Below are 72089 nucleotides of genomic sequence, written 5' to 3'. Positions count from 1 at the left end.
TTTTTTAGTTTGAAAAGGGACTCTTGTGACTATGTAGGTTCAGAAGGCCCATAATATGCTTTTAGCAAGCAAGACACCCTAGGAAGCCAGTGTTGCAGTGACTCTAGATTTCAGGGCCTGAACACTCAAAGGACCACTCATTCAGGCCCCAGTCCAAAGCTGGAGTCCTTAGAAACAGAGTTCTTGCATGAACGTCCTAGAATACAATCACCTGAGCCTCATGAGCTTTGGTGCGTGAGGACAGAAGGCACGTGTTTCAGCTTGACAAGGTGAGGAGAAAATTTGCCTTTCCTTCCTCCGCCTTTTTTTTCCTCTCCTGGCTTTCAAGTAACTGGACAATGCCTGCCCGTGTGTAGAAATGCAGATATCTACTTTGACTACTGATCCATGTGGTAGTCTCAGGCAAAAATAACTTTAAACACACACACAACAAACAAGGAGCTCTGTGAGCATCCCTTAGCCCAGGCAACTGGATGAGTGGAGTTCACCTGACAGCACTTCGGTAGATTGTGAGGATCACAGCCAGAAAGAAAGATACATCTCGCTGGATGAAACTCAGTCAAAGGCATCTCCTAACTGGAGAGGCTGGTAAATGTTGACTAACTGGCCTGTGGGACAGGGAGTAAGGTGAGAAAAGCCAGACATCTCGGATGCAAAGTGATTCATCCTCTCCCATGGTCATGGGTACATGATGCTACAGTGCAGATCTACTGCCTGCAGAAACCTGAGAGCATCTCACGTTATGAGCCCTAGAGATCTTGGTGACCTTATCCTACTGCTGGATCAAAGAGGTGAGAGGAGAAAATAGTCCATTTTGTCACATCCTCCTACCTACCCCAGCTACCATGTATAATGTTCAGCGCCTCATGCTTATCTATCTTATTTTCTTATGCAAGAGTAAAACTCCTTCGTTTTACCCTCTCTGGTGACGTTAGAAGAGTTATACCCCATGTTATAATGATTTTATAAATTTAAGTGAGACCTTTTATTATAGCAAATTATTTTAAATAAGAATATTAAAAATTAGCTGGGCATGTTGGCGCACGCCTTTAAATCCCAGCACTTAGGAGGCAGAGGCAGGCGGATCTCTGTGAGTTCGAGGCCAGCCTGGTCTCCAAAGAGTCCAGGACAGCCAAGACTACACAGAGAAACCCTGTCTCTAAAAACCAAAAAAAATATTAAAAAATAATTTCAAGATTCTTGGAAGGTTTTATTCCACCTATATAATATCAGGTAGTCTTTGCAACTTGATGTTCTTGAAAATAAGTTTGGGTTTGTGCATTCTTATTTGTTAATGACTGTTGGATATACAGCTTTTTCTTCAATCAGAGTTCCCTTACAATTCAGTGAGGCATTGGTAGGCTATGCTTTCCCGTAATGAACACACTATAATGATCATTTCAGAAGAGAAAACACAGGAGTGTCTGTGGTGTAATCTTCAAAGTGTTTACATGGCCCTGATGTGGGTCATTTTAGGGAAACTGCCAACAAGCTCATGAAGCTGTAAATGTGCATTCTGGCTTTAGAGAAGCAGTTTAGCTTTCAAGATGGCCAATTCCAACTTCAATTTATCTTGCTTTATATGCAAAAGAGCTGTTTAGATTTGACAACATGTGTGCAAACAGTTCTACAAAATGTGGCTGCTGATCTGTTCTGGAAAGAGGAGAGGATGCTACGAAAAGGCCACGACTAAAGCTAGTGGCTGTGATGAGTTAATGAAGTTTTTATTGTTCATTAAATCTAGAAGAATCTTTTCTTTAATGAGAAGCACTTTATAGAGATCCAAGTGGAGGGGTTTTTAACCTTCTTGATCTGAAAACTTTTGTACTAAATACTTACACATCTCTTTTTTTGTCCTTTGATATTTATGTATTTATGTATGATATCATGGGCTTGTAGGGTCCGAGCTATTACTGGCTGCAGGCCGATAAACAGAAATACTATCTGGGATGCTTCCATCTCTCAGGAGGCTCTTGCTGGGATCATGGATGTATCTATGGACAGTCAGAGATACATACATGCAATGTACTTAGGGACGGGAAGGACCAAAGCAGAAGTTCAGATAAAGACACTTCCAGATTAAAGAATTTGTTAGGCTTCTCACAAAGGTGTCATTTGAGTTGGGAGAAAAAAGACATTTGGAAGAAAAGACATGCAGAGATGATGCAGGGAGCTGTCATGCAGTGTGAAAGGTACAGAGAAACAATAAGAGAAAGGACGTTAAACAAACCTACCACTGAGCATCTTGTTTTTAATATCCTTAGATAAACTATAGTTCCTACATTCATGGAATACAACATTCCTGGAATATTGTTATAATGCCCCCCCCCCCCCAGGAATCTCTTACACTTCATTATAACTATGGGAACAGGACTTCCATGAACAACCTGATTAAGGTAAAGTACTCGGCAAGCATGTGTTTTTCTGGGCTCTGGAATATTTGCCTGTAACTCTGATTGATTTTTATTTTATGATTCCAGTTTTTGTCTATTCATTTAGACTGAACTCAGAGCCTTGATATCACCAGAAAATAACTTCACCATCTAAATGAATTCCCAAATCTTATTTAAGCTACATTTAGAATGACATTGTAAAATCATATCATTTCAACTCTTAGCACATATCACTGAGAGATAAAGACTTGTTTTAAACACAAAGCCACAACACTACTGTCACATCTCAAATGCTAGCAACAATTTCTTACTCTCACCAAATACAAGGAAAATTGTTTTTCCAGTGTTTTCATGTAAATTTTACCATATGACTCACTCAGTATCCCTACATTGTTTTGGCAGATACATCTTTGTCTCTTCTTTTGAAATCATTCTTTTTACAAATACTTGTTGGATGGAAAAAAGAAAACTTTTGGAGTTTCCTTTATTCCATATTTTGCTGATTGCAGAGACTATCTGGTTTGACATGATCTTGAATTGAAAGGAACAAAAAAAAAAGTCATTTCTCTATGTATTTCTATGTATTTCCTCCCTTCTTGCTACCAACTGTGCCTTTTTTTCATTTGGCTCACTTTCTTTCTCATTTTTCTCTGTCTGTCTCTTTATTTCTTCCTCTCTCATGCATCCATATTTGCATATACACATACACATGCATGTTATATCTGCTTACAAATATATTATAAATGTATGTTTAAATTTCATGTGCTTTTTGTAATATATATATATAATTACTATGGACAGGAAAATAAAATACTGAGCCATAAAGACAGCTGAGCAGGTAAGAGAGCTTGCTGCAAAACCTGAGGACCCAATACACACACAGCATAGACGAGCAGAACCTATTCACACAGCCAGCCATTTGACCTCCATACACATACAGTGGTGTAATCGCTTCACCACTCCGAAAGACAATTTCCAATTCAATAGCTGTGTTTCACAAAATATGTCTTGGTACCCGCCTAGCCTTATTTAGTTCTTGTTCCCAAGGTAGGCGCTACATTTTTCCGCAAAAATAATCTTGAAATTTTATGACTTTCATTCGATCTGTAAATTTTGGTATATAATTGTAACTTCTTTATTTGCCAAATCGATTGAGTCTTCAATTCGTATGTGTTTTTCCCCGTCATCCCTCTGTTCTCATTTTAAAACAAAATCCACTGTGACTGTTTTCTCATTTCTTATTTTTATGTCAGACCCTCAGCACTGTTATTTTAAGTTCTCCTTAATGAGTATCAAACAGAGATGCACCAAGGAGATGCACACGTGCTGTCACATCCACATGTGCACAGAGGTGTAACTTATATGTGAATTAAGTGTAAGAATGGATGATGGAAGTCACGTGCAGCTCATTTTCTTAAAGAAGAGAATTAACGTATTAGAATAGCATAAACATTATTTTTATTAGCCAATTGGTATCAAAATTCAAATTCTCAACATTAAAACTAAATTGCAAAAGGAAACATTCATTATTACTCTATAGTCTCACAAGAATTATTATATTTTTGCTTGTGAGCCTAGGCTTTAATGGCAGAGCCATCTCCCCAGCCCAAGAATTCTTAAATTTACCATAAAGATCATTATATAGATTGGATTTGTTTTAGATAGAATTGCAGTGATCCTCCTGAGGGACAAGAGGCCTGGTTTTGTGTTCTCTAAGCAAAAGGATAACATTAACCTTGTCTGTACATACATACAAAGAGATTTTCTATGACAATTGTATTTATTAGTGAAGTGTCATATGAGGACTGCTACACCTTCAAAAACACACCATAGTTTTCAAATTGCTGCAGCTCACTACATAGCACAATAAGACACACATACATATTACACTCTGAGAAATGGAAGAACTAGCTGTCTTTCTAGTGCCTTCTCTTTTTCTGACTTGTTAGAGACAAGCTGTTATACACTTTTTGTTGAAGCATTTAGACTTTCCCAATTGAAAAATCACAATTCACTTGTACGCTGTTAAATGAATGTATTAGACCACAGTCAATATTTTTATATTGAAACTAAAGAGAGTAGACCGTAAAACAGTGTAGACTAAAAGCAGTGAATGCGTAGTGTTTTGGTTTCATTGTGTGTGTGGATGTGTGTACATCTAGAGGCTGGGTTACAAATGTTTGTTGTTTAACTGGAAAGGGAAGCCTCAGCTCTATCTTTTCCTACTTCTTTTTAAAATTATCTTACTGAAAAAGAGAGGCAATGCTGCCAAATGAAGTAGTAGTTCTGGGTGGTTTTGGAACAGGAGAGGGCTAGCAGTTTCTTATAAAGACATAAGAAAGGCCAGAGCAAAGACATTTTTGCCTATCTTTTACTGATACTTCATAGGAAAACAGGAAAGGGCGAGAGAAAGAGGCAATGATAGAGAAAGAGACAGGTGCTGAGAAAAAGAAACAGACACATTTAGAAATAGAAGCTATTTGTGCACATATGTTCACACACACACACACACACACACACACACACACACACACACACTTTTTTCTTTTTAAGCAGCATAGTCTTTGAGCCAACAGTTAAGCAAAAGTGGCTAGTTACTTGGGCTTTTAGAATCTCATGCAACAATCAGCTTCTTCAGATTTTCCGATTATATTTTATAGTCATCTGTATCTCTTCTGCTCAAATGAGCTTGAGTCGATTCTGTTTTTACAAACAAGAGCCCTGGCTAACTTCAAGTGACTCTTTTTGCATGCTTGGGAGTGACACAAACATACCTTACACTAAATAACTCAGAAACAACAGATATTAACCAAAGAAAGAAAGGCTAGGTAGAGAAGATACAAGCAATAAAATCCAGTTTCCTAAAAAAGTGTGTGTGTGTGTGTTTGTGTGTGTGTGTGTATGTGTGTGTGTCTGTGTGTGTGTGCATGCATGCTCATATGTGCATGCATGTGCATAAGTGCACTCACCTTACCAGTGCTGATGACAATTATCCTGCAGTATATGATGGACTCAGAACTTCCATGTGATGAGACCTGTTGTACTTCAGGTTTATTATCATGCTCATAGAAAGATTTCTTTTTTAAAAAATGAAATGTTAGAACTTGTAACCAACTCCTGTAAACTTCAGTATCTATAACAATTACTAGGGTATATTACAAAGAAAATTCTAAACATTAAGACCAGAGGGCAATAACTAACATGAAGCCAGAAGAGAAAATTATCAAAGACTAATCTAGTAGCCTTTGCTGACAGAGCAGGGGACATTGCAGATAGCAGAAAAGCAATAAACACAATACATCTCAACCTCAGGACAGCCTCTGATTCTCTCCCATATGACACACTTCATCAACAAGCAAAGAAAATATAGCTTAGGCCAATATTTCTCAAACAATGTGCTGTGACCCCCAAGGTTATCATGAACAGGTGCCACAGAGACCACAGAATTTCTTCTCTGCAGTGTCTGAGCCAAAGTAAGTCAAATACAAAGGGTGTATTTACAAGACTGGAGGTAATTAAGGGGTGAGTGGGGGGGCGGGGAAAAGAAAAAGTTGAGTAAAAAGACACTACTCATTCTAATATTTCCAAAAGGCCAATCCTGTCACCTGACCTTGTTCCAGCTGTTATGAAAAAGCCCATCCTTGCAATTGACCCGATAAGGAGGAAAGTTCTGGTTAAGCCTGACCTGCAGGGGTTGCATTCCCTTTTTGCTTACTCAGCTAGCTCCCTGTTATATGCACATCAATACTACAAAATAACGCATCAAAGTTCAGATTGTAAATGCCTGGCATTTACTAGGATATTCGAACATCGCATAAGTATTTAAGACATGAAGTATTTAATCTATCAGGCTAGGCTATATTAGGGTCTCATTTCTTTATTAAAATCACTTTATTCTCATAAGGGCTAGATTGGATAGCTTAGAATTATGTGCACATAAAGAAACTGAGGCACAGTAGAGAAAAGTGCCTTGTCTACCACCACCTGTTAGTAATCAGCAGAGAACGATCACGGTTTGAGTTGGAAGAGGGTGCTCTCTTTCCTGCCCGCCCGTGCTCACACCTAGGGAGGCCAGCAAGAGTGCTTCCTGCTCAATTGGAAACACCTGGGTTAGGTTTCTAGCCTTTACGTTTTCCATGTAAAATGCCAGGCATTTTCACATATGCTTTTCTTCCCAGGACTGTGGGTCTCTGAGGCAATTGGCCAGCCAACCTGTCAGGAGAAAAGGTATCCAGGTTCAGTGAATGACTGTTTAGCAAGAGAATAATGCAAGAAGTGACAGAGCAGGACATTTTACATCCTCTTTTGGCCTCTGCTTGCACCAGCATATGCATATACATCATATACAACATATATTACATACACACACACTCGCACACACACTTGTAGACAAGTGTGTGTATGCAAGTGTGTGTGTGAGTGTGTGTGTGAGTGTGTGTGTGTGTGTGTGTGTGTGTGTGTGTGTGTTGTAGAGGTTAATATTGAACATTGTCCTGAAATGGGTCTTCAGATTTCAGATACAAAGATCAGGAATAAATAATTTTACTATTAGTTGTGGTGCAATATGCTCAACTAGATAGATGATACATGATTGAAAGAAACAAGTGGAATCTAACAGTAATTTGATGGGGGTGGAATCCAAAAAAGCTGTCTGCCCTGTCCTTCTATGGTCTTGTCTCTCTGTGTACTGTTCCTCTCTTCTGGGTGTGAGGCCAGACACTTACTGGAATGTGAAGTCTTAGAACCTGCAATGAAACAAGGCATGTCAGAGAACTTCCTCACAACTTACTTGAAAATGCAGAGGAAATCAGGTTAATATTCTCAGGCTTTTATTTGTCACACTTATTTAGTGTGTGTGTGTGTGTGTGTGTGTGTGTGTGTGTGTGTGTGTACGCAGAAATGAGTCAGTTTTCTCCTTTAACCATGTGGGTTCCAGGGACTGAACTCAGGTAATCATACCAAATGGCAACTATCTTTTAAACTTCTCACTGCCCCGATTTTTAGTTTTATGGTTGGCTTGGGGAAAAAGTTCCTATGCCCTGATTCAGAGAAGATCCGTTGATGTTTCTATAACCTACCTTATGGGAGAATTAGGAATGAGAGACTGGAAAGATGAAGCTGACATTTAAGAACGTTTGATTCTGAGCTGTTTCAAAGACCTTCATGTTAGGCTGTCCTGCTCCTCAACCCAGAGAATCCAGAGCCCTAGCCTTTACGTAGCAGGCTATGGGGCATCTTCAAAAGTGAAATAGAAAACATGGTACATGCTGCAGGACACACTGAATAAGAGCAAGCTGCTGTTGTGTGTACTGATCACCGTGTGTATCATCTTACATTTCCCCACATGACCCGTGATGAAGAAGATGAATGACGACATTGCATCCATGTGTGAAGATGGGGCAGAGTGAGGAGAAGCAGATTCCTGGTAATCAGGGATGGCAGTCAGCTAAATGGACCATTTGTGGCAGAGGGAGTTAGATTCTCCTGGGGTCCTCAGAAGTCGACAATCATAAAAGCTTCACAGAGACGAGGAAGACATTTGCAGAGGGCAGAAAGGGTGTGCTGAGTAAAGGTGCCTTGTTTTGATAATACCAATCCAAGCTTTAGAATAATTTTGACATTAAATAAATAAAATCACATACATACATACATACATACATACATACATACATACATACATACATGCATTCATACATCTTGGGTTTTACTCGAAGAAAAACTACTGTATTTCTACTGAATTTTAGTTTTAAAATGTTTAAGAAAAAAAAATCTATGACCCCCATTTATTCCTTTTCCCTCAATTTATTCTGACAGAATGCCAAAGCAACTTCTTATCATAAAGGTATCAAAAACATAGTTTTATCACAGCTATACAACTTTCTTTGGTGATAAATAATGATAAATAAAATTTACACATTTGTTTTGGCTCCTATCCCTGTTGTATGCTGCAGATTTACAAAGCATAGAGGAATAAGAATTGAAAGGAGAGTATGTGAGGTGACTTGATTGTCCCTCCCCATGCAATGGATTCATCTGTTCTCTGAGCTATTTAAAGGACTTTTACATTAGGCTGTCCTGTTATTCAACCCAGCAAATCCAGAGCCCTGGCATTTCCACACCAGGCTATGTGGCTAGCTCATCTTTGCTGCCATATTTTGCATAAGCTAGGTCATCTATCAAATATAGTATTAGTTTGGGATCCTTTCATTGTCTCTGTCCACTTGTAACACTAAAATAAAACATTTTGCATTCTTCTGAATTAAAAAAAATAGCATTGGATAGGCAACTGTTTGAAAAAAATCCTTCATGAAGCATTTGCTAAGGAAAGATCAACTCAAGTGAGATTCCATACTATTCTACTTAATAGTGTTCCAGGAAATAAGAATAAATGCTACTTTTTCACTGAAGAAGAGGGAATGTCAGTTGGGAGATTACCTCCATCAGATCTGTCATTAGCATCTCTGTGGAACATTTTCTTGATTAACATTTGTTGTGGGAGGGCACAACTCACTGTGAGCAGTGCCATGCCTGGGGCAAGTGGTCCTGAGTTATATAAGAAAGCAAGCTGAACAAGTTATGAAGCAAGCCAGTAACCAGTAATTAGCATTCATTTTTTCCATGGTGTTTATTATAGCAGACAGAAGAGAGAGAGAGAGAGAGAGAGAGAGAGAGAGAGAGAGAGAGAGAGAGAGAGAGAGGGAGGGAGGGAGAGGGAGCGAGGGAGAGGGAGCGAGGGAGAGAGAACAAACTATCAGTTTTATATACCAAGTAATTCTGTTTCTCAAAAACAAAGTATTACTTAACATGATGTCCACTGTGACTACAAGATTATTGTAGGTTCATTGTAACTGTTGTCATATTTTGTGACGACCAAGTTTATTCAAAACTTAGCTTTATATGTAAGATGGTTCAACAAATGATAGGAGTTCAAATGACCACATGAAAACTAAGAACTTCTTCTATATCTCTGCTCTTTATTATACAGTTGTGGGAAATCTTACAATTCACACATGTAAAACCAAGTTAATACATCCACTTTCTTTTTATTATTTATCAAATAGTTTCCATTTTCCAGAAAACTTAAAGGAACCATAAATAAAATAATAGATAATACATCGAAACAGAATTTCTGAATCTTACAGTCAAAGCAGAGAAAATACACAATTTCCATACACAGTTGAGTAGAACATGTGGAAAGACATTCTATACCAGATTTGTCAGAATAGAACAGTTCCCTGGAGGAAAGGATATTTTGAGTGTAAATGAACCAGGAATATGGGCATTGCATCAGGGAGAGAAAACACAAGGAAGAACAGACCTAGGTGATACAAATCTGGTAGCCATGCCTTATAAAACCTAAATATCCCCCATCTACTTTGAGTTTGAGAGCTTTCCAGTGTTAGTGATATTTTAAGTATTACCATGAAGTAACCATTTGGGAAAATCTCATAAGTGCGTTATAAATGTGTTGAGATATGACTTTCTCAGTAGCCACATAGAATCTGCTAGTTGATGTGTCTGATATTTCTAGTAAAATGGTATTTCAGAATTCTTGGTATGTTCCAGAGATTTCAAGTCTATGTAATCGAGCCAGGGAATAAACATGCATGACATCAAGAAACTCAAAAAAGAAGGCACATAAGCCCATCCCCAGAGCTATACTAAGTTCCAACTAAATACTGTAATATTGAAGTATAGCAACATTGGACTTAAAATATGATATTTTGTTTAGACTCATTTTTAAGTAAAAAAAGAAAGAAAGAAAGAAAGAAAGAAAGAAAGAAAGAAAGAAAGGTGTGTTCTCCAATCATTCATTTATGACTTCTGTTATGTTTCAAAAAATCAGCTGACAAAGAAATTTGACCACGACCCTGGATGGCGAGACCTGGTGGCACTCAGAGGAAGGATGGCAGGCTACCAAGAAGAGACTTGATACCCTATGAGCATATAAAGGGGGAGGAAGTCCCCATCAGTCACAGTCATAGGGGAGGGGAGTAAGGGGAAAATGGGAGGGAGGGAGGAATGGGAGGATACAAGAGATGAAATAACCATTGAGATGTAATATTAATAAATTAATTTTAAAAATTCAAAAAAAAGAGAAAGAAAATGACAACAGTACTATCAGTTGTCCCAGGAAGATAACAACTGGACAGATTTTTGGTTTTCTTCAAAAATCTTCAACATAATAATCATAATGATTTAATCAAAGTCCAGATGTATAGTGAAATTCATGGTAAAACATAGGAACATTAATAATGGTGTGCTAAAAATAAATATGCTAATATGAGAATGAAAAATATAAGAGTAATGTAAAAATTTTTATTTAGCTAAAACAAATATGTTCTTCTATTCCTGAACACTGTAATTGTTATTGTGTGTTTATACATATATCTGCTCCTGGAGAAACTCAAATGATAAGAAAGGATGATAAAAAAAAAGATAAGAGGAGGCTGATGGTAAAATTAGGAAATAATTACCCTTTCTGATCACCTAATATATGTAATGCTGCACTTAGGATGATTTATTGGTTGCTTGAAATCCAAATGCTCTTCATAATGCTTTCATAAAAACCAACATTAAAATTTCATTTTTGTTGTAATTTTGAGTGTTAACATGGTATTTCTCTTGTACTTTATGACTTATAAAAACTTTGTTATTCAGGAGGATGTGGTCAAAGCGAACTAGCATAAAGGGCATATGTTCCAGGGTGTCCTCTAGTTCCAGTAATAATAATGGATATGTAACCTAAATGCAGGTCTGGCCTTCATGCGACCTGGAAGCCTCATCAGCTGGTAAGTGTGACCTCTTGGCCAAAACTTTAAACGTCCTGAGCTTTCACTTATTAATTTTATGTAAAAGTTTGAGTGAGTTTGATTTGCATAAAGTAAAAATATTTAAAAGTAAAAATATTTTTAAAATTTTGGGGCAGTTTGCCCTTTTAGTATAGTCTTGGGGCTGTTTGAAAAGTGTGACTTTTAGTTATTTGATCAATTCCAGTTTAAAGTATTAGAAATGTATAATATTTTGAAGGTATGTATAACAGCCAACTGGAAGGACGTGGAAAATCTATTTGACTCTGTTTTGATGCATGTATTGCTTAGTAATATAATGCTTTCTTTTTTTAATTCTAAATCAAGGCCTAAAATATTTTTGTAAGCATATATTGAATTGCACAAACTTTTTAGGCCTAAGTACTATTTTTTTCCTAAGAAACATAAAGTTCTGGTACAGAAAAAAATATCAATAAAGCTCAAGGAAAGCCACCAAGGGCATTTGTTTTGTTTTGTTTTGTTTTTTTATAAACAATACACACAGCTGCAGCCGTGTTGGCAACGATATATGCCAGAGAGTTACATATTTGTTACTACAAACTGTTCTGCTCGCCCTTTATCCAGTAACAGCTGGTAAAATGGTATTTAAGGACGGTTTGATTTAATCTAATGAGAAACTATGCTGCATTGCATGATACTGTCTGTGAAAATAATTGGATAAACATTGATTTTTTATGTTGCTATAATAGTTACATTTTCAATAAATAGAAATTTATATGCATACTTATTTGGCAGCATTCCTCTCTACATGAAAGCTAGAGATTTGTAAGACACACACACACACACACACACACACACACACACACACACACACACACAAACCAGAGAGAGAAAGAGGGGGGGAGGAGAGAGGGGGAACAGCGGGAGAGAGAGAGAAGCATGTTCACATATGCATCCACATGCATTCAAACATAAACAACGCACATAAATTAACATGGAAAGTATACAGATATTATGTTTATGCCTATAGATTACTGTAGCTGTCGATATCAGCCATGGAGGGAAACTTCCCTAACCCCAACCTGGTCCCCAGTGGACAGTAGTTACTGTAGAGAATTATAACCAATCAAACTTTTAAGAAAGCAGCTAGTGCTTCAGAACAGTGACCCAATAGTCAGGTCACAAATTATATAGGTATCAAGCTCTCAGGGTACACAAGACAGCACAGAAGGGATCTAAAAGCTACACAAATATAAGTGGGGAGTGTTCACAGTTATTTCTCTGAATTGAAGCCATCCTTTCTGGAGGTAGGAGTCCTACTCATGAAGTTCCATGCATTCATAAAAGTTACAGGTGTCCAAGACCCACCCCCACGGAAGAGAGCCAACCCCTGACACTGTTAATGATGCTCCATTATACTTGCAGACAGGAGGCTATCAGCCTTGCCCTCTGAGAGGCTCTACCCAGCAGTCTGTAGAAACAGATGCTATGACTCACAGCCAGACATTGAGTGAAGCATAGAGAGTCTAGTGGAAAAATGTGTGGGAGGGAGGATAAAAGGACCTACAGGTGACAAGAGCTCCACAAGAACACCAACAGAACCAGCTAACCAAGGCTCAGAGGGGCCTATGAAGCCTGAAGCACCAACCACAGATCATGCGTGGGCTGGACCTGCATCCTCCACATAAATGTAGGTCATGGGCATCTCAGGCTTCATGTGGGTCCACTAGTAAGGGGCTGTCTCTGACATGGACTCTGTTGCCTGCGTTTCAATCACTTCTCCCATGACAGGACTGCCTTGTCAGGCCACAGGGGAAGAGGATGAGCTCAGCCCTGATGAGACTTGATGAGCCGGGGTGGGTATGTAGGGGGTGTCTCCTTTTAGGGGAGGAGGACAGAGGTGGGACAGGGAGAAGAGGCAGGTTTCTGGTCAGAATGTAAAGCTCATATCACTTACAGTACTTACATAGTGCCTCCCAAGGTTTGCTCCAAGAGAAGCAAGCATTTCACGGGAAGAGGAAGCTTTCAGGTGGAGCTGCCTACAAGTGGGGTGAGAAGCTCCGCATCGTAGCTTCTGTGAGTCATCACCTGTATCTAGACAGGCTTTTTTAATGATCCAGCTGCCTTTGAGTAACTCGTGTTCTTGTAAAGACCTCCAATAAACTCATTAATTTACACACACTCACACACACACACATACTCATACACACACTCACATGCACACACACAACTTAGGGCTATTGTTGTCAAAAAATATTCTAGTTGTAATTCCAATTTAGACTTTTTGGCTATTTTTGGAAAGAATTTTAAGGACTCAGTCTGTCAGCGATGGCTACAAAAAACACAAAGCAGAATTCCTGAGACTGGAAATAGGATACATGTCAGTTTCACTGGAATGAACGAACAGAAGGCATTTCTCCATCCCCTCTTCTTCTTTCCTGGAAATAGCAGCCAACTTTTCTCAAAGACTGAGCATCCTGAGGTTGCTCATGTAATGGATTTCCGTTTATATCTTCTTAATTCCAACAAGTTATCCACAATGAAATTGCTACAGGTTGTCCTTGAGATCACAGATATCATAGTACAGAGAGTTAGACTCAGCATTATTAATTATTGCACACAGATCAAATGGTTTGCACAAACAACCATATCTTTAGGTAGTGTTCAACATTCATCTTGAAGAAAACTATACATTAATTTGTATACCGTTTTATTCTTATGTAAGTATTTCATAGATCATTTCAGTTTTGATAGCAAGTTTTTAATGACAAGATATAATTCACAAATAAGAATGAGTTCATAAGACTTAGATAATAAAATGTTATGAAATGTATTTCATTTTCTTGAATACTTTCTAATAAAGAGAAAAGTTCCAAGTTGTTTTCTTGCCTTTGTGGAAAGAGCTATTCAAATACTTATATAGGAACCAGAATCTCATGACTCATTTGAATTTTAAATCTTTCTGGGTAATTTTCAAACCTTAGAGACTGCAAGAGAACTGCTATGTACAAGACCCAGGACCCATTCCTTTTTTGCCTGTGTAATGGGAGGAAAAAGGGTGTTACAGACTCTGGGGCAGCAAAGAAGAAATTCTTGGGCTAGGTCTTGAAAACTAAGTGGAAATAAAAGTTTTTCTAAAGGTGAAGAAATCCAGAGTCAAAGGCATGTCTTTTTTAAAAATTAAAATGATCAGTTGTCCTAGGATAAGAAGAAGAAGAGATTTTGCTCAGAAAAAGCCAGTTAGTTTTCAGGTATCTCCAAACACTCAGGAGGCTGAGGAAGAATTATGAGTTCTAGGCTAGCCTGAACTACATAGTGAGACCTTTCCTCTCAGTCCCAAAAGACAGATATTTAAGAGATACAAAGTGAAGAAGTTACATCCATAATTTGCTCATAGTTCTTTCTAATTTGGAAATATTTTTAATATGACTAAAATAGAAGTTTTCAAATTAAATTAGGAGACAGGAATCAGAGATGGTGGAGACCAAGAAGACTATCATTTATAATATAAAAAACTAAAGAAGCAATAGTGATACACACAGACCTTGACTCAGAAATATCCCGGACTCCAATAGAGATGGAGATAACTTTGAGTTCCATGTTCTGACAGAACAATAAGGTAGCCATGGAATCCAAAATACATCAGGAAAAAACCAAAAAAAAACAAAATACATCAGGCCGCAGCAGCAAGGCAAACTGGCCCAAAATAAAGACCATGCTACCCTTTAAAAGGTTAGCGCTAATGCCAGACATGTTCAAGGATATGATCATAGCACACAAAAAGATGAAATGGGAGGATTGCTGTTAGACTGAGACAGGATTAGACTCCATAGTGAATTCAGCCAGCGGGCCTACATAGGGAGCTACTGTCTCTAAAGCACAAAAGGGTAAGATAAAGAAAATAAAAATTAAAGGTAAATTTAACATATCTGGGACAAGGACACACACAGATATTAAGAAGACTGTATATCCATTGTTGTGGCACAGACCTGTAATATTAGCATGCAGGGGAACAGAGCTTTGTGAATTTGAGGTCAACCTGGTCTACAAAGAGAGTTACAGGAGAGCCAGGGATACACAGAAAAACCCTGCATCGAAAACAAAAAACAAAAAAACAGAAACAAACAAAAACAAACAAAAAAACCAAAAACACAAAACCAAAAAAGCAGACAGTATAAATTCACAATAAATAGCATCTTATAAAATATTATCTTGGGAAGAGAAGTGGAAAACTTACACCAAGATTGGGGGGGGGGAGGCAAAGAGGGGATCAACAAAATATCCACAAATTGCTGAGTGCTGTAGTCAGAAGGGGATGTGAAAACAAAAGGCCACCACTGATAAAGTAAAGCTTAGAGGGGACATGAGAGTCACGAACCTGGAGAGAAGATATGTAAAAATCTAAATGGAATTAGATTTAACAAATACAATCTAGACTTAACAATGACAATCACCAAAAGAAATGTGCTGGATTAGCAGCCGATTTGCTATATTTCAGGAGACTTATCAACAAACTTGAAAACAGAACAGAAACTATCCAAACCCAGTCGTACAGATGGGGGGGGGGGGGGGGGGAGTAAAGCAGAGTGGGTAGCTCCTCGGTGACCTGTGGCATGACATTAACCATTACTACATCTGCGTACTAGAACCAATAAGGAGAGACAAAAGATACTTAAAACGTTAATGTAGTGGATGGAAGCGTAGTTTTGTTTTGATCCCAGGTGTGGGACGTGAAATAGACTTCTTTGAGGGCATAAAGTGTTTGTCTGCTGGAAACAGAATTGTCAGGTGGCGTGTGGTGTTTGTCTGTTAGAAGAGGAACTGCCTCTTGCAGGCGCATGCTCTTTGCCACCTGATAAATATCCTGTTATAGATTCTTAGAGGAGATATATATGAGCCCCAAACCAGAGTCCTGGCTTTTGGCTTTTACATCACTTCAAATTTCTTATTTGCTGCTTAATGGTTCTGCTTGAATCCTGATGACCCAGAATGGCATCTGCCCAAGGAACTGAGTCTAAGAAGGTCTAATTCTCCTGCCCCCATTAACCACTTTTATCTCCTATCTAAGGTAGGTGATTTGGAAGGGAGGTACAGGCGTTAAAGAACCCCAAATAAAGTAGGTTTGTACAGTATACAAGCCTACACTTTGAAGTCTTTTCTTTTCAAAACTTTTACTCCCAAGCAGTATGAACACAAATAAAACCGTACAAGTCAAATAATCATTACAACTTTAAAAGCAGTCCTAAAGAGAAGAAATCTTAAAACATCAAGAGAGAAAAAAAAGACACATGACATAAAGGGAAAGGGAGACATCATATTTCTGAGTCATTCATCGTTTTGGAACAATGACCAAGCAAACAACGGAACAGTACCTTTAAATCCAGAAAGAAGAAGGGGCCAGTAGCTGAAATTTCCCTGTGAAGGAATAGAATTCTATATGTAAAAGTGAATTCATTTAATCTTAATAGTGACTTCTCACCCAGCACTTCTCAACATGTGGATTGCAACCTGTTTGGCAAACCTGTAGCTCCAAAAATATTTACATGATAATTCATAACACTGGCAGGATTATATGTATGAAGTAGCAATGAACATAATATTATGGCAGGGGGGTCACCATAGCTTGAGGGACAATATTACAGGGTGGCAGCATTAGGAAGGTTGAGAACCACTGATCTAACCACGGTGAAATCAATACGTAATCCCACATGCAAATACGTTTCTCCAGAAAACTGGTTAGTAGACTTTCAGAATGTAAAGACCAGAAGAGGATAAAGACAGATAGCTGCTAAATGTGACATAGTAGCCTGGATTTGATTATGCGACAAAAAGAAGATGGGAAAAGCTGGTGAAATGCAAGTAAGAGTTGTATGACAATTTACACAATGTCTTAGATTTGACAAAGGTATCATGAAACTATAAGATGTTTGCAGACTAGGAAACCCCTAAAGGAGTTCCCTATACTGGCGTCCTAACTTTCTGTGAATCTAAATTTTGCTGAAATCAAAATGTTATGTATAAACGGTAGCAGGTTGGAGAAATGGTTCATGGTGAAAAGTGTGTACAGCTTTGGCAGAGGACCCTGTCAGACAGTTCACAACTTCCTGCAACTTTGGTTCCATGGTCTTCAATGCCTTGGGCCCTCAAGTTCATGTACACACATGCAGATAATTAAAAATAAAATATTTAAGTGGGTGATTAATCAATATACGTGGTTATACAACATTGAGAACATAAGTAACCCACACACACTAAAATATCCATCACTGAAAAGATATTTTGAAGAAAAAAAAGATGAAATAGATTTAAAAGATCAAACAGTGCTAGTTAAATTTGAAATATCGAAACCTGAAACAATGATTTGACAGAAATAACGTAACAAATTCATATGCTTTTAGTGAAGAGGGGTCTGAATTATATACATTATTGTGTAATTTTGTACAAAAACTCCAGGGTTTCTTTTAGGTTCTTGGAAGTTTTCACCTCCAAGTCTGTGCCTGCCTGTAGCAGTGTTTAAGGAAAACAGCAGCATATGCAGGTACCCTGACATTGAGAAAATGCTGCTGTAACTCCTGAATTAACAAAGGGGCCGCAATTGAATGCTGCTTGTGCTGATGAGCTCATTTTCTAGGAGTTGATAATTCATGCATGGATTAAAACATTTTGCAAGACTGAGTGTATGTATGCACAGGGGGGAAAAAATCCTCATTGTGCAATGAGAAAAAACTGCCTGTGCCAACACAGTTTAGTCGTGACGGATAAAAAATAATGATGACTACTGTTTTATGCACATATAACCTTAATTTCAAAATCTTCACCACAAAATAGCAAGGTCAGTATTGTTCCTCACTTTAGAGAGGAAGAAGTTAAAAGGGGGAAAAATTAGCAGTGGAGACTGTGAAAAGTGCATGCTATTTACCAATGATCTCTTTGCCTCTAAGTACTGAGTCAGGATTAAACCCCTCAGGTTGATTGCCTTTTCTCACTGAGTCTGAGATTAAAGTTGACCTTTTCCAGGAAACTTCATCAGAAGCCCCTGGCAGAGTTAATCACTCTCATCTGTATCCCCCAAATATTTTGTGCAAGGTTTTATTAGCTAACTTTTACTATTCTTATACCTAAGTCTTTTTTTTAGTAGATCCAGCTCCTTAAAGGTAGGTATTAGTTCTCAGTGATTCATTACCTTCTCTGCAGGCAGCCAGTGTCTGGTCCATATATAGTGGACAATAAATGGCATTTTCAGAAAGAAATTCCAAAAAGATATATAGAACTGAGCACTGAGGACTGTGAGATTCAAGTTGTTTAAAACCTACAAAATGATATGAAAGCAAAGAAAATTAAAAGCTATTATGAAAAACTATACACTATACCAATCATCATATTTATTGAAATAGAATTATAGTGAGCAAATAGCTTCAAATTAATTCACAGCAATAGAATTTTTTAATATTAAACGAACACATCTCCACAACTCTTCACCTTTTGACAAAGACTTTTTAAGATGCTGAGAATAGTAATTTGAAAACAGCAGTGTTTGGGAAACTGACATCTTCATACTGGAATAGGTCCTGATGTAAACACTGCATTTTAACAAAGTGTTTAAAATAAGAAATCTGCCTAGAGATAAGCTCTTTCATTTTGTATCTAAAAGGATGGAGCTCAGGGGGACTCAATTATGTACACAGTAATGCATCGTCTTGAGTTGGGATTCCAGCCACGACTGAGTTACGGCTATTGGACTAAAAAATAGAGACATGGAAAGATAAATGACAGGTTTTCAGTCTGGATCATAGACATTAAGGATTTTGCTGCCTGATAGAAGAGTCTCAGCACCACAGCTCAGTTCTTTCTAGATTAGGAGAGATTTTACAGTTGTTCAATAGAGCTGCTGCTCCCAGCAGACACAGCCCCACAGTGCTCCGAGGGTCAGGGTCCATCAAAGCCTGGGGTAGGGGAGCCTGCATCAAAGAGCATTTGGGAGAGGAAGCTATCAGAACGGTGCAGACATTCTATGAAAGTTGAGTATACAGAGAATCTGTTGTAGTCAGGGTAGTGGGTACACAAGCAAGGAAAATCTCCTGAGAGTTACAGAGTAACATTTTCTGTGAGATCAGTGTAGATGTCAGAAAGATAGCAAGTGTGTAGAGATGCCATTAAGCCATCGTGTCTAGAACTCTAGTCCTGAATGAGTATAAATATAATGTAATTTACTAACAACTCTATATCAGCCTGGGAAAGACCCTGCTATAGAAGCAGGCTCACATTCTGGAGGAAGACCCACTTGAAAGCCACATCAAGCTTAAGCCATACTATAGCTTGTCCGGTAGATGAATAATAGCTGAGCCTGCCATGCTAGGCTGGAGGAAGAAATCTGAACCTTCACAAGTTCACTCTCAGTAGCAATGTTTAAAATGAGGCCAACGTAATACTCAAGAGAGCAGGCAGTATCTGTACTATCTGGTCAGTGAGTCAAACATCTCCATGTACAATAAGAGGAACCCGGCACTGGCTACCTCTCATCCACTATGGCAAATAATAAATAAAATTACGAGACACACGTGAACAAGAAACACTGGGTGTTGAAACAGGAGCACTATTATAAACTTATTTGAAATTGCCCATAAATAAGACTCAGTGAATAGTAATTTTAAATAAGTATTATGGTTTGGCTCTAAGGGGAACTCCGAAGTCATGTGCTAAAAGCTTGGTTTCCAGCTGGCAGATTTGGGGACCTGATTAAATAATAAAGACTATCTTTTAAAAAAAAAATAATCATATTGACTAAACTATAATAGAAGCATTAGAATAATTAAACTGTGAGAAGAAAAGTATAAGATTGAATCAGATAAATAAATAATTGCTGATAATGTTGTAAATATTATACAAATTCTGATTTATAAATCTAGTTCAGAAAAGAATAATAGGCCTGAAAAGGGCCATAAAAAGAATTACATCCTCACATCACTGGATCACAAATGTACATTGTGACGGCTACAGAAAACTGGTTAAGTGCAACAGAAAGGAAGACTGAGACCTCTACAGGAGCATCTGCGATGAGCTGAAGGGAAACATCCCCCTGTCAGCCCAGAGTCCTGCACAAACAAGTGTGGTGTATTCTTCTGACACTTGAGGAAATAAAAACATTTCAGAAGCCTGGAGCAAAGCACTTGCTGATAATAGCCCTGTGGTATAAAAGGGTTAAAGGATTCTTCAAGCTGGAATAAAAATGAAGAGCACAGAGATGGGGCGCAGACATTCACCTCAGGAATCTTGTCATTGCCGCTCTGAGCTACAATATAGTATAATGTTTCACAGGAAGGACCTAGAACAGTTGGCAATACCTGATTTTTCTTGTTCTGTCTTTGCTTAAGCACAATGAATTCCCTTATGACAATCAGGCTATCAACTACTTATTTGTTTGTGTGTTTGTTTTACATCCGGGTAACAGTCACCCCCTCCCTCCTTCTACACCCTCCCTTCCCCTTCCCTTCTTCCCACCTCATCCCCGCCCCCCGCCCCGTCCACTCCACCCCTTCCTAAGAGGCAAGCTTCCCCTGGATATCAACCAACCATGGCATATCAAGTTACACTAAGACTAAGTGTGTGTGTGTGTGCGCGTGTGTGTGTGTGTGTGCGTGCGTGTGTGTGTGTGTGTGTGTGCGTGTGCGTGTGTGTTGTACTTGTTAGTGTTAACGTGTCCATGTGTCCATGTGGATTCTCAAAGGTCTGGAAGCCTACGGCTGACATTTTCTGTCTTTCATTCAGCACTCTCCTGCTTTACCTTTTGAGATACGGTCTCTCACTAAACTTGAAGGTCATAGACTGGGCTACCCTCTCTCTGTCTCTAGACCTCACTCCCCATTACCATCCTTACCTTCAGTGCTAGAGGAATTCACTGCCGCTTCTGGCTCTTTCATGGACTCTGAACATCCAAATTCAGGCCACCTACCTATGAGGCAGACTCTACCAACTGAGCCATCTTCCTGACCCATTTTCTTTTTTCCCAATTATGTACTCTAGAAGTATGTAAAAACAAGTTTACAACTCATGGGTGATGTAACATATGCTTGGTTTTCTAATATTAACTGTATCTGTTTTTCTTGGAATTCTTTTTTTTTTTTTCAGGAGAAATGCTTTTGATGTCATGCTCTTTTATTGTGGCAAGGGTCAAGATTCTATTCTTCTGAATAAAACAAAGAGCTGAGCTGCAAAATGTATTAGATAATAGTTAACACCAACCTGAATGACTAATTCAACAGGCTAACAGAAATAAATACCAGTACAGATGCATGACACTAGAATTGTTTTACACTGTTGGTAGAATGTAAACATTAGAATTGTTTTGGAAGATAATTGCACCCCTTTCTCTTACACACAGCTGCACACACACACACACACACACACACACACACACACACACACACACACACAGGAAAATTAGTAAAGACAAATAGTGTTTCCTACAGGACTGTGGGTTGATTAAAGAAAATGAAAGAAAGAAAAGAAACATAAGCTTCGCCACAGTAAAATGCATTGTATGTTAAGCTACATCTGTGTGCCTTAGAGTGTGTTTTTCACCTCTTTGTCAGAACCTTATGCTTCCTTAAAACAATAACTCTGTCTGAACCTTAAGTAGGGCATTGCTCATTAGTCCAGAAAAGAGGAGAAAGTTTTATTTTTGGTTTGGCTTTGGCTTCTGTTTATACAATTAATTGCAAAGTAGCCATCACAATTCCTAAGAGACACAATAAACATGAAAGTCAGTGTTTCAATTTATAACAGAGGAGACTTGGATGTTTCAAAGAACAAATTCCCAGAGGTCTCTCAATATATAAAGATTGTACTTTAAATACCAGATTTGGCAGACTGAAGAAAGATGTAAAATTAGTTTATTTCAGTCTTGTTGGTGTTGATCGTGTTTTTTTTTTTCCAGAAAACTTGGGAGTTTGGTGGAGAGTGAAAGGGTGAAGTTTCAGATCTGTTCTTGTTCCATTTTCTTTAAAGTTCATATTTTTTTGCACAAGTAAGATGTGGACAAATCACGCAAGTTCACGTCAGACAACGGATGACTGCCTGTAGTTATGCAAAGAGACTTACGAAAAGAATTCAGTCTGAGCCTGCCTGTGCACAGTGGACCTGGGCCTTCGAACACTGACTCAGCCCATGCCAGGGGACAAATGAAGGACACCCTGGGATTTCCACTGTCTCTAACATCTGGATAACAAGGAAGCTCATAATTAATATCTCTTAAAATGTGGGAAGAATTTCAAGAAGCCAAGTTTCTCAAGGATGTAAAAATATATTTAAAGGAGCTTCAAATTATATCACTTGCCAATAAATGAATAATGTGGCATTAAAGAAACTTTTGTAATTTCTTGATTTTATATCTTTATTACTGTGGCTACAAATACACTGAGAGGATTAGCATATGAGATATATTTGGATATTAATTCTCAAAAAAAAAGTCTCAAAAGAATGGAAGGCAATGGAAAATTTCCTATTGCACAATTGAATATATCCTGGGATGCTGCAGAAGGTGGATGGTGTATCTAAAGGCAAGCATGCCACACAGGATTTCTAGAAGGCACCCTCAGATCTCTAATCTTAATTCTTAGAATTATGAGAATAATGATAAACCATGGCCAGTATGATTTTTACCTTACATGGTAAAGGAGTTTTTACAAAGGTGAATATAGTCGCTAGTGAGTGTGTATATTTGTGTATGTATGTATGTGTGCACATATGTAGATGTTCATGTGTCCTGTGTTTGAGTGTATGTGTGTACATATGTATGTGGATGTCATATATCAATCTCAGATGTAGTTATTTACAAGCTATGAACCTTGTCTTTGAGACAGAGTCTTTTTCTGTGACCTGGGATTTACTGGATAGGCTAGGTTGGCATGCCAGTAAACCCTAAAGATCTACCAATGTACACCTCCTCAGAATTGGAATTAGTATAGTCATGCCTGACTTTTAAATATATATATATATACATATATATATATTCTATTATTTTTATTTTTGTATATGTATGCTGCTATGTGCACACAAGCGCAATGTATTCGGAGCTTAGAAGAAGAGACTATCCGATCTTCTGAGCTGGTGTTACAGGCAGTTGTAAGCCACCTGATACTTGGTGTGGGGAACCAAAATTCTGTCCTCTTTGAGAGCAAACAGTGCTCTGAATTCCTGAACTACCACTCCAGCAACAGAGCCTGGCTTTTAATGTTGATGACTGAGACTGAGTTCCAAACTTCCCTTTGCACATGGCAAGTACTTTTCCAACTACTATCTCCCACCCCTAACTATTGAATCTACTCTGAGGTAATAAAGATAACATGCTCCATGAATCTTTATACACAAGAATTTTCTTCAACTAGTAGCAAGAAATGGTACATCAGAGAGATTGAAAACAAGCCATCCATCTTTGCTGGCCCCAATGCAGATAGATAAGGCTGCCCATGCAAGGACTGGACTGTGACTATAACAAAACAAATCCTAGTCCCTCAGTTGGAAGAGACTATATTCTGTCAACAACCCCAATGAGTTTGGAAATAGATTCTCTTCTGGAAACCCAGATGTAATCCCAACTTGACTGATGTACTTATATGGGCTCTGTGAAAACCTTTAAAGAGAATGTGGTTCAACTTACAGTCTACAAGATTGTTGCATAATAATTAAATGTTGTTTAAGAGAATCAAGTTCATGCCCACACAAACCTTAGTCACTTCATTGCAAATGTGAAGAAAAGTGAGATTCAAGAGAATCCAAAGTTACAACATGATACAAAATAAGGAAAAATAGGAGCTGGAGACATGGCTCAGTGGTTAAGAGTGCCTCCTGCTCTTCCAAAGGTCCTGAGTTCAGTTCCTAGCAACAACATGGTGGTTCGCAACCATTTGTAATGTGATCTGATGCCCTCTTCTGGCCTTCAGGTACACATACAGACAGAACACTGTATACATAATAATAAATAAATAAATCTTTAAAAATATATAAGGAAAAATAAACAAAACGGGTACATTGTATCTTCTTATATTTGACTAAATTAATATTTGTACCATACAACAGAATAGAACATAAAATATACAATGATTTGTATTCAGAGAAACATAACAAAGGGTCTTCTCTTAGAGTTAGTGAAAAAAGATATCTTTATATTATACAGAATTATTTTTATTTAGCTATTTCATATTCCACAAGAACTAAGTATAGTCACTGTCATAGTTTACTTTGTCTTACTGTCACAAAACACTAACAAAAATCTACACATAGAAGAAAGGGTTTTTAAGAAAGGAAGGCAGGAATCTTTAAAATAATAAAAAACGACCTTTAAATGTCATATTCTGTAGGTCTCTGAGTTTTTTAAGACCTTATCTATTTTACCTTATCTATTTATAGAATCTATCTGTTAAACGTAGGATATATATTCTTGTAATATAAATAGACTAGCAATTGACATGACCATGATTTATTTTAAAGGTTCTTTGATAATAAGACAGGTTAACTTTTTTGCCTGCTCTTGGGACCCTTTTCCTCCTATTATGTTACCTTGACCAGCCTTGATATGAATGTTTGTGCCTAGTCTTATTGTACCTTGTTATGCTGTGTTTAGTTGCTATCCTAGGGAGGCCTGCTTTTTCCTCTGGGTGTATTATATGAGAGAAGAATAAAAGAAAATGTGTTTGTCAAAGGCTTGATATAACACCTATTTGGGACACAATGGCTGGCTGTGTAGTTAAACAAAATATGAATGATACCATATGAAGACACATTAAATGCCCTTTTCTGTTGGTTCTGCCCATTGTTTTACATTAGCTATACCATTTTTAGTAGATGAGGAAAGCAAGGTCTTGATAGTCTTGCTCTCAAGAATCTTTCTTACCTTACCTAAGGCTGAAAGACACTGAAGTCATAGTAGACTCAACTGTATAGACTTTCAAATAGTGCTCAAAATGCATAGCAATTCACACTGGCTGGCACAGCATATCCGTTTACAGAGCTTTGATTCTATATAAACCATTCCACTGAATTTGAGCAGCACCGTCACTTTAGATCAGCATTTCCCTGTAAATGGGGAGAGAGCAACTGAGGCAGGGGAGATGGCTAAGCAGTTAAGAGGACTTGTTGCTCTTCCAGAGTACCTAAGTTCAATACTCAGCCTGCTCATACCAGCTCACAACTGTCTGTAGCTCCAGGGGAACTGGCACCAGGCACATGCATGTGGTACATGGACATACTTACACACAAAATGTCTATACAAATAAAAAAAAGTAAATAAATGAAAGAAACAGAATTAAACCTAATCCGGAGTGGTACATTTATAACATGTGCTTTGAATGAAATAGATATTTAATACATTGCTGAATTAAAAGAGACCATATTACTGAGAGTCTTCAGGTACAATTTAAACTTCAAAACTATTAAAGTCTATTTGACACAAGGATACATTCCAGCCTATGGGAGGGAGGATAATTCCTTGGTTTTTCTTTATCCTCCTAACTGTGTAAAAAGACTTTTATCTTGGAGAGGCTGAACACATAATGGATAGAGATTATTTGCCTTTTTGCTTCATTAGGCCCATTTCTGTACTGCTGTGAGTTAGTAAAGAGCTATGCTATCTACGTCCACTGAATAGGTTATCCAGTATAGGCCATCAGTTGCCACAATGCAAAGTCTATTAGTGTTTTGACTTTTTTCCTCACTTGGAAACAGTGTGCTTAATTCTATAATTATTCCATATGAGAAACACACACTGAAGCCAATGGGCGTCTCAGAATAAATTTGATTACAAGATTTGGTCCATTGAGTAAATGAATGAAATTTGGCTTTTATTAATTTGGAATTTTTCAATTAGGACCTCAACTTCCCAAGCAATTTATATATGTTTCTAATGGTGTTTATTTGTACCCAAAATGACAAGAAGAGTTTTTTTCCTTCCTATGTAGTGTATTTTGCTTCCCAAGAGATCTTACAAAAAAAACCAAACAAGTTTTCTGAAATGTTAATTGGAACTAAATTCTTAGACAAGAAAAAGAAATAAAATGACATTATTTCTTCCATTTCAGATTAGTAAAATAAAAAACATTATACACCTGCAAAGACTGCTCTGTGTTGATGATGAGGCTTGTGATTATATTTTTCAGGTTTGGTTTGAAAAGCGAAGACATCTGTTTATCCAGTGCATACAGAATAACTCTCATGTCTCCTCATCTCTGAAGATTTCAAAGGCTTTCATTCTGGTTTAAGTCCTTTGAAGAAGCAGTAATCAAAGACAAAAATTATCAGAGGTACATTTTTGTTTCCCAAACAATGAAAATAACAGCACTCATCCTCCTTGGACTTTGGGTACTAGCTTAAAGCTTCAGAATTGGAGATTTGCCATTTAAATTTTTAAAAAAGTGATACGGATAAATAGCTGCCAAAAAATAAAAAGGAAGCATACTGAAAGTGCGTATTTTCTACTTCATTCTATTGCATAAATTTAAATTCAATATGTGAATAATTTAAAAAATACTATGAAACACAACATCAAACAGCATATCGTAGCATGGTGTGACAGAACACATCTGGCTAGTGTGTGGGTTCAGAGAAAAATTAGTTGGAGCACGAAGACTTTTACCTCCACACATTTTGCAAGCTGCACTGATTAAAATAATAATGGTGAGGATCCAAGAATGGTAAGAAAGCAAACTGTACCACACAAATAAAGCAAAGGTACCCAGAATACGCAGCACCCAAGGGATGGAGTAACAAAGCCTTACCATCCAGGCTCTCCATGCCTTCATTAGCTTTGGAGCATTTCATTTGACCTTCACTATGAGTAAATTCATGCAGGCTTTAAAGAACCACATAATAAGTCATTTATCATCCCCTTTTCAAAGATGATGATATAAGAATAATACCTATTGCCTTTTTGACCCTTTTTCATTAAGAGTAAAGATTTTTTGAGCTCTAACCTCCCTCTGCATTAGGAAAATTGAAAGTAGACCTTTAGGATAAGTGGCTGATGTGAGTTCCACCTGGAGCAGAAGTGGCAGCCATCTTGTTTCAAAGAGGAGAAAAAGGAAATTCGGAGCATAGTAAGAACAATTAGAGGCATCAGGTTTTCTGCCAGTATTACTACCTGCTTCAAGAAAGAGAGAATAGTTTTACATGAAATGGTCTCTGGATGAAAGATAAGCATTAGTCATCTAAGTAGCCATTGGGTTTTTTTTCTGAGTCCAGAGAAAGATGTGACCTCAAAAGAAATATGGACTAATGAGAAGTCTTCCTGAATCTGGAGAAGTGAGTCAAGCTTTGTGAGATTATACATGGGTGACTTTGGAAGCAGTTCTCAGCATCCAATCACCCGGGATGCTTTCTCAGTTCCCAGGCTGTATTTCAGACAAATTAAATCTGAACACTGGAGGTGTGAGAGTGGCATTAGATTTTTTTTTTTAAGATTTATTTTATGTTTCATGTGTGGGGGCGAAAAGGATATTACATGAGTGCAAGTGGTCTCAGAGGTCAGAGGTAGTTGATTCCCTGAAGCTGGAGTTACAGAAAAATGCCAACTGTGTGACATGGGTGCTGGGCTATGAGAGTAGGGCACCCGAGTAGAAATGAATGTTGAAAAAGGAGTTGGATACACTACATACAAAATAACATGTTTTAAAATTTTTTGATTTTTTTTAAAGATTATTTGATATTCTTTTTTTTCCTGATTAGTAAATAAGAAAATATGTCTTTAAACTAAGTTCTGATTTTTAATATTTTGTCTGATATTTAATTTTTACTTTGATTTTCATAATGCCATAAAAATATTCATCAAAGTACTATTGTGCTCTATAAATTTTTATTTGCATATATATATGTGTGTGTCTTAATTCCTACTTTTATGATCAAAAGACAGTCTATTTTTCTTAGGTGGTTTTGAAAATAAGTAATGTATGCATGATCCTTCCCATGAAAACTGCAGGTTTAAAAGTTTTAAAGAATACAAACTGTTCACCAAATATATAAGTTAAAAAGATCCTTGTATCTCGGCTTCCCCACAACTTACAAATGTGAGTCCCTTCTTGCTCTACAGCTCTCTGCTGTCCTTGAGTGACCCCTGCAGTGAGGTGGACCTCTATCCGACACTTGTCCTTCCCATCGTCCTGCTCCTCCGTGCCTCGCGTCTGAGAGATCCACCACAGCCCACAGGGTACAGGATTGTTTCCGCGCCTCGCGTCTGAGAGATCCACCACAGCCCACAGGGTACAGGATTGTTTCCCAGCCTGGGCACTACTGGAAATTAGTGGAAACTCTAGGAACTGAAGTCTACTAGAAAAAAACCCTAGGTCATTGGGAGAATGCCTGTATGCCCTCAAAGGGACCCCTCTCCCGCACTTCCCCACCCTCTTTGTCTCGCACTATAAAGTGGATTTCTTTACCCTATGTTCAATTCCATGACATGCTGCCTCATGTCACCAAAGTCACCAACCTGCTGTGGACCGGCACTACCAAAAATGTAAGCCAAAGTAAATTGCTTCCTCCTATTCTTTGTTTCAGGTGTCTGTGAGGACTTGAGAGAGCCAACATACAAGCTTCAGTCTATTTTGAATCACCTTCTCTTTTCAAAAGCAGTGACCAGATATAAAGAGAACTGTGAATGAAAGAGAATGCCAATCTGAAATTTATGTACTTCTTTTTTTTTTTTTTTTTGCCACTTTTAGTGCCAAATATTCAACTATATATGGGTCTATTTCTAGGTGCCCAATTCTATTGCTTATTATCTTTACAACAATGCCATACCTCATGATGCCTGAGGGGGACCTCCTCCCCCTGTATATGCTCATAGGGTATCACAGAAGAATTTTATTAGAGTGTAGTTTCTCAGTCTTTAACTCTAGGAAACAGTCCAGGAATTTTAAATTCTCTAAAGTTCCTGGGTATGCTGAGGTGGCTGTCAGTGGGGCACACACTGGGTCCAAGGATCTAGGCATGGCTGTTACTCTGCTGAAACTCTCTAATAATATTTATAGTTTCCTGCATAAAGGCCTTATGCAATTTTTGTTCCTAGATGTTTGAAAGTTCATAAATTATATCTGTTTTAAATTTTATATTCTACTTATTGTCGATTTATAGCAATTCAGTTGGTGTTAATATTACTTTCTCTGGCTAAATCCACTTATTATCCTAATAATTTACCTCTGTATTCTTTTGGATTTCGTATAAATATAATATTCTTATAAAACAGTGAAATTTTTATGTCCTTCCCTCAACATCTTTTACATTTGGTTTCTGTTCCTAGTTTAACTTTCCTGATAAAAGCCTCTTGAAACGTGAGATGGTAACAGGCAGCATTTCAAACAGAAATCTCCCAATTTTGATATTCCCATATGATGGATGTAGGGTTGCTCTCGTTTTCAGTCAACATTTTCACTTTCTGGTTTTGTTCTTTGGATTGATTTTTCTGGAAAGACATTGAGGTCTGAATCAAGGGCCTCACACATACTGTGAATGTGCCTGCCCTCAAGATACCCTCTCAACCATACTCTAAGCTTATTTGTTGGTTGGTTGAAAAGTTTCTTTCACTCTCACTTGCTATGCTTTTGTTTTGTTTTGCTTTTGTTTGTTTGTTTAATGTTCATAGATTTTATTCAAATTTACAGCTAAAAATTCATGGTTTACATATGATTCTTACAAGTACTTAATGGTGCAAACTTTAAAGTATACCTCATTTTCTAGGCAGTATCTCCATTTGGGCAAGGCACATTTGAAGTGGCTAATCATCACAAGTTATAATTGACTAATGTCTTGGCAAGCATAGAGCTAGCTTAGGAAAGAGACACATGCATACATGCTGACTCTCTTTCAGTCAGCAGAACTTTGGGCTCATATACGCACATTTGTAAAAGAAAAAGATTTAGAGGACATTTTAACATATTATTTCTCTGTCCTTATGTGACAGAAACATCTTGAGATATGCCTGCTACGCACTCTATTTTTCTTCTGGTTACATTTATTTACAACTGAGTTTAGTAGAAGAAATTAAGACATGCACGCATTATGTGTAGAGAGAGTTCTAAACACATCTAAACATGTCTTCAGCAGTTCTCAGTGATGATGCTTCAGAACTGAAGTACCGTTTCCTAAGCCAGGGACATTCTAAGAAATTAGAAAAATGCAAAATTATCTGCAGAAATTGTATATATCAAGGTGAGGACTTTCGACAGATGTGTGTTTAGCACTGTAGATACAAAGTAAACACGCACACACACAAACATAGACACACACACACACAAAGGAGTATAAGACCAAGCCTTAAACAAGACAAGACAAAACATTTGGACAATGTTTTTCTTACTTGTTATGGGTTTTTAACATGAATAATTAATTTGGTCAAACATGTTTCTTCATTTACTGAGACACTGGAATGACCTCTTTCTCTAGTTGGCCCTTGCAACTGTAATTACGTCACCTTAGAAGGTTAAACGATATTCTCAGGTTCTGGATTGATAGTCGTCTTTTCTCAATGTTTCTGCATCTGGCCTGATTAATACCCTTGATTGGTTTTCCTTGAAAGCTCTGGAGCTCTCCTGCAATTCTGTTTTCGGGTTCGATGGTGAACCATTTGAAGGTGAAACATTACAAGTTCCACACAGTCTTTTTAAAGCTTACTTAAAATATTTTCTATGGTTGCCATCAAGTCAACATCAAATGGCTTATTCAACATGAAGCCATCTGGTCCTAGAATTTCTTGGAGAGAAATGTATAAAGAGAGAGATTTCAAGCTTCCATTTTTGCTCATTGGGATAAACTGTGCTTTTTGTGTGGTTTGAACCTCAGACCTTACACACACAAACATATCATCTACTACTAAACCATATCTCCAGCCAAGTTGGCTTCCTTTACAAAGAATTTAAGCATTTCAATGAAATTTTCAGTTTCTCTTGAGTGTTATTAAGTTTATTTACTTATGTTTTTAATTGCACACTTAACCTTTCTATTCATTTCTAATATGTCTTTGAATTTTAGCTGTGCCATCCAATAAATGAGCTATTGGTTTTCTTCTCCAATTTGTACATATTTTTATTGAATCCATATAATTTTTATGTAACTTTTTCTCAACTTATGAACACATGAGATATTCTTCTTAACTCTTGGTAATAAATGATACATAGATTAAACCAACTGTACTCAAAGGGGCAATTGATATTTGCTGAGAATCACATTATTACTACATTATGAACAATTTAAACAAGCTGTATCATAAGTCTCAAAACACTATAGGATCTAAAGTTCTTTATAGGTAGCCTGATAGCTTAGATTGGTAAACATTAGCATCTAACGTATTTAAATTTTCTACACCTTTGTTTCTTGTTTCTCAAATTGGTTGCTTAAATACTTTTATTAAAAGTCACTCATAATTTTGGATTTGCCTGTACTTCGCAGCTATGTGGTTAGCCTCATAGAGGACAGCTTTTTTTTTTTTTCTGCATGACTTGAATATCTTTTTTTCTATTGTGACAGGTCTTGTTATCAAAATTTTAAAATCCAACTTTGATATCAAACAGTTCAGCTTTCATTTGGATTCTGCACTGTGCATTGTTTCTGTATTTTGCTTGAATCTTTTTCTTTTGTTCTTTTATTTCAGATGTATCTATGTAAACAGCACACAGTTGGGTTTCATTTTTGATCCTAGATGGCTCTTATCTTTAATTTGTGGTTTTACATCATGCATACTTAATGTAATTATTGATATGACTAAATAAGTAGCTGTAGCTGGTTAAATAACTATGTTTTATATTTTTGTTCATCATCCACAATCCATTTGGATGGCAGTTATATTCTTTTAGTGTTGTTCTAGTGATTTTATTATAATTTATATTATTGAACTTATGAAATGTAAACTCTAAAATTATAATTATTTTCTCCTCATAGAACACTGTTAAATTTGTTTATTTGTCACTTAAATGATATATTCTTGTTATTATGTTGTCTTTATATATTATTTAAACTATCATTAAAATTATATTGTTTAAGTATTTGTCCTCTTATCTCATTTAAGATATATCTTTTGAAAACCTTGGAACAAACTATAAAAAATCATGTTAAATAAAATAAGTCTGGGATAGGAAGATAAATGTCACATGATCCGACTGATATGTAGAAAGAGTAAGGGTTCTCCAGCAGAACCACCTTTGAAGCTTGTGAGTAAGTACGTTCTGGTGGTTAAAGAAATACTACCATTAAAATAAAGCAAGACACTTCATGTCATTATAATAAGAAAGATGGCTTGAATGCATCATGGCCATATACTACATACCAGACTCTAAAAGTAAAAACATAAACTTATCTGAAAGGCTTTCCTTTGGAAATAGAGCAAGTACGTCTTGGACACCATAGTTGCACAGAGTTGCCTAAACAGTTGTTTCCTTTGGATTAATTTTACCTTGCTGGGCTGCCTGAGCAATCAGAGCTATCTGCATTCAAGATCCAAAGGTACCTAGTTACTTCTTGAACTGGCAGCCGACATGTCTATCATTTATATAATGTTGCTTTTGCAGGCAAACTACTTGAGTAAAAGATGTAGCTTCCACGTGTGTTTCAAGAGACTATCTGGAGTGTGAGAAGCTGTACAACAGGGTCAAATTCCCTGCAGACATCCCCCTGAGAAGTCGATGAATACAACTGTACAATCTGCAGTGATACCCTTAGAAAGCTAGAGTTGTCAAGAACAGGAAATACCTGTTAAGGAAAGCTTCAACTGACAGAAACAGCCAAGAGTAGGGACCTTTTGAAGTGGAGATGGCAAGGATGTACGTTCAGGGCTGGCAAAGCCTTACGCAGTTCGCAACATCAGGCCACCATGTAAACTAGACACAGATCTATGGTACTGATGATGTTATTACATTATCACCCAACACGTATGATGATTCTTCTACTATCCCCAGTCTTTATTCAGTAAAGAATATGTGACACCTAAGCATTTAAATTATGCTATGGCAGTTCTTACATTAAAATAATTTGCAGTTGAGTTATATATCATTGGTTGGGTACTAGGAAGGAATCCTTAAGATTTTCAGTTCAATAGGATGAGCATTCATCTGCATTTGTTACTGACAGGCTTACAAACGCTCCAAGTAAGCTTGTTGCTGAATGTCAGTTCAACTCCTCTCTCAGCCTCTCTCCTTCTATTTACACTCACCTTTTTATTTGATTTTTTAACTTTTCTAAATTTTTCAAATTATCTTTACTAAAAAACCCATTTTTAGATCATTTAAATGAGATATAGCCTGAATTCAATCTTTTTAAATCTTTTTAAAATTTATTCACTTACATCCTGGTTGGAGGCCCCTCCCTCATCTCCTTCTGGTCCCAACATCTCTCCCTCCTGCTCCAAACCTCCTCCCCTAGTCCTCAGAAAGAATCCTATCCTATCCATTCTCACTAGGACAGCTTGCATCCTCTTCCTCTGTGGCCTGGGGAAGTGATTTAAAAAAAGCAGGCAATAGAGTCCACACATCAGAGACAGTGCTTGCTTCCATATTAGGGGACCAAAATGGAGATTGAGCTGCCTATTGACTACATCTGAGGAGGGAGTATAGGTCCTCTCAATGGATGGAACTTCGTTGATGCATCCGTCTCTACAGGGCCCCCTGGGTCCAGATTTGTTGGTTCTGTTGGTCTGCCTGTGGAGCTCCTGCTCTCCAGGTCCTTCTCTTCCCCCCAACTCTTTCATAAGACTCCCTGCATTCTGCCCAAAGTTTGACTGTGAATCTCAGCATCTGTTTCAGTCCCCTGATGTGTAGAGTCTTTCAGAGGATCTCTATGGTAGGCTCACATCTTGTTTCCTCTCTTCAGCTGCTTCCAGTGTCTATTCTATTTGCCTTTCTGTTTTTGTTTGTATGTTTTGTTTTTTGAGACAGGGTTTCTCTTTTTAGCCTTGGATGCCTTGGACTTGATTTGTATACCAGGTTGGCCTCGAACTCACAACGATACACTTTCCTCTGCCTCCCAGGTGCTGGGATTAAAGACATGTGCCTTCATGACCAGCTTCTATTTACCCTTCTGAATAAGAATTAAGCATTCTTCCTAGGGTCCTCTTGTTATTTAGCTTCTTTAAGTCTGTTAATTGTAGTATGGTTACCCTGTATTATTTGGCTAATATCTGCCTATAAGTGAGTATATGCCATACCTGTCTCTCTGGGTCTGGGTTACCTCATTCAGAATGATATTTTCTAGTTTTATCAATTTGCCTACAAATTTCATGATTTTTTTTTGTTTTGGGTAGCTGAGTAGTAGTATTTCATTGTATAAGTGTACCACAATTTCTCTATTCATTCTTCAGTTGAGAGACATCTATTTTGTTTCCAGATTCTGGCTATTATGAATAAAACTTCTACGAACATAGTTGAGCAAATGTCCTTGTTATATGGTGGAGGATCTTTCAGGTATACACCCAGGAGCGGTATAGTTGGGTCTTGATGTAGCAATATTCCCAATTTTCTGAGAAAGCACCAGATTGATTTCCAAAGTGGTTGTATAAATTTGCACTCCCACCAACAATGGACAAGTGTTCCCCTTTCTTCACATCCTCACCAGCATGGGCTATCAATTGACTTTTTAATCTTAGCAGTTCTAATAGATGTAAGATGGAATATCAGAGTTGTTTTGATTTGCATTTCTTTCTGATAACTACGGACATTGAACATTTCTTTAGTTGCTTCTCAGCTATTTGATATTCTTCTGTTGAGAATCCTCTGTTTAGCGCTGGATCCCATTTTTTCAAATTTACCTTATTTTTTAGTTTTGTATATTTAATCACTTCACAGCCTGAACCCAGCCCCCAGGCTATTCTTCTCCCAGTCCCTTCATACTCTGTACCCCATTTTTAATAGGATTATTTCATTTGGTGGTGTTTAATTTCTTGAGTTCTTTATATATTTTTGTATATTAGTCATATGTTGGATGTAGGGTAAAGATATTTTCCCAGCCTGAATGCTGTCTGTTTATTCTGTTGATAGAGTCCTTGGCTTTACAAAAAAAAAAAAAAGCTTTTCAGGTCCTATTTATTAATTGTTGATCTTAGAGCCGAGCTATTGGTGTTCTGTTCAGAAAGTTGTCTCCTTTGCCAATGAATTCAAGTCTCCCACACTTTTTCCTCTAACAGATTTAGTGTGTCTGATTTTATGCTGAGGTCTTTAATCTACTTGGACTTAAGTTTTAAGTTTTGCATAGGGTGATAAATAAGAGTCTATTTGCATTTTTCTATATGGAGACATACAGTTAGAATAGTGACATTTTTTGAAGATGCTATCATTTTTCCTTGTATGTATTTTTGGCTTCTTTGTCAAAAATCAAGTGTCCATAGGTTTGTGGGTTTATTTCTGGATCTCCAATTTGATTCCATTGACCCACCAGTCTGTTTCTATGTCACTACCATGCAGTTTTTATTACTGTTACCTAATAGTACAGCTTGAGATCAAGGATTGAGATACAGTGAAGATATTTTATTCTAAGGATTCTTTTAGCTATTCTGGTTTTTGTTTGTTTGTTTTTGTTTTGTTTTTTGTTTTCCATACAAAGTTGAAAAATGTTCTTTCAAGTTCTGTAAAGAATTGTGTTGGCATTTTGATGGGAATTGCATTGAATCTGTAGCTTGTTTTTGGTAAGGTAGTATTTTTACTATGTTAATCCTTCAGATCCATGAGCATAGGGAATCTTTCTATCTTCTGATATCTTCTTCAATTTCTTTCTTCAGAAACTTGAACTTTTTTTCAGACAAGTCTTTCACTTGCTTGGTTAGAGTTCCACCAAGATATTTGTTTTTTTGTGGCTACTGTGAAAGGTGTTATTTTTATAATTTCTTTTTCACCCCATTTGTCATTTGTATACAGGACTACTGATTTTTTTTTTTAGTTAATTCTGTATCTAGCCACCTTGTTGAAGGTGTTTATTAGATGTAGGAGTTCTCTGGTGGAGTTTTGGGAGTCATTTATGTTTACTATCATGCAACCTGTGAATAGTGATACTTTGATTTTTTCATTTGTATATTTTTTAATCTCCTTTAGTTATCTTATTACTCTAGGTAGGACTTCACGTCCTATTTGAAGACATGTGGAGAGACTGGGCAGACTTTTCTTGTCCCTGATTTTGATATTGGCTATAGGCTTGCTGTATATTGCTTTTGAAATGTTTAGGTATGTACTTTGTATTCCTGATCTCTCCAAGACTTTTAACATGAATGGGTGTTGGATTTTATCAAATGCCCTTTTGGTCTCTAAGGAGATCATCATGTGGTATTTTTCTTTCAGTTTGTTTATATTATGGATTACATTGATAGCTTTCGATATATTGAATCACCCCTGCATGCCTGGGATAAAAACTACTTGGTCATGGTAGATGATATTTTTGATGTGTTCTTGGATTTGGTGTGTAAGTATTTTATTAAATATTTTTGCATCCATTTTCAGAAAGAAAATTGGTCTCATATTCTTTTTTTTGGGGGGGGGTTGGGTCTCATAGAATGAATTTGGTAATTTTCTTCATTTTTTTTTTCTATTTGTGGAATAGTTTGAAGAATATGGTGTTAGATCATAGCTTCAAATGTCTCATAGATTTCAGTGATGAAAACATCTGGACTTGGCCTTTTTTTTTTTGGTTGGGAGACTTTTGATGACTGCTTCTATTTCCTTAAAGGATATGGGGTCATTTAATTTGTTTACCTGATCTTGATTAACTTTCGTTGGTTTAGTCTATCAAGAAAGATGTCCATTTCATTTAGATTTCTAAATTTTGTAGCATACAGGCTTTTGAAGTAAGACCTAATGACTTTTTTTTTTTTTTGGCTTTCCTTACTGTCTGTTTTTATGTTCCCCATATCATTTCTGATTTTGTTGATTTGGATAGTGTCTATCTGACTTTTAGTTAGTTTGTCTAAGGGTTAGAGCCACAAACTGCCACCGATGGTGGGAGAGGACGTGTGGCTTGAGGCTGAGGCCCTGGGAGCCCAGGATTTTTTTTTCCGCGGGTCTACCTCGATGGCCTGAGGTTATACCCATGAGTTTCCATCACCATGGACTCTCATCTCACCTGGGAAACACAGCCTTTGGGGTTTTGGGGTCAACAGCATGGCCTGTGGGTTGCTCTTCTTTCACTGCTGTCCTGTTGTTCAGATACTGTGTGCACTAGGCACCATCTTCAATATTCCCTTGAATGATTATCTTAACAAAAGAAAAATCTCTATTTCTCTTCTCTATCATTAGAGAATGAATTTGCAGACTTGTATGTACCCTGAAACTCAAATTAAATAAGTTTAAATGTAAAAGTATGTTTAAAAAAAAAATTAAAACCTTTGGTAAAAAGTGAAAAAGCTAATTTAGAGGGAACATTAATGGGCTAAACAAGTACACTTACACAGGTGGATATCACCTTTTTAATATGTGGACTAACGGCCAAATGGTTGTTTTCACTGGAGGACATCCTTTTGAGTGAGTCTACTGGAAATTCTGAGGAAAAAAAGTCTCTCCGTCAGATATCCCCCTCCATCTGGCTCAGAAGTTTGATTTCTTTTTAAATGAATGATAATATAACTAAGGAAACCCCCAGTACTAAAGCCACAGTGTTTCAGAGCTCAGACACAGGAGATATATGTAGTGTTGAACATCGACATCCCTCAGCGTTCAGAGCTTAGACATTACATTTGCGTATAGTGCAGAACAGTAGCTTTCCACAGTGGTCAAAGCATGGGCACAGAAGATATAGCCACACCAACATCCCAGAAGTATTCAACAGCCATGTCCAGTGAGCCCCTGAGTACGTGAGACTATCTTCATTCAGCCAATAAATAGCCTTCCAGGACTCTTAAGTTCTCATGTACATTACAGAGCTCAGTTGTTCAGCTTTCTGTGTGATATCATACCACAAGTTGCTTCTCTCTTTAAATTATCCAGTGTTTCCTCTGTTACATGGGATTTAGTGAAGTGAACATCAAGTAACAAAATTTCTACTGAATATAAAATAACTCATTATTAGCTATGATGAATATATTTAGCTTAATAAGAAATATGTGATCTAAATTATATTAACATTCTTCAGTAAGTCTTTTCTCCTGATTTAAAAGGAATACATGAGTGCTTGATAAGATGCTTTCCACATATTTTAAAAAGATTCTTATTTATGGGTCTTAACTCATTAAAATTGAGTTAGGAGACACATAATCATTCATTAAAATAATTTCCCCAGTGATGTGGCTTATTAACAATTGAAGGTATAGATTCAATAGAAGCAATTAAGATACACTGAGTTCCATTTCCTTAAATTTATTGCAAAATCTCATTTTACATTGATCTTTATGTGAAGTTCAAGCTTCAAAGATTTGAAGCTTAGCTGATTGAAAACTGTCAATAAAGGCCAAAATGCTAATGTATCTTAGCTTATAAGACAAGGAAGAATGTGAAGTAAGCATTTGAGAAATAAGGTTGAGAAGGGTTGAGAAATGACAAGTCAAGTGTAAATAACGTTGTTGAGGCATCATTCATGCCAAGAACTGGAGTGCCAAATGATGCTACATGGATGTTGAGCAGCCAATGAGACTACTAGGAACTCAGAACAAAAACCAAATTTTAGTGCTTTAGTTTATATGTATGGGAGTTCAACCAATATAATGAGGACCTATAGTGAAGGTTATCCCATGTAGCATATGGGTAGTGTTAAGACTAGAAAGATAAGACCAAATCTGTATCATAAAGAATATTGACAACCTCAGCTTTCTTCAATACCTTCTCAATCAAGGATAGGCTGGGGTATTATGCAGACAATATATGAAACATTTAGGTGGACTGGATTCTCACTTATATTGAGGATCCTGCATTTCAGTGAGCATTAGCAGCATGGAAAACTTATTACCCTAACATCTGGAGAATCATCCCACCAGACGCCTGATGATTAGCACTGTGTGTCTCTCCATGCAGGTCTGTATTTGCCTCTTTAATCTATGAGCATCTCTGTCTTGGAGCCAAGGATCACAGTAGAGGACCCTCTGGTCCCTGACCTGCATCTTTTCTATTGATATCTGTGTCGGGGGAAAGATAGTAAAGAAAGAGCCAAAAACCTGTAGAAAAAAAATATCATGTCCCTTTAAATTTTTTCTTGGTCTTTGAGGTAAAAATGATAGATGGAAACAGAAAAGTAGACTAACAAAAAGGATCAGGTGAGTATAATTAAAACCTAATCACTGTAGGTGAGGTACCACGTATCTTCTAAGCACACAATGGTGAGTGTTGTTAAGGGTCTGTCGGGTAGGACTCCAGGAAACCCAATTAATGTGCATCTAAACATCTCAGCATCTCAGAGTGATAAGGCTGGTAGCTTACTGGAGTTTTATCTACATAAATTCCTTGAGACAACAGAAATTAATGCAGAAGGCATTATCAGAAATCATAGAGTGGTGAGTAAACAGGTCTGATCATTGCAAATGAGGTTTCAAATAGACCCTGGAGCACTTTAAGTTCTTAAGAGGTGTTTTTTAGATCAGCAAATCTTTCCCCTAAAAGCATCTTTATATATTAACATGGATCTTGACCAAGGATGGTCTGTCTCTTCCCATGAAAGTCTTTTTCCCACTAGGCTATGTTAAGGAGCCTAACATGAGTATCGTTCCTTTAATGCATTTTGTATATTAAAGTTTAAAATATAAAACTTATTTTAACAAAACCCCACTTATTTATGTCTGAATAAACATACAGCATGAGCCCAACCACTCCTACTCTAGAATTAATATAATGTGAAATTTTCACTAAGACCTCTTTTATGAGAACAAAAGTTTAGGGCTAGCTTAAATTCTAAGGTTTTCTTAATAGACATCCAAGTAATTTCCAGTAAATTTACTTACATGTATATGGAAATTTGTTCAGTCATTCACATAGTTTGTTTAACACAAAACTCTGGGAACTCAAATTTTTCAAAGACTGTTTTTCATGTGTGGTATTGATTTGTTTTTTTTTTTAAATACTTGTGTATGTGTGTGGGTATACATATGTGCATACAAATATGGGTGCCAGGAGATGCCAGAGGTGTTAGATATTCTGAGAGTTGCCAAACTACGAGAGCAGTGCTTACTTTTAACTGACAAGCCATCTCTCCAGGACTTTATTTTAGGCTTTAGAGACAGTCATACCATACAGCTCAGCTGGCCTTGCGATTGCACTACTTCCCTTTCCTGAATGCTGGGATTATCGGCATGTACCACCATGGTTGATAATTCAAAAATAAATACAAATGAGGAAGATCAATCATTCTTCTATTATCTCATTAAGCAATGTTAAACCTTAACTAATCTCTCAACGGTTTCAAATATGTTCTACTTCTTTTTAATTGTTGTCTTCCTTAGTGTTCATTGAAGGCATTATAAGAATTTTATACTCATCAACATTTAAAATTTTTATAATATAAATATTATGGTCATCTAAACTTCACAATTATAAAATATTAATGTTTGATGGCAAAGACTGAAAACTTTCCCATAGACTTTAATAAATTGATGGTTTCTTTAATATTTTGACATTATAATATAATTACATTATTTCCGCTTACCCTTCCTTTTTCTAAACTCTCTGATACAGTCATCTTTGCTCTCTTTCAAATCCATGGCATCTTTTTTGTTAATTTTCCTTACATGCTCATGTGTAGATGTAGATGCATATATATTCCTCTATTTAAACTGCTCAGTCTGTATGCTACTTGTGTGTATGCTTTTGTTTTTTAGATTCTAAGCAATGAAAGCACCTATTTTATATTTTGTTGAATGATACCTCTACCTTTCTTATTGTTAAACAGATTTTTGAAAATTCCCAATAATTTAATGAACTTTTACATTTGAAACTATTTTTCTGACACTAAATTTCCAAGAGAAATGATAAATCAAAGCATTGGGATGTTGCTTTTTTATGTTTGGAATTTAAAATCATTTATGGTATTTTACTCCCTGGTATTTTATGATTATTTCTCTTACTTTTTTCTACTTCTAAATCATAAGCAACAAAAAACAGAATATTATAGCAAATGCAGGACTTTCCTAGGCACAGAAATAGATATTTCATGATACCATATATTAATCAATCAATTACTGTAATGTGACTACACAATTGGGCATGGAACTTATCTATAGAAAAGGAGCATTTCCTATGTATAAATTACATTGTATACACAATGAATATAAGTAAGCTTGAAACTTCTTGACTCCTGAGATAACAACAAAGTCTTTTGTGTCAATATTTGTATCAACTTTTGCTGAATGGGCCACTATTCTCAATGGTCATTTGAATTTATAGGTTAAGTGTATCTCTCAGCCTTGAAGGAGGTTGGTCAATGGTAAAAGTTAATTAAATATTTTTTCTGTGAGAATTCTTCAGTGTCATTCAATAGAAAGAGAATAACAAGACTTTGTTGAAAAGGTGTTATGTAGTTTTATGATTAAAAGAAAAGCTGAACAAATAAAAGTGAGAATTAAAAGGAATTAAACTAGTAGGCTTGGGAATTCTAGACAAGAACTCAAGGATACTGTTTTTTATAATCTGATAATGTAATAAATTTGAACATCTGTGACTTCATTACAGATTCAGATTCTTAGGAAAGAAAATTTGATTGACTTATCCTGTAACTGAGCCTGGGAGAAGAAAAGACTGAATTAAACAGTCCCAGGGCTACTACCCAATTTGAAAAAAGCTGAACAAGCAAGAGCAACAGATGCCAAGTTCTGCTTTCATCTTAGTGTGGTAAAAGGAGCTCAGAGGCCAGTAGATTCTTAAATGGCCAGAAAGCAATCTTCATGGTGACAAGTCCTGCCATGAAATGTCTTTTAATTAATAAAAGTGGGGATTCTTGTGTAAACCTCCTATCCTATAGGTAAAATAAGCATATGACTGTAGCCCTATCTCAGGGGAAATGTCACACAAACCCACTTGAAAATGTTTTAACAATTTCCCCCCTTATTGCACTGGGACAATGCTTAGGGTTGTCTAAATGGTTTACATTTATTAAGATTTGACATATTATTAAAGGGAGGCTTCTGCTTATTTCCATATGTGGATGTCCAAGTGCCTTAATTTGTTATTCTCGCCATAGTTTCAATGCTATGTGATACTCAAGAAAGCTGCACAACCCATCTTCCACTGAGCGTACAAATAAGAAAAAAGTCATGAACAGGAATTTCTTAAATGTTTATAATAAGCTGATATCTCCAAATTTTCAATTAAACATTTTAAAGATAGAGTAGAAAATTAGAGATATTTGATTTTGCCAATAGTGCTCGATATAAATAATGTGCTTTTTAGCTCGAAATACCCTATTTTTCCTCTTGGATTATAGGAGGTCAAGCCTCATTCTTGGTTGAAAGAATAAAATTCTTGAATTACAGCTTTTTAAACATTATGTAAGCATTGGCATGACAAAAGTATAAGGCTTGACAAGCCAAAATCAATAAAAGCAGAAACTTGGATTGTGGCACCTCCTCCCATGTCTTCTGCTGGAGACACCACCGCCATCATAATTGTTATCAACAACCTTCATGCTTGTTTCCCTGAGAGCTTTCTCTCCAGTGGACACTACCACCACCTCAATCATAATCATTGCTGTCTACTATGTTCGCATGTTTCCCTCTAAGCAGAACCATCAATTGTGATTTTCACAACTGTTTAAAATTGAATCAAAAGAATCAAAGCCCAAACACCTCCCAGTGGTGCTCAAACAGGAAGCTTTCACTTACCCTTAATTGACTGTACCCTAAGGGGGTTGGGAGTAGGGGTACCCGAAGCTGAAAACAAATCCTATCATCCAAAAAGACTTCAAGGAAAGTTACTTTGTACCTGAAGAAAGCAAAGTTGGAGTGCGGGATAAAAGTTCCTGACTCTCATGGGACATGCCCCTTGGGCTAGTGTCCAGATATAAGTGAGTGTATACCATCTGACCCTTTCTGCTTCTGAGTTAACTCACTCATTATGATCATTTCTAGTTCAATCCATTTGTCCACAAATTTCAGGAATTTCTTGTTTTTAAAAAGTGAGTAGTATTCCATAGTGTAAATGTACCACAGTTTCTTTATCCATTCTTCTACTGAGGGATACACAGGCTGTTTCCAGGTTCTGGCTATTATTGGAGGTGAGAGAAGCATGGAAGAACGGGGAAATAGAAGGATCCAGAGGGTCCTAGAAACCTACAAGAAGAACATTATGGTGGGAGGACCTGGGTCCAAGGGTCCTGCTCAAACTAAGGCACCAGCCAAGGACAATATATGCTGTAAACTTTGAACCCCTACCCAGATTTACCAATAGACAGAACATTCCTCACAGATGAGTGGAGAGTGGGGTCTGACTTTCACACGAACTCTGGTGCCCCATATTTTACCACGCCTCCTAGATGGGGAGGCCTGGTGGCACTCAGAGGAAGGATACCAGGTTACCAAGAAGAGACTTGATACCCTATGAGCATACACAGGGGGAGGAGGTCCCCCTCAGTCACAGTCATAGGGGAGGGGAGTAAGGGGAAAATGGGAGGGAGGGAGGAATGGGAGGATACAAGGGATGGGATAATAATTGAGATGTAATATGAATAAATTAATAAAGAATATTTTTAAAAAGTTCCTGACTCAGATTCAAGATCACAAATAAAAGACCTTCAAGAGGACTGACTGGTGCCTAAAACTAGCACATACCTACATTGGCAAAAAAAAAAAAAACAAAAAACACCCCCCCAAAAAACAGAGTTATTGGCTTAAATGACTATCATGGATAATATCGTGGGGGCTTCAGAATAACAAAAACAACCTTTCTGTAGAATAATAAATTCTTATCTTACATTTGATAGAGTCATCATGGTGATTGGCCCTAGAAAACTCCCCATAAAATATCTTCTAATATGGAAAGTAAGTATTGAAATTAAAGATTGGTTTATTTGGTTTTTCAGTAGCTTAGTTTGTAACAGAGCTTCCTATGGCCACGAATGGTTGTAAATTCTAGATTTCCTGTCTCAGTCTCTCACATTCTGAGCCAACAGCCTTTTGATACAACACTTTGCTTTGTATGCTGAAATAGATATAGTTTCAATAAAAAAGAAAAGAATTAAATATATAGGGAAGAGTAAACTCAACACTATAAAGATTAAAGAAGCAAATTTCCAAAATAATCAGAAGTAATGGAAATAGAAAGTATAAATGAAATGAAAATCACAATGGACAGAAAATTTTGTCAAATGGATGACATATGAAGTCAAAAGAAATTATTCACAACACATTTTGGAGAGAAAGAAAAGATGAAATATAAGAGGTTACAAGGTATCAATGATCAAATTAAGGAATTGTCTTAAGTAATCAGAATTCTGGAAGGCTCTACAGAGAGGCAGGTAGGAAAAAGAAGGAAGGAGAGGGAAAAAGAAGTAATGAGAAAATGAATGCAAGCTTTCTATAACATAAAAAATTAAGAGTTTGAACAAATTCCTAATTAAATCAATAGAAACACAAACCCAGATATGCCATAGTGATACTGTATATCCCACCAAGAGAAAGGTACCTTTAAAGACAACAAAATAATTGAGTATGTACTTTGAAAGGGAGAATCTTCTGATAGCATCTTTGGAAGACTTAAGTAACTATTTAAGCCTATTTCTTGGAGCTGGGATGATGTTTGTCACTCCTGACTTAGAGATGAGACCACATGATTAGTTTAAGGCTGCACAACTGGTAGTGAGAGAATCTAGATGCAAATCTGGCTTTGAATATCTGGATTTGAACAATGTAGTCTTAATTTTGGGAGCATTTGTTTAAGTGAAGCGTTAATAAAACATACGAGAATAGGCATTAATAATTCAGCACTTTTCCAGGTCTTTCTGGTCTATTACAGGGGTTACAAGTAAAAATATAATAAATTTAGTGAATTATTTCTGAAATTGTACCTGGGAATAAAAGTCAGCATGTCGAGATGTGTATTGTAGACAAAAGTGTGCCATAAGTAGACTGTAGTGGTTTCAATAAGAAATGTCTCCCATAACCTCATATGTTTGAGTACCTACCTGGTCTCCATTGATGATGCCTTTTGGGAAGGTTTATTCATCTTGCTGGAGAAGGAACACTACTGGGGGCAGGTTTGAGAACAAAGATCGTCTGCTACTTGAAGTAAACTCTCTCTGCTGTGTGCCTGTGTTTGAAGATGTGCACTCTTGGCTTCCTGCCCTGGTTGCTACCCATGCCTGTCACTTTTTCCATACTTCCTTCCTGTGAAGGCCTCTTAAGCCTTTGGGCTTATAAGCCTGAGTAAAATCTTTCTTCATTAAGTTGCCTTGGTCATGGTATTTTATCATAGCAACATAAAAAGTAAGCAATATACACAAATAACTAGTGTTATAATGAAGGTTGACACTAGGATTAATTCTTCATTTCTTTCTTTTTTTTTTTATTTATTCTTCTCTCCTGTATTACATCCCTACCACGGTTTCCCTTTCCTCCTCATTTCTAATCCCTCATGCCCTTCCTTCTGCTCCTACCACCTTCCCTGTCTTCCCAGATCCACTCCTCTTTTCTCTTCAGAAAGGAAAAGGCAGGCCTCCTGGGGATATCAACCAAACATGGCATATCATGTTACTATAAGACTCGTTGTTGCCCCTCATATTAAGGCTGGATGAAGCAACCCAAGAAGAAGAAAAAGGGCATAAAGCAGGCAAAAAAATTAGAGACAGCAAAGTCCACCCCACATTCCCACTGTTAGTCCCTGAAGAACACCAGAGAAACTCAAAGCCGTTCCTTTAAAATATCCATATATATTCAATATAGTTTTTGAAGTTCTAGCTAGAGCGGTAAGACAACTAAAGGCAGTCAGGGAACTACAAATTGGAAAGAAAGAAATCAAAGTGTTGTTATTTTCAGATGATATGATAGCATATATAAGCAACCCCAGAAACTGCCAGAGAACTCCTACAGTTGATAAACACCTTTAGCAAAGTGACTGGATGAAAGATTAACTTAACTATATATATATATATAGTATCTTGGGGTAACTCTGACCTGCACAACAAGAACTTCAAGTCTTTGAAGAAAGAAATTGAATAAAAATCAGAAGATGGAAAGATGGCCCATGCTCATGGATTAGTAAGATTAACATATAAAAGTGACCATTTTACCAAAAGCAATCTACAGATTCAATACAATTCCCATTGAAATTCTTTCACAACTCTTTACAGACCTTGAAAGAACAATGCTCAACTTCATATAGAAAAATAATCCTGTATAATAAAAGAATTAATTCTAGAACTTGAAAAATAGCCTGGGGGTGGGGGTGGAAGGGAGAACAAACACTACACTAAAATAAAACTTCAAAGGTCACATTACAAAACAAATCCAAACCAAAAAAAAAAAAAAAAAAAAAAAAAAAAGAGTATTCGGCAGTAAAAGGACTTGATGCAAGAGTGTTTTGAGTGATAGGGTTGTGAAAATGGTAAATTCAAAGAAAATAAGTAGAAACTGACAAATATAAAACAAGACAACAGATCTCTGTTGTCTGCAGCTTTCTCTGCGAGATTCAGAGGCTGGACAGGAAAAGCAAGAGTGAGAGACCTGACTCATTGGTGAATTTCAGAGCTCATTTTATACTAATTCGTGTGTGAACATGCTTTTACCTGAACCACGCGCTTCACTGAAGGAAGACTCACAGAGATTCCCCACTTGCCTGTCTTTGGACTCTTCTTGAAGATAGCTTATCAGTGCCACTTTTCAATTGAATAATTTCCAAGAATATTACAGCATAACGCCTGCTTCATATACTTATCTTGAAGTAAGCTGCCAGAGATGAGACTCCACGCAGTAGGGTATGGGAATTGGAATTCCTCTTGGTCTAAGTAGAAAAATATCATTTCGGCAATGCTCATGGGACACTTCCTGCTAATTATCTCCATAAGAATCTAGCACTGCAAATCAGGACTTGGAAAGGGAGAGAGACTCAAAATAGTCCCCCCGGAATTTGGAGTTGTGCCTTAAATTGGCTTTGAAAAAAGATTCAATGTGTCTGGGAGACTGGTCTTTGGCAGGTGAAAGATAAGGTTGGATTTCCCAAGAGCAGACAGGTTACTGCTGGGAAAGAGAGCAAGCTATACCGGTATTTTGGGTCCTAAGTTTGATAATTGTGGGCTAAAAACCCTGTAATTTGGAAAAGTAATTGTGATAATGATGCTTGCATTTCCTCTAATCATTTTCCTTTTGTTCCTAGTTAGCATATCATAAACTCCTTAAGAAATCACCAAGTATCTCAGTGTTGCCAAAGAGAACCAAGGAAGACCTCATGCACTGTCCTTCATCAAAGTTGGCTAGCATAACTGAAGGGACAAAGTACAATACTTATGAACATCCCCACAAGAAAGCAGAAGTCTAGAGTCTCAAAGTCAAGATCTTTTAAAAAATGAATATTAATCACATCATAAAGCTAGGCATGGTGGTACAAGGCTATATTGCCAGCATTCAGGAGACTGAGACAGGAGATTCAAGAATTCAAATTCATCCTGTGATTTATAATGAGACCCTATTTATAAACAAACAAAAAAATAAGATATCTATGGCTTGTCCCCATCACCCTGACTCCACTGTCACATAAAAGGCTGATGGGTTGTTGCCCTATGAATATAAATGACTTCATTGTTACCAATAGTTTTTTTATTCTCAGAAACATTTATCCTACCTTTCTGGTCCTAAGAGAGCAATGATAATGGGTATACCTTGGAATATAAAAGTTCAAGCCATATTTGTTGGGTAAAGTTGTGTAAATGTGTGAGATGACAGAGAAGAATGAGTTCTGATAAAATTGGATTTTTCAAAGTGAGCACCAGCATCATTGGCAGTGTCTTACTCAAGGTGTGAGTGTTGGAAGCAAGAATAGATTTGGTAGTGATGAGGTAATTAACTTAACTGTGGAAGTAAGTATTCTCTTTTATTGAGCATCTACTTTGCTCTGGAAAATGCAGGCAATGCTTTCAATAGATTAATTTTAATGCAAAATTGAGTGCACATTTACTTTGATGACATTTAGAGACCTACTAGTGATTTCATTTTTATAGAAATGTTGATATTGATGCTTGGGTAGTACCTTGTGAAGTGAAATTAAGCCACTGGACCCCAAAAGTTTCCCTATAAGGTGGTGATAATAAGGATAGAGGATAAGAACTATGAACATACTTGGGACTGAGATGGCTTCTCAAAAGGGGAGGATGTTTTTTATCTAAAGTGAAAAGTCTCATAGAAAACAGCACAGAGCACAGAAGAGACAACAGGAGTCAGCAGATGTGGAAAGGAACTGAACTTACTCAGAAACAGTGTCCAACCATTGAGTGATACCAGGTTTGAGCTATCCTATGCCCATTTATGAGTGGGATAGACAGCCTTTATCAGGATCAAAAAATGAATAACACCAGAAACTGCTTACTTTCTTCCTCCTGGTCTTTATCACACACACACACACACACACACACACACACACACACACACACACACACACGTGCGCACGCGCGCGTGTGTGTGCGCGCGTATGAAAGCAAGCACACAAAAACACTTGCCTTCCAAATACAGAAACACTGATTTGGTATACCAAAATGTGTGGGAGCTTAAGAGGAAGAATCCTTCACTACTTGAACCAGTCATTAGGAGGCCGACTGTAAGGCTGCCTTTTCTGGCCAACCTCAAAAACCAAAACTCCCCTCAAAGAGGCCTGGGTATGCACTACTTGGCCAAATGCAAAATGTCATTGCCTCATAGATTAAAGTTTGTTCATTCCACTAGGTAATTCCTGGTTTGTTTTTATTGTAAACTGCGCACAATCTAGTCACCTGGGAAGAGGGAAGCCCAACTGAAGAATTGTCTCTACCAGATTAGCCAATAGCCATGTCTGTGAGAAATTGAATGACCAGTGATTGATGTGGTTAACTAATGTTTAATGTGGGAAGGTCCAGAGCACTGTGGAGGAACCATCTCTAGGCTCACTGTGTAAGGAAACTAGCAGAAAGCAACATTTCTCTATGGTTTCTTCTTTAGGTCCTCATTGAGTCCTAGCCCTGACATCTCTCAGTGATGCACTATGAACAAGAAGGGAGAGGATGAAAAACAGAAGGAGGAGAGAAGGGAGGGAGAAAGGATGGAAGGAAAGAAGGAAGGAAGGAAGGAAGGAAGGAAGGAAGGACGGAAGAAATGAATGAAAAAACTTTCCTCCCATAAATTGCATTTGTTTTTACTGTTTATTGTGGGAAGAGAAAGCAAACCAGGACAAGTGGATTCATAGAAAATATTACCTCCATACTCACAAACAGTTGGCCAGTTTTCAAGTCATTCTTCTTTATCAGAAATACTTTCCAAAGTTTCTTAAAGTTCATTTTTACCTGTGAATAAGTAATAGCTAATATTTGTTTTTCAAAATATAATAAAAATAGTAATAAAATGCCTCAGCAGTTAAGCACACTGGCTGCTCTTCCAGAGAACATGGGTTCAATTCCCAGCACCTGAATGGCAGCTCACAACTGTCTGTAACTACAGTTGCAGGCAATCCAACACCCTCAAAGATACACATGCAGGCAAACACCAGTGTACATCAACAAACATGAGTCATTAAAATTTAAAAGGAAAAAAATTATACTTTACTTTCAATATCATTCTTGAGTTTTGGTGCAGAGCAAAAATAAATCCATTACATAATTTGATGTGTCAATGTTTCATTTTGTAAAATTTATAAAGCATCATCACCTAGCTATCAAAAGTTTGTTGTCCTCTTATTATAGATTTCAGTTTTAGAGATTTACACCTAAAATGTTAGTCTTTTCTTGTAGATCATAATATGATACATTATCTAATTTTTGTTAGGACAAGCTAACAAAATAGGTTCAAAACAAACTCAGTGATGAAAACAGCCTTCAGATGACCTAAGAAATGGTCGAAGTTGGCTGGAGCTGAGATCTACAGAGGGGAGACAGAGCAGAGTTGTCTTCACTCACTCATTCTGTAAATATTTACTGCAAGGCTGTCAGGTGACATGGATTACTCCAGGTGCTGAAATACAAAAATGTCTTTACAAGGAGAAGTCTATAGCCAGTACTGCTATAACAAAATAATTCTAAGTGACAAGTACAACAGAGATGTAACTTTTTCTTACGCAGTTATAGAGATCAGAAAGATGAAACTAAAGTATGGGGAAGGCCATGTTCTCTCTGCAAACTCTAGGAGTAGATTCTTCCTTATCCAGCAACCTACAATTCCAAGCCTTCCTTGGATTGCTGAAGTGGAAATGCAGTACCTGTCTCTGTTTTCACAAGCCCTCCTACCCTTTGCCTCTGTCACTTTTCCTTAAAGAACTCCCAGCTACTCTATACCCTTGATGTGTTGTTAATCGTGGGGTTCTCAACTAACTACGACTGTAGTCAACCTGAAGCCAAATGAGCTCATAGTGAGATTTTGAACAGAGGTGCATTTTGAGGCTGGTGGCACTCAACTCAATCAAGAGAACAACATAAAACGTACATCAACTATTTCATTGTACATTTTTTTCTAGGAAAATTAATCAGGGACACATCAAAGAAAAGAGTTTCCTGTGGAGAGAATATCTTCTAAGATTGAAAACAGTGACTAAAGGGTGCTGCCTAGATCAGCCGAAGACAATACAGGCCGTAAACTTCAAACCCCTACCCAGATCTAACAAATGGACAGGACATTCTCCACAGTTGAGTGGAGAGCGAGATATGACTTTCACACGTACTCTGGTGCCTCATATTTGACCACGTCCCCTGGAGGGGGAGGCCTGGTGGCACTCAGAGGAAGGATAACAGGCTACAAAGAAGAGACTTGATACCCTATGAGCATATACAGGGGGAGGAAGTCCCCCTCAGTCACAGTCATAGGGGAGAGGAGTAAGGGGGAAATAGGAGGGAGGGAGGAATGGGAGGATACAAGGGATGGGATAACAATTGAGATGTAATATGAATAAATTAATAAAATAAAATTTAAAAAAAGAGTGCTGCCTAGAAACTTCCATAGAGCATTCATGACAATAGAGGGTGACAAAGAAGAATGATGGAACAATATGTGAGACTATAGAATAAGAAGAGGCCAGCTCACAAAGCTCTGAGGAATTTTTTTCATGATAAACACACATTAATTGCAAAGCTTTCTCATGGGATGTCATAGCTCTATTTATAATCTGCCCTTTAAAAAGCTTACATAGACACTAACAAAATGGAAAAGAGAGTTCAAGTGGAGACTATGATACTTAGGCAGCAATGTATGATACCTCCCAGCTTGCCCTACTCACCGTAAAACAATCCCTCAAAGTTTTGCTCCTAAACTTGGCCAATACTAGGTAGGGTAGATAGCTTAAACTAGGCCAGCATTACATTCTGCTGGACTTTTGCTCTTGCTATAAGTAGCAAAAAGCTGCAATTTTTTCCTATTTTCTCATGTCAACTGTGGCAACACTATGTTTTTTTTAGTTCAGTACACATTTTAAGCCATATTATTTAGGTCCTTCTGAAAGCTACCTTAGATGGCTTCCAGAATATAATGTCTTTGCTTAAGAAAGTTAGTCATGGGCCTGAAGAGATGGTCCACTGATTTGGAGAGTATACTGCCCATGGAGAAGACCCAAGTTTGGTTCATAGCACAGAAATTTGATGGTTTTCACTATCTACTGTGACTCTGGATGCTCCAAAGCTCTCTTCTGGCATCTGTGGACAACTATATTTATGTGCACATAGTCTCATACATACACAGACAAACACATATGTTCATAACTTAAAACAGTAAAATAAAATCTTTAGGAAAAAAAGTTCAGAATTTATCTTGACACAGATGAAGCTCCTTCATTTAGACGATGGATGTCAGTGACGTAATCCAAAGTGGGTGGCTAAAGAAACACGAATGGACTTGAGCCATGCTTAGGAACAATGGTCTGGCTAAACATTAGCTGCGGCTAGGTAGAGCATGACAGCAAGGATAATGCTAAAGTCTGTCACTCAAAGCTGAGTCATTAACCAGATAAAATCAGGAGAAAGGGAGGAGACAGTGTACCGCGATTCAGACAGATGATTTCCAGGTCCCTGCAAGGCATCCAATTGAAGGTGACCAATAACGTATGCATTTAAGTGGGAAGTCCAAGTGTGGGAAAATAGACTATGGATGTGACTGTTATTGGTACACAGGAGCTCATACAGAAAACAAAGCAGTTGCAATCATAACAACAGCACAACTTAACCCAATAGGCTAACCTGTCACTTTCGAGTCTTAATAGGTCTGCCATATTATCCACTGAGTTTTTAATCCCTCATTTCTATTCAGTCATTTCATTTTCATGAATGGTTTTTTTTTTAAATCTCACAGTATTTTATGGAAAATCATATCCAGTGAATGCACACTGTGAATACAGACTGCAAAACTTTGTCTCTCTTCCGGCCAATACAACTTTCGTCTAAGAATATGTCTGTTTCCAGATAGAAAACTTGGACATGATTTTTTTCTATATTTATATTAATTCTTAATTAAATTTGAAGTTCAACAGTTAGGGTGTTACTTTACTTTTTTAATTCTAAGTAGGACTTACTAAAGAATGGGTATCAGCAGGTTTATTGATGACATCGTTAATGTGACGGTGTTTCCAGGTAGAAAGGACATCAACAAAATGCACAATATGATTCAAATTTTCTAAGACTATACTTATAATTATGTAATATAAAGAAGAATTGAAAAGAGACACCAAACACAAATGTGACTACTGGATCATTTTTCTCTCTTTTGTAAATAATTTTCATGCACAATTATACTTACACCTGCATGTACTAAGTTCATTTTTTTCATGGTGAAGGACATGGAACAATCTACTTAATGTGAGAAAAAGGCTTCTATTGCAAGCTGCAGAGCAGGATGCTACCCAGTTCAGATGAGCAGTGAAACGTGGTAGACAGTGTGACAAGTTTTCTCCCTATATTTGCCTTAGATCTCAATTGTGTGGAAATTTTTCTAGTGTTAGAAATGAAACTATAGGTACTAAGATATGGTTTCTTCTCATTCAAAGCTAGCTTTAAGTTTTCTAGTATTTCTGCCTGGGCTAGGGTTGGTGATTATAACTTAGCACATAAGTCATTTTCTTCAACTTCAAAGAACATAATAAACATTAAATAATGATTCTTTACAATGTCTCTGCAAGGTAGGTATTTTTGTTTCCATCCCATTTTATAGACCTGAAAACTGAGGAATGGTAGCCAAAACAGGTATCCTATGATCCTAAGAGATTTTAAAAAAATATACATAATAACAACCTTTCACATCTCAACCATCTTTTCTCTTTTTACTTTTGTTCTTTCTAAGGACTTTAAGATATAAGAAAGAGATTAGGGGAAAAATTAACTCTGTGATGTTTTCAAAGGAAAAGAAAAATTTCACACCTTTTAAACTGCCGTTCAGCTGCAGGTAAAGAATTTAACAGCTTGCAGAGTGCTAATTAGAGCCCATTTTAACTTGATTGGCCTGAGTTGGCAGCGGCACTGCCTGGCTCCTTGCAAGAGAGAGATTTCCCTGCTCTGTATAGTTCTGGTTCAGGTAACTTGTGTTCCTGACTATGGAAGCAGTGATAATTCAAAGGCAGCAATCAGAACTGGGCTGTGTGTCAATCAATATTCAAAATGGAATTTTACCTTTGCACGCTTGGGGAATAATAAACGCCAAGTTCAGTTCAATACTTCCAACGGCCCCAGTGTTATCACCCTCAATTGCATGAAGAAACAGAAAATTGAGGTTCATTATCTGCTTTAACATCTTAATTAACAATGTTCAAAGAATATCTAAGAAACATAGTATCTGTATTTGGCCTTTGTGGCATTTGGTATTTGCTATGTGCAGAGGAAATCAAGTATGTGTATTTACATGGTAAATTCTTTGCACTCAAGTGGCAAAATGAGCTTCTTTGAATGAGTACATATTTGGTCCAAAAGTGTTTTCTTTTTGCTACATTTGATTATTTTCTTGATGACCTAAGGGGATTTCTTCTGTCTCTGATAATTAAGTTTAATGATGTTCTGTGCATCTAGTCGCTCACTTCTCCTCTGGAACCATGTTTCTGTTTGCTGATTGCGTAGAAAGCTTCTGTGTGGAAAGACATTCCCACTTCACCCACCCTCCCCCTGCCCGGACCTAACGCTTGTATTTTCTTCACTTCTAACATTTCACTTCTTTGCCTTCAGAATGACTATTTGAAAAATCATTAAGAATGAACACTACAAAATCCTGAGGAACTGTTTCCACTGTTTTGTCTTTTTGAAAAGTATTTATTTTGTGTTTTGAGATTATAACATAAATTCTGCTTCCCTTTCCTCCTCCCAAGACCTATAAACCTATCCTTACACTCTTTCAAATCCATGTCTCAATCCATGATGTCTCATCTTCTCTAATAGTTGTTACACACACACACACACACATACACACACACACACACATATATATATAAGTATTTATATATATATATCCCTATACACACCCTGCTAAGTCTATATAATGTTACTTGCATGTATGTTTTTAGGGCTGACTGTATCTATCGCTCAGTAACTTTAAGTGCACTCATATTGTTGGATAGCTGGCGTCTATCTCCAGAAACATTTTCAACTTGCAAAAGTGAAAGTTGGTACCTACTCATCAACTAATGTTTTCCCCATCACTCTTCCCCAAGACCCAACAACCATCATTCTCTAGAGCAGTGATTCTCAACCTTCCTAATGCCATGACCCTTAAATTCAGTTCCTCATGGTGTGGTGACCCCACACCATGAAATCACTTGTTGCTACTTCATAACTGAACTTGTGCTACTGTTACAAATCATAATGTAAATATCTGATATGTAGGATACCTGATATGTAAACCTCATAGGGGTTGCAACCACAGGTTAAGAATCACTGCTTTAAATATTCTGCATTTAAATGAGATCATGCTACAGTAGTTTCCTTTGGGTGAATGGCTTATTCACTTAGTATATCATCCTTAATTTTCATATACATAGCATGTATTAAAATTTCCTTTTTAAGGCTGACGATGTTGCACTGTAGGCACATATCTCATTCCCTCAACCTTCTTTTTGTTAGTGGAAGGTTGAGTTGTGATGCTTGCTGTTATAAATAATACTGTTGTCATCAGGGATGCAAAATATCTCTAGGAGACATTGCTTTCAATTTTATGACTATATAATAATAAAATTCATAGCAGGCTACCTCAATATATGTTCTTTGTGCATTTGAGAAAACAATAGCTTCAAAAAGTCACACATTGATTCCCACCATTCTGTCTTAAAGGGATAAAATAATTACCTGACCTTGCTCTAACATATATGTTATGACGATTGTTCCAGAAGGTTCTTGCCTGCACTCAGGGGGAAGGCATAAAAACAGAAGCAGAAATGGATCTGAACAAGCATCCCATGCCTATTCATTCTAGATCATAGTGACTGTATCATATACTCTGTCCAATCTATGTATTGGACCTCTGTCCAGGTCGCTATTCATAAAAACTTAAGGAAAAATTCACTGTTCTTTATCTTTGCAGGTCTTCAGTTCTCAAGACCCTCTTCCTGTGAATCTTATATTAAATATGTGTGTGTGCTTTTTTACTGTGTCTTTTGCTTGAAGTAAGTATCTCAGCTTCTGTTAGGTGAAGAAATGGCATTTCTGGATTTGCTGATGTGCTTGGCAATTATATTTTTAATTTTTTTTGAGGAACTACCATATCATTTTCTACTGAATGTGTTCCACTTTACATTCTAAACCACAGTGTACAAGAGCTCTAATTTCTCACATCTTGTCAAATAATTGCTAATTTTGATAGGAGCCATCCTAACAGATATAAAATTGCATCTCATATAATTTTGATTTAAAGTTCTGTATTGTTGACCTTCTTTTATGATCTTTCTTCTTTTTAAATTTTTTATTGAAAAAAGATTCTTCTCTCATATAATATATCCCAGGCACAGTTTCCCCTCCGTCCACTGCTCTCAACTCCCTCCCTGACCCCCACTTTCCCCTAGACTCCTTCTCTTTCCATTTCCTCTTCCAAAAAGAGCAGGCCCTGCCTTGCATTGTATCTTGCTTTGTTCTTTTATGATCATATTGCTTATTCATCTATTGTCATTAAATGTTTATTGAAGTGGTGCTGATGGGTTTTGAGTTTAGAAACTGCATACTTTTAGATATGAGTGTGTTTTCAGATATATTATTGGCTGACATTTTCCTCTCCTACAGGGTAGCTCTTTACTCTGTTGGTAGTATAGGGCTTTTAAATGCTTAAGTCAAGATCTTAGATTCTCCATGAGATCCAATTTATTTATCCTCTTGTTTTCTGATCATTGATATCATACACAAGGAATAATTATCAAATCCATTGTTGTAAACCTTTTCCCTCATGATTTCTTCTAGGACAGTTGCAGTTCTAGGAATTACATGTAAACCTTGGATCCATTTTGAGTCTGACTTTGTGCACAAGAAGGTTACACAACTTTTTAAAACATGCAGATATCCAGTTTCCCCAGAGCCACTTACTGATGAGACTCTCCTTTCTCCATTTAGTGTTAATAGAATCCTTATTGAAAATTGCCTGATCAGGGATGCAAAGGCTAATTTCTGCACTGTGTTCTATTTTGTCAGTCTACCTTGATGACAGCTCTAACATGATTTGTTACTATGATGCTTGGTGAGGTTCTCTGGACCCCTGAGATTATTTGTGAATTGTATCATTCTTGTCTCTATTTCTATGGAAAACATCAGCAAGGTTTTAATAGCAATTTAATTAAATTGGTTGTTTCATTAAGGTAATTCACTTACCCTGTAAACTACCATTACCAGTATTAAATATTCTATTCCATGAATATAGGAATTCTTTTCACTTGTGGTAATTCTCTACTTCTTAATTATTCAAATCTTTTTCTTTCTCCACTTAAGTTGACTTCCTAATATTTTATTCTCACTGATATTCTAGAAATTAAACTATTTTTAATTCATTTCTAATTCTTCATTGTTAGATGACAGAAATATCACAAATGGAGCACATTGGCTTTGATCTTGCTCCTTATCTTATTAGTTCTAGCAGTCTTTGCTTTATCTATGGCTTCTCAGTGCTTTCTACAGTTGACTAATATCACTTACAAATGGCCATAATTTTACTTTCCCCTCTCAATTTAGATTCTTTTTATTTCTTTTTCTTGTCTAATTGCTCTGTCCATAATTTCTAATACTCTAGTGCTTACAACTAGCCAAAGTGGAAAGTGGGTATCCTTACTACGTTGATGAATTAAATGGATTTTTAACATTTTTATTTTATTAATTTATTCTTATTACATCTCAATGGTTATCCCATCCCTTGTATCCTCCCATTCCTCCCTCCCTCCCTTTTTCCCCTTGCTCCCCTCCCCTATGACTATTCCTGAGAGGGACTTCCTCCCCCTGTATATGCTCATAGGGTATCAAGTCTCTTTTTGGTAGCCTGCTATCCTTCCTCTGAGTGCCACCAGGTCTCCCCCTCCAGGGGACATGGTCAAATATGAGGCACCAGAGTAAGTGTGAAAGTCATATCTCGCTCTCCACTCAACTGTGGATAATTAGATCTGGGTAGGGGTTTGAAGTTTACAGCCTGGATTCTCTTTGGCTGGTGCCATAGTTTGAGCGGGACCCCTCGGCCCAAATCTGCCTATCATAATGTTCTTCTTGTAGTTTTCTAGGACCCTCTGGATCCTTCTACTTTGCCATTATCCCATGCTTCTCTCATCTAGAGTCCCAATAGGATGTCCTCCCCTCTGTCCCAGTTTCCTGGGAAGTGGAGACTTTCATGGGACATGCCCCTTGGGCTAGTATGCAGATATAAGTGAGTATATATCATTTGAGTCTTTCTGCTTCTGGGTTAACTCACTCATTATGATCATTTCTAGCTCAATCCATTTGTCCACAAATTTCTGGAATTCCTTCTTTTTAATGGATTGTTTTAATTCCTTCACTGCTGCGTGGTGTTGAATATTCTGGTTTTCATACAGCTATATAATGATTAGGCAGCTTCCTTCTGATCCTGATTTGCTGAGAGTTTGTGTGATAAGAGCATATTCTTTGTGGGGAAAATGCTTTTCTTCCCCCTGTAATATTTGAACTTGCAATGGAAAAAGCATTTCTACATGACACAATGACCTCAACATAGGGCGCATGGACTCTATATCTCCTGATAAGCAAGTGTTCTGGGCCTAAACTAGTGGATCTGAGCCAGCAGAAGTTGAAAGGCTGCATACATAAAATTCTCTTTCCAATAAAAATGTCAGCCTTGATTTTTTTAGAGGTCTGGGAAGGGCTGGTATTAGTTCCTTTGATGTATGATACAGGTGAAGCCTAACCAGGTGTGGTAGCACATAATTTTAACCTCAGGGAGAAGTTGCAGGCCAGACTGGTCTACAAATTGAGTTCCAGGACAGCCAAGAGTTAAACAGAGAAATCCCATCTTGAGGATTTGAGAAAAGAAAAACTTATCAGATTTTTAATGAGTGATTCAATCTTCTTTTTACATGTTTTACTTACTGTTACTGTGTGTATGTGTGCCAATACACATGACGTGTGGATATCAAAGTGCACTCAGTGTGGTTGTGTCACCACACCCACTTTACATTGACTTGGAAAACAAACTCAGGTCTTCAGGTTTAAACAACAAGCAGCTTCATGTACCAGCTGAGCTATCTCAATGGCCCCGATTTCAGTTTTCTTACTATTTATAAGTAATTTTACATTTTTCTACTTCTTTATAATTTAATGGCAGCAGGTTTTGCCAGTTTCCTCTACGTTATCCAACTTGTTGTCATCCGGATGTTTCTTACACTCACTGGCCTTGATTTCTGTGTAGTTGGTATCAATGTCCAAATTTTGCAATTTGAGCCTCTTCTTTAAAATTTCATTTAGGTCAAATTTTATTGACTCTACTGAGCTCAGAGAGCTACCTCTTGTATTTTTTTCTAATATTTTTCTATTTCTTATTCAATTTGTCTTTGTTCCAATCTTTATTATTTCCATCCTTAAAAAAGACAAATTAAAAAAAAAAAAAACCTCTCAACTTTGTTTTTCTCGCACCAGGTAATTGATTTGTAAAGTTAAGCTAGTAAGGTGAAGTCTTTCTTGTGTTGCAGTGTGTTTATAGATATCCGCCTTAGCACTGCTTCTATTGCCTTATAAATTTTGGTATTTCAGTTATAAATTTTCGTTCATCTTTTACTCTTCCCTGATTTCTCTTAGAATTTTCATTTTGATCCATGGTTCTGTAAGAGCATGTTGTTTACTTACTAGCATCATGACACCTGCCTGTGAGCCACTCAGGAAACGGATGCTAGAAGATTTCAATTTTCTTTTTATTTTATTTTATTTATTATTATTGTTATCATCATCATTATCATCATCATCATTACTATTATTATTATTGTTGTTGTTATTATTTGTTTGCATTACATCCAGATTGTAATCCCATCACTCTTGTCTTCCTCTTCCTCCCCTCCCCTATACCTCTGACAGGTGGGGTCCTCTTCTGCCACCATCTGCAATTTTCAAAACAACCTGGGTCACACAGTGAGTCTGAGGCCATCATGGTTTCTATGGTCTTCTTACTTTGCTAATGCTACTGTCTTCACTTCATCCCAACCTGATCTGAGACATTTCATCATAGATCTATATATAAAATATAGATCTATATTTTATTTTAATTTATATTTTTTTCTTTATTAATTTATTCTTGTTACATCTCAATGGTTATCCCATCCCTTGTATCCTCCCATTCTTCCCTCCCTCCTCTTTTCCCCTTATTCCCCTACCCTATGACTGTTCCTGAGGGGGATTACCTCCCCCTGTATATGCTCATAGGGTATCAAGTCTCTTCTTGGTAACCTGTTGTCCTTCCTCTGAGTGCCACCAGCAGCACACAACAAGAAAATTTGCTCAACCATGTTCATAGCAGCCTTATTCATAATAGCCAGAACATGGAAAAAGCCTAAGTGTCCATCAGTAGAAAAATGGATAAAGAAACTGTGGTACATATACACTATGGAATACTACTCAGCTATTAAAAACTAAGAATTCCCGAAATTTGTGGACAAATGGATTGAGCTAGAAATAGATCTATATTTTAAATGCTAAATTTTAAATTGCCCAACTTACAGTCTTTCCTGGAGAGACATGAAACAAACGCTTATTCCATTGCTATTAAATAAGAATATTCACTGTAAAACCCTTATCTGCTGTCTGGTTATTTATTCCATTCTGAAAGCAATGAAACTTTGAGTTTCAATTATACAACTCTTTGTGCATCCAATTGGGTCGATTTTGCCTTGTATTCTTAATGGATTGTGATTAAATACACAAATGCTAATAATTGTTCTATTGTACTAAAATGTCATTTATTGAACAATGCCCAGCATCTCTTAACTTCCCGTTTAAATGCTATTTGGATTGATAGTATTATTTCCATGTGTGAATTCTTTGCACAGACTGTCCTTCTCTGTGGTCTGTGTGTCATGGATTTACATCTTACAAAGTAAATCAGCTACAGAAAAAACATAACCAGATTCAGTTTTAAAATCCAGTCTGCTATTTTCTGTCTTTTAGTAGAAGACTTTAATCCATTTACACTTGAAATAATTACTTTTTAAAAAAATTATTACTAATAAGGAATTTCTGTTGCTTTCTATTTGTTTTTTATGTTATGAAGCTGCTTACCTTAACCTCTTACATTTTTTAAATTTAATTTTGAAGTGAAATACTTAACTCATTATTTTCTTTTATGTATTTCTTATTTGTGTCCTTTAAGGATATCATCGATGTCCTCACATCCTAATTTTAGACCCCTCTGATTTGATTTTATGCAAGTGTAACATGAATCATACAGCCCCTTTCCACTGCAGACTGCACAAAATTACATCTACAAGCATTATGTTCAAAGTACAAACCATTAATTTTAACACATTAATGTGTTAATTTTTACAGAAAACACAAAAGTGAATTACATATCATTATTATAATATCAGTGTTTATAATCATCTATGTGTTTGCATTTGTTGAAACTTCTGTTTCTTTCTGGCCTCCAAGTTACCAAAGAGTTCAAACTTTTTTGTTTTCATCTGCAGGACTCCCTTTAATATTTCCTGCATGGCAGAGCTGGCCACAGTGAAGTTCCACTGGTTTTATTTGTCTGGGCATAACTTAATAGTTCTTCATCTTTTAAAGGATGGCTTTGCTAAATATAGGATTCTTCAAACGCTGACATGAGTTTGTTTTCTGATTTTGCTTTCAGCTGTTAGTCCACTGACTTCATGTCTCCAAGATTTCTGATGAGAAAATGTTTGGCAGTCTGATCAAAGATCCCTTGTTTGTGATAAGTCACTCTTTGCTTGTTTCAAAAGCTTTTAACAACATAATTATAAAGTGCTATGGTGTAGGTCTCTTGTAATTCATCCCATTGAAGTTTGCTTCGTTTTGCAACATTTATATTAAAGTATTCAAATTTGGAAAGTTCGAAGGTACTTTTTAAAAAACACTCTTGTAACACTTTTTTTTTTAATTATTCTTTTATCCAAAATGTATCTGATGGTTTTCCAGAGGCTCCATAGTTCTCTTAGGCTCCATTTATATTTAAGTAGTTTTTCTTTCTTTTTTTCAGATTTAACAGTTTCCATTGTCTAATCTTCAAATGTGCTGATTCGGACTCCTGTGCTTAATCAAAACTGTCTTTGAATCCTTGCGATCAATTTTTCATTCAGTTATATTAATTTTTATTTTTATTATTTTTAACTAGCATAATGAAGTATCATGTTTCAGCATGTAATTTGCAAGCAAAGTTTGCTCTTTTTTGTCACTTCCTTCCCTGCTCCTGCCCCTCTCTTGTACTCTTCCCTTTCCAATAGCTTCTTTTCCACTTTTGTTACAGGTATTGTTACTATCTCCGGGGATCCTCAGAGTTACTTCTCTTTTCTGGTGCAAATGGTAGAGCCCCGCCCACTGTGAGGCTTTTGACCTGCTAATACTGTTCTTTGCTGTGCAAAAACTTTTAAATTTCTTTTTTTAATTTTATTAATTATATTTTACATATACATTTATATTATTGCATATATATACAATAAATTACCTACACCAAGAACCATGACACAATCAGGAATTATATCAATGTTACATTCTTAGTGTTTTGGGTATGTGTATTTGGCAGCCTTAAAGAAAACATCTTTCCAATGTTGGTGCGTTTAAAATTCTGAATGAAAATCAATATCTATCACATCTTGTCATTATCAACTTAAAACATCTATCTAGACTTAAAACATAATAACCCCTAAACAACTAAGCTTAATTATAAAACTAAACTATCTGGTCTTCAACCCCATCAAAGACTTGAGAAGGAATAAAATTGATTACCTGAGTATACCAGAAGTGCAGGTTAGCAGCTTCCCAAAAGAGAAGATGACAGAGACAGTTGATATCTGAAAAGTCCCCCAAAACTCTCTTAACATTGGGGCATCATCTTCAGCCTTCTGGCCCTATATATCTGATAGACATATTTGTGAGGCAGGAACTATTGAGGACTTACTTACTCTGTTTTGGCAGAGTTTGGCTGTTGACTTTGCCTGCATCCAAGCTTGCCCTTTTTTAGGCAGAATTCTGTCTGTGGTAGAAATGAGGACATTTTGTCCAGCTTGTTTGTCACATTTCTTGTAATCCCATTTGTCTAATTTTGGAGCTATTTAATTTTCAATCCAGCATTAAATTAACTTTTTATTTTCTTTCATTCTTTTGAATTATATTTCTTTATTGATATTTCAGTTTTGTTTGTACTTTTCTTGCTGTCTCAATATCTTCATATAAGCTTTTGCTCATTATACTTAAGGTGATGTTTTAAATATGTTTAGTAAAGTGACTACCAAAACTCTTTCCCAGAGTCTCACATCCAGATTGCCTCAATCAGATTAGCCGAGGAGTATGTCGTCCCAGATGTGAAGAGCAGTTTCAGATAACTGACTAATATAAGATGTTTTGTCTCACTGTGGCCAGTACAATCCCATGGCAGGGGGTCCTGAAGTGACGAAAAGGGCTCAGCCGACCTTGAGGAGCAAGCAGTAAACAGTTTATCCATGCCTTCTACTTTTGCTCTTGTGTGAGCTCCTATACTGACTTACCTGAATAATGACTACTCAGGAAATGTATGGCAAGGCAACCCTTTCCTCCCCACATTCTTTTGGTTATGGTATTTGTTGTTTTTAATTAATCAATATTATTAGTATTACCAGCTAGCAGTCAATGAAGACACTGACACTTGTTATATTTTAAAATAGACTTAGTTAACCTGGAGCAGGACAGATATCAATCCTCTAAACTACTTTCCATAGTGTGGCAGGTATAGGATACCTGCCCCAACCCCATGCCATCTGGCTCTAATAATTTCTGTCAAGCTACCTCCCATCCATAATCCCAAATACTTGCTAATGTTCTTCATCTGGGCCGAATCTCCATCCATGCTGGCCATGTGCTTCTCTTCTGTCTAACCCATGGCGGCCTCCTTCTCTTTCCTCTCTCCTCTGGTCTCTTCTCCTTCCCAGGATACCCCCCCCCTCTCTTTTAAGCCCAAGAACCTTAGCCACCCCTATCTCATCTGCCCTGCCCAGGTGGAATGGCTTTTTATTAATTAGCATCAAATTACATCAGACTATCCCCCAACAGGTGTTTCTCATAGCAACAGAAAGCCAAGTAGAACATATGGCCCACGAGTCTTCCCTACACATTAGATATTTTAATGTAATAATTTGGTAACTCTGGGAACATCATTCTCTTTCTTTCTTACCACTGGCAGCTTTAAAAGAAATGCTTAATTGACATTTTGCTGAGGATCAGTCTGAGGTGCAAATATAATCTTTTCAGATCTTTTTTGATCAAGTGTGTTCTGGGCATGCTTAGGAACTTTTTAATCTCCCCACCCCGACCCCTGCTACCATATGTTCCATTGTTTTTAAAATGTCTTGATGATCAATGTTTAGTTCCCAAAATAGGAAGGGGGAGGGACCTCAGCAGTGCAGAATGCAGACTGATGGGTTAGCAAAGCTGCTCTGTATGCTGCCCTCCCATGAGGGCATCAATGAGCTCAGATACTGAATGCTTAGAGGACAGGGGTTTGAGGGGTTTCTTGTTTTTATTTTTTGTTTTTGTTTTTTTCTGTTCCTACAAGCTATGTATGACTGCCTGAGGAACTCATACAGGGGTGCCCCATTGTATTCATGGATGGATATGGGTGAATGTATTTACCAAATGTTGGAACTAACCAAAATTAAGTATAATTCTCTACCAAGTATTGCCCTGGAAGTGTCACGTTCCCAACAGACAACAGAGATCAAGAATGGCTGTGCCAGAGAGATTATGAAAGAATAATGTCTATCTGGATAGAGAGATGTATGTGGGGTGTTCTGGCATCTTTCCAGAATCCTTATCTCAACATTATTCTAACTACATTACTTTTCATAACCTCATCGGTGGACCCATTTGCTCTAGTATAGTTATTCTTCTCTTAGAAACACCATCGCTGAAGACTTCCTATTGAACACTGTGTCAGCTCATTTTACATGTAAAGCTATCAAAGAAAATTAATTCGCAAATTTTGACTCAGTTTGGAAAATCCTAGGCCATGCTTAACCAACAGTGTTGTCTTCAATCCAAAGCAGCACACTATGACTGAAATATATGTCAAATTAAAACAACTCATCTCATGACCAGGAAATTAAAAAGGAAGAGCCTGGCAAGAAAGCTCAGCCGACACAGGCACTGGGTGTACAAACCTGATCATCTGAATTTGGTTTTGGATTCCCACAGTGGGAGGAGATAAACAACTCCCAAAATTTATCCTCTAGCCTCCACACACATGCCATGGAGTAGCCTCCCCAGGAGGCACCACTTCCTAAAGGTTCTACAACCTCTTCTCTCAATAGAAACAAGATAGGAGCCATGTATTTAGCACATGTTAGGTGACATTATAGATCCAGACTATTACAAAAACATTCTTGTACCTATTCCAGCAGAGGCTTATTTCAGGAGGATAGACCCTAAGTTTCTCTCCCACCTTTGTCTCTTCACTGTTTACAGAGACTGGCGTATGCGTAGAGACCAGTAAATAGTTGTTGAATGGCTAAGTAAATACACCTCCTTCTTGCTCATACCTTTAAGAATCCTTACTTAAGCCAGTCTACATACTACCCTCTACAAACCTAATATTATTCTGAAATTTTTTTTGAAATAAACTGCCACTCAATTTCAGTAAGTTGTATCAGGCTTGGGTGGACCCAAAGAAGAAGTATACTGACACTGAGTGTGAACGGTACAGTAATATATCCAATCTTGTGGCAACTGCAACACATTTTCCAGTCATTCTAATTAAATGTAGTGCTCTCCACCTTCTGTATTCTTCAAATGGGTTGAAGAATACCTTTACACCTTCAACACAGTAAAACCAGTTAATATATAATTCATCTCATGGTCATTTATTTTGTCCCAAGGTAACTTTGCGATGGCTGTCAATATATCACAGCATTCAATGATTTTTTAAATAAAAAAATGAAGTTAAAAAATAAGTGTGAAGAGTGAATGAGATATTAACAGAAATTTTACTATTTGGAGTGCCTTCCACAAACTCCTTTAGACCAGGAAGGGTGAACCACAAGATCGAGCTTCCTGGCACCAGATCTTTTTTTTTTTTTCTTTTTTTTTTCTTTTATTTATTTATTTATTTTCCTTTATTAATTTATTCTTGTTACATCTCAATGGTTATCCCATCCCTTATATCCTCCCATTCTTCCCTCCCTCCCATTTCCCCCTTATTCCTCTCCCCTATGACTGTTCCTGAGGGGGATTACCTCCCCCAGTATATGCTCATAGGGTATCAAGTCTCTTCTTGGTAACCTGTTGTCCTTCCTCTGAGTGCCACCAGGTCTCCCCCTCCAGGGGACATGGTCAAAGGTGAGGCACCAGAGTATGTGAGAAAGTAATATCCCACTCTCCACTCTACTGTGGAGAGTGTTCTGTCCATTGGCTAGATCTGGGTAGGGGTTTAAGGTTTACCGCCTGTATTGTCCTTGGCTGGTGCCTTAGTTTGAGCGGGACCCCTGTGCCCAAATCTGCCTATCATAATGTTCCACTTGTAGGTTTCTAGGACCCTCTGGATCCTTCTACTTTGCCATTCTCCCATGCTTCTCTATAGTAATTCACAGACGTTGGCTTTGCACCACATCATTGCTTTTCTGACTCTGTTCTTCCAATTTCTATATGTTGGAAAGGGGTGACCCACTTATTCTTAAGGGCTTTATGATGTGCCTGATCCATACCAGAATTTTATATATAAGGGAGACATTGTGAAGTGAAGTTTTTGAAGAAGACATGGGCAAACATCATCTGTCCAAGACAATCATTAAAATTCTTCATTATATAAATCATGTTGCTTGTGTGTGAAATGTTATCAGAGCCCCATGTTCCTTCAGTTTCTCATCTTATCCTCGATTACTTCTTTAAGTTTTATTTGTACGTTTGTTTTAAATATGAGACAGATGAATGTGTTACAGTTTGGAACTTGTTTTTTTATCTTAATCATTTAAAATGTAAAATATATTTAATATCACTTGTAAAATTAGTTTTAAAATTAAATCATTCATAAAAAACACTTGATTTATATGATATAGAGACAATCAAAAGTCATTTTGAGCCTTGAGTGATATTTATTCTGGTTTAAAATATGTACCTACAAAATTACAAAAATACTCTTTTTCACAGAAAATAGTACCTAAAGGAAAGTATGCAAAAGTTATATGACATGAAAAGTCATTAGAGCAGAAGGAAAGCTTTCAACCTTGACTCTTCAGAGGAAAATAACCCAGTATGGACAAATACATGTATATGATGCATATATTTATAATAACATAGAATCATGATTTTGTAATTATGCCTGCATGCAGTTTGCTCTGCCTACATACTCCCTTATTATTACACTTACTTCTGACTTGATAGACAACTTAGTTTATTTTCTATTCATCTTGTTAATTTTTTATTAATTTATTCAGATTACATCTCAGTTATTATCCCCTTACTTGTATCTTCCCATTCTCCTTTCCCTTCCTCTTTTACCCTATTCTCCTCCCCTAAGTGTGTGACAGAAAGGGACCTCCTCCCCCATTGTGTGGTCACAGCCTATCAAGTCTCATCCTGGTAGCCTGCCTATATTTCTCTGAGTGCTGCCAGGCCTCCCCACCATGGGGAAGTGGTCAAATATGGTGCACCAGAGTCCATGTCAGAGACAGTCCCCACTCTCCACGCAACTGTGGATAATGTCCTACCATTGGCTAGATCTGAGTAGGGGCTTCAAGGTTTACTGCATGTATTGTTCTTGCTTGGTGCAGTAGTTTGAGCAGAGCCCCCTGGGTTCAGATCTGCCAGTCATTATGTTCTCCTCCTAAGTTTCTAGGACCCTCTAGATCTTTCTATTTCCCCATTCTCCCAGACTTCTCTCATCTAGAGTTCCAATAGGAGGTCCCTGCATCTATCCCAATCTCCTGGGAAGTAAAGAGTTTCATGGGACAACCCTTTTGGGCTAGTGTTCAATTTCATCTTGTTAATTAAAAAAAAAAAACAAATATTTTATTTTATTTCTAATATGTTATTTTTTCTATTTATTTTTCTCTTATACAGTACATCCTGATTGCAGCTTCCTCTCTCTCCACTCTTTTCATGCCCCCACCACCTCCTTCTCCTTCAGATTCACTGCTTTACTGATTCCCTTCCATCTTGGTAATTCTTATCAAAGGTGTGAAGCATAGGTAGATATAGTTCTGATGTTCTTTTGAGGTATACATGAATAGATAATGAATGTCAGAGTCTTTATTAAAATTATGAATGCACATCAGGCAGCCATGGTGGTGCATGCCTTTAATCCCAGCACTCAAAGAGGCAGAGTTAGGTGACGTGCTGCACAAAATTCTGAGATAAAGATAAAATGAGAGATTATTTGAGGTCAGTCTGGCTATTTTTGTTGACTTAATGTCATGTGATTAGGTATTTTTAATTGAAACTGCCAAGTCCTTTTACAGAAGTATATAGACTGATCTATATGTTAAGATCTATAGGTAAAAAATTCTATAGGTTAAGTATGCTGCAAATGGCTGTCTTCCCTGCCATTTGCACCTTTTTTTTTTTTTTTTTTTGCCTTGGGGTTAGAATGAAGAATCTGTGGTTAAAAGTATCTCACCGTTCTTGTAGAGGAGCAGGGTTCGATTCCAGTGCCACACGGCACTTAACAACTGTCTGCAACTCCAGTTCCAGAGAATCCAGCTCTATCTTCCGGCCACCACAGGTACCTGAAACATATGCAGTACACTTTCATACATTCATAAAAAAACATACTTTAAAAAAATGATCTTCTTAGATTAGCCTGACTAGAAACTCTTCAGAGAAAGCCATTCTGAACACTGTGGTTCAGACTAACCATGTAGACATGTGCAACACAGTTGTCAGCTTAAAGGAAGGGGATTTGGCCAGATAAAGCATTGTACCTGGCAGGATTTGTTGAAGTAATTACCCCCAAAAAGAACATATAGATAAAGTATCATGAAAAATTATCTTTTCTAATTATATCTAATATTTACTGAAAAAGTGCTTACTTTGCACCAGTTACTGTTTTAGGTACCTTATATATTAACACCTTCTTAACTACCTTATGAGGTAAGACATTATAATGAACATTATTTTCAATAAGAAACACTGCAGCACAGATAGACACTGAAGTACAGATAGGTTAGGTAACCTGCCCTTAGTTCACAAAGCTTGTAAAGAACAGAGCTGGCTTTCACTGAGAGAAGCTAGCTCCAGAATTCATAGGCATCATGACTTATGATGACTGTGTGCTACTTAGGTATAAAACACTTTAAATATCCTGGCTCAGTTCTAACTCTTGGGACTTTGATGCTTGTCCAACTTGTTCCTGTTATACAGCAAGCCATCATTTTAAGATAAGAACTTGTTTTTATATAACATCTCTCCCCCAAATTGTTACATCTTGTAATATCTGGCACTGCACCTGGGCACAGATCACTCAATGAGGAAGGCCCCTGCTCAAGGACCAGAAAAGGTCTGTAACACTGCCCGTCTCCAAGGACAAGCACGGTTCGTACTCCCTTGAGTTTCTTGCAGGGTGTAGGATGTATTCTGTGTGCTACCTTCCATTCTGATGGAGCCAGATGCAAACGTGCAATGAAGGATGAAGAAGACATCGATAAGCCGAGTGATTTTAGTGTAACCACTTACTGTGTGAATGACTAGGATGAAGAAGCTGACAATACAAAGAGCACTGAAAAAAATCACTAGCTTCCACTTTTTATATCACCCACACTGATGGTATTCCTGCAAATGAAAGCAGTTTTGAGGCCAAGGATTTCCTTCCATGGGTCTGGTGCTATTTGGAGATTGAAAAATAGCGTGTCATTAAGCAGGAACCTAAAAGGAGAGACCACTTCAATCACCTTCTATCATGTTTTTACCAGACACACAAAGATTAGTCCTTAGCACATTAATTAACAACCTACCTATCTTTGTATTTTAAGTATTTTTTCCCTGGAAGTTACACACGCAGCTGATGCCTGAGTTCTTAGACAGTAGAATGGTTGCCACAAAACAAGAGACACGAGGAGCTTCTTATGGAATAGTGGGAAAATGGAAATTACTGTCAAAATGATGTCATGGCTTCAAAACATTGTTGGGACAAGTGCCTGACAGGCATCCTTGACACACTCTGTAATGACATAGTAAGAAAGCAAAAATAATGTGACAATGGCTTTTTCTCTAGGACTCTTGAAGAATGACTGGGTAGGTGCTGTGCTCCACATGCTGGTATCCTGCAGAAGAAGCAACTCCTCCCAGGACATCAGTATTTATGAGGCTTATTGACTATCTTGTCATGTTTAAAATATGTGCTTAACAGTATATTTAAGGGTCAATTGGAGTCACAGGGACACATATGAGAGAGCAGCAGCAGCTACTAACAGAACAGGACAGAAGACATCATCACATTTTTTTGTCAGTTCTTACAGCTTATACAACATATATCCCTCTCCCTACATAAATATACCAGTACAAATTTAAAATAATACACTCAAAAAAAAAAGCCTACCAATCAAAATGATGCTATGGATAAGCTAACTTTAAAATATTCACAAAGCCAACAGCATTATTAATCTTATGCAAAGTTTTCAGCGGAATGATTGTTATATTATTTGAGACTGTCCCGTCTTTTTACCATTTAACTTCACTGCTTAAATCACAAAATCACATCATTATGGATCCAGTGGAACTTTGGAAATTGTCTAGCTTAACTGTTAAAGGCAAAGGGTTTGTTCATCGAAGGTTATGTTACAGTTGGTGCCTGCTCTAGCCACTAGACAAGAGTCACTTTCTGTATGCCAGATTAAATCAACTGCAAATGCATTTAGCAATCATATCACATGACACAGACTCTAGCAATATGTAGGTTTCACCACCACTATGGATCTAGGATTCTTCAAATATTCCAACAACTAGCATGTAGCTCCAGACTTCATACAACCAAAATGATCACTGCATATATAGATATCAATGCTATGTTCCAGGAAGGAAGAGGATATTAACCAACTCATTGGCAAATGTCAATCATATGGTTATACTTTAAAGTGAAAATTTCAACTTTTATAGCTACAGGATAGAAACAGCAGGGCAGAGGAAATTGAAAGTAGAAGTTGGGCCAGGCTAACTATCTTGTGATATCTGTGATATTAGTGATAATAGACTGAACATTGCCCCTCTTAAAATTCATAGATTGGGTCCTCAAGTTCCCACAGGAAAGAACTGAAGCAAGTGTAGGAAGGCATGGTCCTCAAAAAAAAAAAACCCAACAACAACAACAACAAAAACGAAACAAAACAAAACAAAACCACTGTCCTCATCCACTCAGCTAGGCTGCTTGCAAGAGAATGAGAAGCCATCAGCATCAGTAGCTAGTCTGTTCATGGCTGACCTCATTAGAGGTAAGGAGGGTTAATGGACTCTACTGAGATTTTCTGACCATTCACTCCTTTCTGTACCTTTCAGCCTTTTTTTTTTTTTTTTTTTTTTTTTTTTTTTTTTACATTTTATGCCAGTTGTCCTAATTGTAATTGCACATTGCCTGGAGGTCTTGTAGGACTAATAGAATATTTTGGCTGGTGAAGTCTGACTGAAGGGGTGGATGTGTCCATCTACTGGCTACTGGAAAGCCACCATCCATGCTAGGAAATGACTTTGCAGGGAAGTTGCTTTGGAGCACTCTTGCTCCTATAAGCAGCTCTGTACGCAGGCCCTTTGGTGTGTCCTGATGATTTTGCAAGAAAGGGTAGACAACAATTCTCAAAAGAGCAAGTGAATAAGGTTAAATGACATCACAGGAGGTGAGCCCTAATCCCTTACAACAATGACAATAAGACAAAGAAGAAATTAAAATGTGTAATAAATGTATTATGAAGGAGGAAGAGGAGGAAAGGGAAGAGAGACAGTAGAGGGAAAGGGAGGAGAAAACCAAAGAGAAGATGTGACTAGGTAGATCCACGTGTATTTTTTTATCCCTTCTCTCCTTCCCCACTCTCTCTTTGTGCAGTGTTAGGCACAACTGCGAGGTCCTTGGTTAAAATGAGAACTCTTACGAGACACTGAAGACAATGAAGCCTATTGGTGCTTTGATGTTGGACATTTTAGCACCCAGAACAGTGACAAATTAATCTTTATTTGCTTTTGAGAAATAATCTTCTATGAAGGCCACTGTTGGAACTCACTATATAGACCAAACTATCCATGAATTTGTGATCTTTCTTCCCTTTTCCCCAAATTCTGGGAC

This window comes from Acomys minous (genome assembly GCF_964271855.1).
Source record: "Acomys minous genome assembly, chromosome: 18".
Lineage (NCBI taxonomy): Eukaryota > Metazoa > Chordata > Mammalia > Rodentia > Muridae > Acomys > Acomys minous.
The sequence above is the reverse complement of the archived record's forward strand: the minus strand, read 5'-3'. Positions refer to the sequence as shown.